This window comes from Rattus norvegicus, chromosome 2 (assembly GCF_036323735.1).
Source record: "Rattus norvegicus strain BN/NHsdMcwi chromosome 2, GRCr8, whole genome shotgun sequence".
NCBI lineage: Eukaryota > Metazoa > Chordata > Mammalia > Rodentia > Muridae > Rattus > Rattus norvegicus.
Window position 1 is genome coordinate 11,759,181 of NC_086020.1, and position 72,089 is coordinate 11,831,269.

The window sequence follows — 72,089 nt, forward strand, 5'->3', positions numbered from 1 at the left end:
ACTAGGATATTCATTGCTACCTATGAGGTCAGAGTCCAGGGTCAGTCCATGCATAGTCTTTAGGTAGTGGCTTAGTCCCTGGAAGCTCTGGTTGCTTGGCATTGTTGTACATATGGGGTCTCGAGCCCCTTCAAGCTCTTCCAGTTCTTTCTCTGATTCCTTCAACGGGGGACCTATTCTCAGTTCAGTGGTTTGCTGCTGGCATTCGCCTCTGTATTTGCTGTATTCTGGCTGTGTCTCTCAGGAGCGATCTACATCCGGCTCCTGTCGGTCTGCACTACTTTGCTTCATCCATCTTGTCTAATTGGGTGGCTGTATATGTATGGGCCACATGTGGGGTAGGCTCTGAATGGGTGTTCCTTCAGTCTCTGTTTTAATCTTTGCCTCTCCCTTCCCTGCCAAGGGTATTCTTTTTCCTCATTTAAAGGAGTGAAGCATTCACATTTTGATCATCCGTCTTGAGTTTCGTTTGTTCTAGGGATCTAGGGTAATTCAAGCATTTGGGCTAATAGCCACTTATCAATGCGTGCATACCATGTATGTCTTTCTGTGATTGGGTTAGCTCACTCAGGATGATATTTTCCAGTTCCAACCATTTGCCTACGAATTTCATAAACTCGTTGTTTTTGATAGCTGAGTAATATTCCATTGTGTCGATGTACCACATTTTCTGTATCCATTCCTCTGTTGAAGGGCATCTGGGTTCTTTCCATTTTCTGGCTATTATAAATAAGGCTGCGATGAACATAGTGGAGCACGTGTCTCTTTTATATGTTGAGGCATCTTTTGGGTATATGCCCAAGAGAGGTATAGCTGGATCCTCAGGCAGTTCAATGTCCAATTTTCTGAGGAACCTCCAGACTGATTTCCAGAATGGTTTTACCAGTTTGCAATCCCACCAACAATGGAGGAGTGTTCCTCTTTCTCCACATCCTCGCCAGCATCTGCTGTCACCTAAGTTTTTGATCTTAGCCATTCTCACTGGTGTGAGGTGAAATCTCAGGGTTGTTTTGATTTGCATTTCCCTTATGACTAAAGATGTTGAACATTTCTTTAGGTGTTTCTCAGCCATTCGGCATTCCTCAGCTGTGAATTCTTTGTTTAGCTCTGAACCCCATTTTTTAATAGGGTTATTTGTTTCCCTGCGGTCTAACTTCTTGAGTTCTTTGTATATTTTGGATATAAGGCCTCTATCTGTTATAGGATTGGTAAAGATCTTTTCCCAATCTGTTGGTTGCCGTTTTGTCCTAACCACAGTGTCCTTTGCCTTACAGAAGCTTTGCAGTTTTATGAGATCCCATTTGTCGATTCTTGATCTTAGAGCATAAGCCATTGGTGTTTTGTTCAGGAAATTTTTTCCAGTGCCCAGGTGTTCCAGATGCTTCCCTAGTTTTTCTTCTATTAGTTTGAGTGTGTCTGGTTTGATGTGTAGGTCCTTGATCCACTTGGACTTAAGCTTTGTACAGGGTGATAAGGATGGATCGATCTGCATTCTTCTACATGTTGCCCTCCAGTTGAACCAGCACCATTTCCTGAAAATGCTATCTTTTTTCCATTGGATGGTTTTGGCTCCTTTGTCAAAAATCAAGTGACCATAGGTGTGTGGGTTCATTTCTGGGTCTTCAATTCTATTCCATTGGTCTATCTGTCTGTCTCTGTACCAATACCACGCAGTTTTTATCACTATTGCTCTGTAATACTGCTTGAGTTCAGGGATAGTGATTCCCCCTGAAGTCCTTTTATTGTTGAGGATAGCTTTAGCTATCCTGGGTTTTTTGTTATTCCAGATGAATTTTCAAATTGTTCTGTCTAACTCTTTGAAGAAATGGATTGGTATTTTGATGGGGACTGCATTGAATCTGTAGATTGCTTTTGGTAAAATGGCCATTTTTACTATATTAATCCTGCCAATCCATGAGCATGGGAGATATTTCCATCTTCTGGGGTCTTCTTCAATTTCTTTCCTCAGTGTCTTGAAGTTCTTGTTGTACAGATCTTTTACTTGCTTGGTTAAAGTCACACCGAGGTACTTTATATTATTTGGGTCTATTATGAAGGGTGTCGTTTCCCTAATTTCTCTCTCGGCTTGTTTCTCTTTTGTATAGAGGAAGGCAACTGATTTATTTGATTTAATTTTATACCCAGCCACATTGCTGAAGTTGTTTATCAGCTTTAGTAGTTCACTGGTGGAACTTTTGGGATCACTTAAATATACTATCATGTCATCTGCAAATAGTGATATTTTGACCTCTTCTTTTCTGATCTGTATCCCCTTGATCTCCTTTTGTTGTCTGATTGCTCTGGCTAGAACTTCAAGAACTATATTGAATAAGTAGGGAGAGAGTGGGCAGCCTTGTCTAGTCCCTGATTTTAGTGGGATTGCTTCAAGTTTCTCTCCATTTAGTTTAATGTTAGCAACTGCTTTGCTGTATATGGCTTTTACTATGTTTAGTTATGGGCCTTGAATTCCTATTCTTTCCAGGACTTTTATCATGAAGGGGTGTTGAATTTTGTCAAATGCTTTCTCAGCATCTAATGAAATAATCATGTGGTTCTGTTCTTTCAGTTTGTTTATATGATGGATCACGTTGATGGTTTTCCATATATTAAACCATCCCTGCATGCCTGGGATGAAGCCTACTTGATCATGGTGGATGATTGTTTTGATGTGCTCTTGAATTCGGTTTGCCAGAATTTTATTGAGTATTTTTGCGTCGATATTCATAAGGGAAATTGGTCTGAAGTTCTCTTTCTTTGTTGTGTCTTTGTGTGGTTTAGGTATAAGAGTAATTGTGGCTTCGTAGAAGGAATTCGGTAGGGCTCCATCTGTTTCAATTTTGTGGAATAGTTTGGATAATATTGGTATGAGGTCTTCTATGAAGGTTTGATAGAATTCTGCACTAAACCCGTCTGGACCTGCGGCCATAATATTTTTACTGACAGATGATTCTTCCACAGAGTACATACAGGATTATGTCTAAATGTAGCCCTTTCACTCAAATAAAAGTTTTTTTCTAACATCTCTAAAGTATTTACAGTAAGAAAAGTTATGAAAACTATTGGGAAAAATTACATAACAATGTCCAGTCCATATGTATTTAGCAGATTTGGAGAAAATACCCAGAAGAGACCAACAACACTCTGGTGCAATCTTGTGGAAAGTATTTTCTGAGAGCACAAAGAATATGTGTTTCTGAGATAGCCATGGTTGTACTTTGTGCTGAAGCTGTACTAGGTAATTTGTGAGAGGCCAAATATACTCCATCCTGAGACTGAACTTGATCTTAAGAGAATAAAGCCTCAGAACTTGACCTGCAGCTGAAACCAAGCTTCACCCAAATACTAGGAAAGACCCCATGGCTTGACCTTGGACAATACTTCAGAGTTACTCTCTAGTTATTTATTAGCAACAATTAATCAAAGACTAGTCTCATTGTTTCAGATGCACTGACATTTTACCTTCCTTTGTGCCTGCTTGTTTTCTCCATGAACATATAAACTATCAAAGGGCCTATACATTTCTGTATTAACATATCCATGGAATATGTAGTATGCGTAGTTCAGCTCTTTGTGTGAGTAGAAGAAAGGCATCAAACTTTATAAAACTGTACTCTATAGTCAAAGCGTAAAATAAATTTTCATCCATCCCATATTAAAGAATGACATGATGCATTATGCAAACTTTGTAGCCAATAAGATGTATTGCTTATGCATAGCTGAAATCTTTGGTGGAGGCTTTGGGCCACATTCAGTTTCAGAGCTGTTAGCATTTAGAGGGAACATACACTTTATCTGTTTTGTGTTTTCTTTGCTTTCTTCCTTCATGTTTGCAGCCAGGATTTTCAGCATATACAAGCTTTATTATTTTGATGGAATCTATAGCTTTTATTCTTTGGCTGAAACAAAGAAAAAAATCTTCTCTAACCTAATATATTTACTTCTTTCAATTATGAGGTTATTACATATACAAGCTGATCTAATTCTTCATTCCTTTATAAAATCCAGTATATTTAAGTAGCTGTGCTAGCTGTCTTAATGGAATTAGAAAAGTGTAAGTCAACAAAGTATTATGTAATCTATCTATAAGGGACCCCGTATCACAATTCTGTTCTATCAGCATCTCCCTTAAAAAGTCCTGGGTGAAAAGTGGGGAACAAAATCTCCCTGAGTAGGTGCATAGGATCCTTTAAAGAGGAGCTATGGCTGTGACATGCATTGAGGCTTTCCGTTTGCCCTCTCTTAAAAGAATCACCTTCCTCCTGCCTATGAATCTACCCCCCACTCTTTACCCAGGACTTTTCCAGAACCTGAATCATATGCTATAAATTTGCATTTTTAGATTTGATTAGATTACATGCCACACACTAGGCACCATTTGTAATCATGGGTCTTCCCACCCAGTTCCAGATCCCAAATAAGAACTCAGAATATTATATATTTATGAATTATTGCCTATGCTATAAACTAAGCTTTTTTCGTGACAAATTCTTAGTTCAATTATCCTGTTTATACTATTCTATGTCTGCCACATGGCTGGTTACCTCTTCTCAGTTTCATAAGTCTAAATTCACCTGAGTCCACATGGTGAAACTCTTGCTCCTCATTTTTTTCCAGAGTTCTATTTCTGCTAGTTGCTCCACCTTATAATCATGCCTCACTTAATTTGCTATTTTTATTATATATTTTATATTGTATAAATTATAAATTTATATGTTTCCTGACCTTTTTCCCTTACTGCTTTTAATAATCTTTCTTTGTTTTGTGCATTTGATATACTGAATATTATGTGATGCGAGAAATTTCTTTTCTCGTCCAATGTATTTGCAGTTCTGTAGGCTTTTTGTATGTTTATGGGCATGTCTTTCTTTAAGTTAAGGAAGTTTTCTTCCATAATTTTGTTGAAGATATTTACTGGCCCTTTAAGTTGGGAATCATCAGTCCCTTCTATACATAGTATCCTTAGGTTGATCCTCCCATTGTGTTCTTGATTTCTTGGATGCTTTGGGTTAGGAGCTTTCTGCATTTTACATTTTTGACTGTTGTGTCAATGATTTCTCTGGTATCTTCTGCCCCTGCATTTCTCTCTACTGTCTTTTGTTTTCTGTTGGTTATGCTTGCATCTATGACTCCTGATCCCTTTCCTAAGTTTTCTAACTCCAGGATTTTCTCCCTTTGTAATTTCTTTATTGTTTCTATTTCCATTTTTAGATCCTGGATGGTTTTGTTTAATCCCTTCATGTGTTGCTTGTATTTTCCTGTAATTCTCTAAGGAATTTTTGTGTTTCCTCTTAAAGGGCGTCTACTTGTTTACCTGTGTTGTCCTGTATTTCTTTAAGGGAGTTATTCATGTCCTTTTTAAAGTCATTTATCATCATCATGAGATGTGATTTTAAATCCAAGACTTGCTTTTGAGATGTGTTGAGATATCCAGTATTTTCTTTGGTGGGTGAACTGGGCTCTGATGATGCCAAGTAGTCTTGGTTTCTGTTACTTAGGTTCCTGCCCTTGCCTCTCACCATGTGCTTATCTCTGGTGTTAGCTAGCTTTGTTGTCTGTGACAGTGGCTTGACCCTCCTGTGTGCCTGTGTGTCAGCACTTCTGAGAAGTCCTACTCTCTCCCCATGGGATATGGTTACATAGATCTGTGAGACCAGATCAGCTCCAGGTGTCAGGCAGAAACCAGAAGGATCATGTCCCTGTCTGCCTTGTTAGGTACCTGTCTCCAGAAGGCTCCAGGCAGGTTCCTCTTCGGCCAGGAATGTGAGCTAAGGTGGTGGTTTCCTGTGTGCTCTCAGGATTGTCTACACTTCTGAGAGTAAAAAAAAACAGGCTTCAACAGATACAAGAGGATTTAAAGAATCCCATACATCCTATCAGATCATTGTTGGTGGGATTGCAAACTAGTGCCATCACTCTGGAAATCAGTCTAGAGGTTCCTCAGAAAATTGGACTTTGTACTCCCTAAGGACCCAGCTATACCACTCCTGGGCATATAACCAAGTGATGCTCCAAAATACAACAAAGACACTGTCTATACTATGTTCATAGCAGCCTTATTTATAATAGTCACAAACTTGAATGAACCCAGAGGACCTTCAACAGAGGAATGGATAAGGAAATGTACTACACCTACACAATGGCATACTACTCATCTATCAAAAACAAGTAGTTCATGAAATTCATAGGCAAATGGAAAATATCATCCTGAGTGAGGTAAGCCAATTACAAAAAAAAAAAAAAAACACATGGTACTCATTCACTGATAAGTGGGTATTATCCCCAAATCTCAAATTGCCCAAGGTACAATCCACAGACCACATGAAGTTCAAGAAGAAGGATGAATAAAGTCAATCCTTCTAACAAGGGGGAAGAAAAATATTCATAAGAGGAGATAGAGACACAAAGTTTGGAGCAAAGACTGAAGAAATGGCTATTTAGAACCTGCCCTACCTGTGGATCCAGCCCAGATACATACAGTCACCAAACTCAAACATTATTGCTGATACCAAGAAGTGCATGCCAACAGGAGCCTGATATAGGTACCTTCTGAAAAATACAGATGCGAATGCTAGCAACCAACCATTGAATTGAGAATTATAATTATTATATTATTTAATTTTTATTGACTAGTGATGCTTCTATAAAATACAGAAAATATTATCCCTAATGCAAGATAAGAAACACAAATGTCGCTTCCTGGTTGCTGCCGCTGCAGAGAGCCCCTGGGCAGCACCCCACGAGCGAACTTGAGCCTCGGGACCACAGGTAAGACCAAATTTTCGGCTGCAAGAAAGCTGCCTGGTGAGCTTGGGACACACGGAAGCAGAATTTCTCTAGAACCGGGCACGTTCTGTGTTTACCGGAAGTCCCACACCCGCGGATCCCGGCCCGCAGCAGCTCTCTGCTCCCAGACCCGGTGAGAGAGAGACCCAACCGCCTGGTCAGGTGGGCACTCCTGAGGCTGCAGAGCGGAAGAGACCACCAACACTGCTCACCCCTGCCCACATCCCTGGCCCAAGAGGAAACTGTATAAGGCCTCTGGGCTCCCGTGGGGGAGGGCCCAGGAGCGGCAGGACCCCTGCGCCTGAGACACCACCGGACCCTGAAGGAAACAGACCGGATAAACAGTTCTCTGCACCCAAATCCCGTGGGAGGGAGAGCTAAACCTTCAGAGAGGCAGACAGGCCTGGGAAACCAGAAGAGACTGCTCCCTGCACACACATCTCGGACGCCAGAGGAAAAAGCCAAAGACCATCTGGAACCCTGGTGCACTGAAGCTCCCGGAAGGGGCGGCACAGGTCTTCCTGGTTGCTGCCGCTGCAGAGAGCCCCTGGACAGCACCCCACGAGCAAACCGGAGCCTCGGGACCACAGGTAAGACCAAATTTTCTGCTGCAAGAAAGCTGCCTGGTGAACTCAAGACACAGGCCCACAGGAACAGCTGAAGACCTGTAGAGAGGAAAAACTACACGCCCGAAAGCAGAACACTCTGTCCCCATAACTGACTGAAAGAGAGGAAAACAGGTCTACAGCACTCCTGACACACAGGCTTATAGGACAGTCTAGCCACTGTCAGAAATAGCAGAACAAAGTAACACTAGAGATAATCTGATGGCGAGAGGCAAGCGCAGGAACCCAAGCAACAGAAACCAAGACTACATGGCATCATCGGAGCCCAATTCTCCCACCAAAACAAACATGGAATATCCAAACACACCAGAAAAGCAAGATCTAGTTTCAAAATCATATTTGATCATGATGCTGGAGGACTTCAGGAAAGACCTGAACACACTTAGGGAAGCACAGGAAAACATTAATAAACAAGTAAAAGCCTACAGAGAGGAATCGCAAAAATCCCTGAAAGAATTCCAGGAAAACACAATCAAACAGTTGAAGGAATTAAAAATGGAAATAGAAGCAATCAAGAAAGAACACATGGAAACAACCCTGGATATAGAAAACCAAAAGAAGAGACAAGGAGCTGTAGATACAAGCTTCACCAACAGAATACAAGAGATGGAAGAGAGAATCTCAGGAGCAGAAGATTCCATAGAAATCATTGACTCAACTGTCAAAGATAATGTAAAGCAGAAAAAGCTACTGGTCCAAAACATACAGGAAATCCAGGACTCAATGAGAAGATCAAACCTAAGGATAATAGGTATAGAAGAGAGTGAAGACTCCCAGCTCAAAGGACCAGTAAATATCTTCAACAAAATCATAGAAGAAAACTTCCCTAACCTAAAAAAAGAGATACCCATAGACATACAAGAAGCCTACAGAACTCCAAATAGATTGGACCAGAAAAGAAAAACCTCCCGTCACATAATTGTAAAAACACCAAACGCACAAAATAAAGAAAGAATATTAAAAGCAGTAAGGGGAAAAGGTCAAGTAACATATAAAGGCAGACCTATCAGAATCACACCAGACTTCTCGCCAGAAACTATGAAGGCCAGAAGATCCTGGACTGATGTCATACAGACCCTAAGGGAACACAAATGCCAGCCCAGGTTACTGTATCCAGCAAAACTCTCAATTAACATTGATGGAGAAACCAAGATATTCCATGACAAAACCAAATTTACACAATATCTTTCTACAAATCCAGCACTACAAAGGATAATAAATGGTAAAGCCCAACTTAAGGAGGCAAGCTATACCCTAGAAGAAGCAAGAAACTAATCGTCTTGGCAACAAAACAAAGAGAATGAAAGCACACAAACATAACCTCACATCCAAATATGAATATAACGGGAAGCAATAATCACTATTCCTTAATATCTCTCAACATCAATGGCCTCAACTCCCCAATAAAAAGACATAGATTAACAAACTGGATACGCAACGAGGACCCTGCATTCTGCTGCCTACAGGAAACACACCTCAGAGACAAAGACAGACACTACCTCAGAGTGAAAGGCTGGAAAACAACTTTCCAAGCAAATGGTCAGAAGAAGCAAGCTGGAGTAGCCATTCTAATATCAAATAAAATCAATTTCCAACTAAAGGTCATCAAAAAAGATAAGGAAGGACACTTCATATTCATCAAAGGAAAAATCAACCAAGATGAACTCTCAATCCTAAATATCTATGCCCCAAATACAAGGGCACCTACATATGTAAAAGAAACCTTACTAAAGCTCAAAACACACATTGCACCTCACACAATAATAGTGGGAGATTTCAACACCCCACTCTCATCAATGGACAGATCATGGAAACAGAAATTAAACAGTGATGTAGACAGACTAAGAGAAGTCATGAGCCAAATGGACTTAACGGATATTTATAGAACATTCTATCCTAAAGCAAAAGGATATACCTTCTTCTCAGCTCCTCATGGTACTTTCTCCAAAATTGACCATATAATTGGTCAAAAAACGGGCCTCAACAGGTACAGAAAGATAGAAATAATCCCATGCGTGCTATCGGACCACCACGGCCTAAAACTGGTCTTCAATAACAATAAGGGAAGAATGCCCACATATACGTGGAAATTGAACAATGCTCTACTCAATGATAACCTGGTCAAGGAAGAAATAAAGAAAGAAATTAAAAACTTTTTAGAATTTAATGAAAATGAAGATACAACATACTCAAACTTATGGGACACAATGAAAGCTGTGCTAAGAGGAAAACTCATAGCGCTGAGTGCCTGCAGAAAGAAACAGGAAAGAGCATATGTCAGCAGCTTGACAGCACACCTAAAAGCTCTAGAACAAAAAGAAGCAAATACACCCAGGAGGAGTAGAAGGCAGGAAATAATCAAACTCAGAGCTGAAATCAACCAAGTAGAAACAAAAAGGACCATAGAAAGAATCAACAGAACCAAAAGTTGGTTCTTTGAGAAAATCAACAAGATAGATAAACCCTTAGCCAGACTAACGAGAGGACACAGAGAGTGTGTCCAAATTAACAAAATCAGAAATGAAAAGGGAGACATAACTACAGATTCGGAGGAAATTCAAAAAATCATCAGATCTTACTATAAAAACCTATATTCAACAAAATTTGAAAATCTTCAGGAAATGGACAATTTCCTAGACAGATACCAGGTATCGAAGTTAAATCAGGAACAGATAAACCAGTTAAACAACCCCATAACTCCTAAGGAAATAGAAGCAGTCATTAAAGGTCTCCCAACCAAAAAGAGCCCAGGTCCGAACGGGTTTAGTGCAGAATTCTATCAAACCTTCATAGAAGACCTCATACCAATATTATCCAAACTATTCCACAAAATTGAAACAGATGGAGCCCTACCGAATTCCTTCTACGAAGCCACAATTACTCTTATACCTAAACCACACAAAGACACAACAAAGAAAGAGAACTTCAGACCAATTTCCCTTATGAATATCGACGCAAAAATACTCAATAAAATTCTGGCAAACCGAATTCAAGAGCACATCAAAACAATCATCCACCATGATCAAGTAGGCTTCATCCCAGGCATGCAGGGATGGTTTAATATACGGAAAACCATCAACGTGATCCATCATATAAACAAACTGAAAGAACAGAACCACATGATCATTTCATTAGATGCTGAGAAAGCATTTGACAAAATTCAACACCCCTTCATGATAAAAGTCCTGGAAAGAATAGGAATTCAAGGCCAATACCTAAACATAGTAAAAGCCATATACAGCAAACCAGTTGCTAACATTAAACTAAATGGAGAGAAACTTGAAGCAATCCCACTAAAATCAGGGACTAGACAAGGCTGCCCACTCTCTCCCTACTTATTCAATATAGTTCTTGAAGTTCTAGCCAGAGCAATCAGACAACAAAAGGAGATCAAATGGATACAGATCGGAAAAGAAGAGGTCAAAATATCACTATTTGCAGATGACATGATAGTATATTTAAGTGATCCCAAAAGTTCCACCAGAGAACTACTAAAGCTGATAAACAACTTCAGCAAAGTGGCTGGGTATAAAATTAACTCAAATAAATCAGTTGCCTTCCTCTATACAAAAGAGAAACAAGCCGAGAAAGAAATTAGGGAAACGACACCCTTCATAATAGACCCAAATAATATAAAGTACCTCGGTGTGACTTTAACCAAGCAAGTAAAAGATCTGTACAATAAGAACTTCAAGACACTGAGGAAAGAAATTGAAGAAGACCTCAGAAGATGGAAAGATCTCCCATGCTCATGGATTGGCAGGATTAATATGGTAAAAATGGCCATTTTACCAAAAGCAATCTACAGATTCAATGCAATCCCCATCAAAATACCAATCCAATTCTTCAAAGAGTTAGACAGAACAATTTGCAAATTCATCTGGAATAACAAAAAACCCAGGATAGCTAAAGCTATCCTCAACAATAAAAGGACTTCAGGGGGAATCACTATCCCTGAACTCAAGCAGTATTACAGAGCAATAGTGATAAAAACTGCATGGTATTGGTACAGAGACAGACAGATAGACCAATGGAATAGAATTGAAGACCCAGAAATGAACCCACACACCTATGTTCACTTGATTTTTGACAAAGGAGCCAAAACCATCCAATGGAAAAAAGATAGTATTTTCAGCAAATGGTGCTGGTTCAACTGGAGGGCAACATGTAGAAGAATGCAGATCGATCCATCCTTATCACCCTGTACAAAGCTTAAGTCCAAGTGGATCAAGGACCTCCACATCAAACCAGACACACTCAAACTAATAGAAGAAAAACTAGGGAAGCATCTGGAACACATGGGCACTGGAAAAAATTTCCTGAACAAAACACCAATGGCTTATGCTCTAAGATCAAGAATCGACAAATGGGATCTCATAAAACTGCAAAGCTTCTGTAAGGCAAAGGACACTGTGGTTAGGACAAAACGGCAACCAACAGATTGGGAAAAGATCTTTACCAATCCTACAACAGATAGAGGCCTTATTTCCAAAATATACAAAGAACTCAAGAAGTTAGACCGCAGGGAAACAAATAACCCTATTAAAAAATGGGGTTCAGAGCTAAACAAAGAATTCACAGCTGAGGAATGCCGAATGGCTGAGAAACACCTAAAGAAATGTTCAACATCTTTAGTCATAAGGGAAATGCAAATCAAAACAACCCTGAGATTTCACCTCACACCAGTGCGATTGGCTAAGATCAAAAACTCAGGTGACAGCAGATGCTGGCGAGGATGTGGAGAAAGAGGAGCACTCCTCCATTGTTGGTGGGATTGCAAACTGGTAAAACCATTCTGGAAATCAGTCTGGAGGTTCCTCAGAAAATTGGACATTGAACTGCCTGATGATCCAGCTATACCTCTCTTGGGCATATACCCAAAAGATGCCTCAACATATAAAAGAGACACGTGCTCCACTATGTTCATCGCAGCCTTATTTATAATAGCCAGAAGCTGGAAAGAACCCAGATGCCCTTCAACAGAGGAATGGATACAGAAAATGTGGTACATCTACACAATGGAATATTACTCAGCTATCAAAAACAACGAGTTTATGAAATTCGTAGGCAAATGGTTGGAACTGGAAAATATCATCCTGAGTGAGCTAACCCAATCACAGAAAGACATACATGGTATGCACTCATTGATAAGTGGCTATTAGCCCAAATGCTTGAATTACCCTAGATCCCTAGAACAAACGAAACTCAAGACGGATGATCAAAATGTGAATGCTTCACTCCTTCTTTAAAAGGGGAACAAGAATACCCTTGGCAGGGAAGAGAGAGGCAAAGATTAAAACAGAGACTGAAGGAACACCCATTCAGAGCCTGCCCCACATGTGGCCCATACATATACAGCCACCCAATTAGACAAGATGGATGAAGCAAAGAAGTGCAGAACGACAGGAGCCGGATGTAGATCGCTCCTGAGAGACACAGCCAGAATACAGCAAATATAGAGGCGAATGCCAGCAGCAAACCACTGAACTGAGAATAGGTCCCCTATTGAAGGAATCAGAGAAAGAACTGGAAGAGCTTGAAGGGGCTCGAGACCCCAAAAGTACAACAATGCCAAGCAACCAGAGCTTCCAGGGACTAAGCCACTACCTGAAGACTATACATGGACTGACCCTGGACTCTGACCCCATAGGTAGCAATGAATATCCTAGTAAGAGCACCAGTGGAAGGGGAAGCCCTGGGTCCTGCTAAGACTGAACCCACAGTGAACTAGTCTATGGGGGGAGGGCGGCAATGGGGGGAGGGTTGGGAGGGGAACACCCATAAGGAAGGGGAAGGGGGTGGGGGATGTTTGCCCGGAAACCGGGAAAGGGAATAACACTCGAAATGTATATAAGAAATACTCAAGTTAATAAAAAAAAAAAAAAAGAAAAAAAAAAAAGAAACACAAATGTCTAAAAACACGATTATGATTTACTTAGTTTATATTCAATTGCATATGATACATATCATATTTGTCTTTGTTGATCTGTGCTATTGTATGAGTCAAATTAATCTATAAGCCCCACTTGCCCAAAAACAGACAACTCACTGAAATACTGTGGGCTCTATTTCTTGGGAAGTAAAAAGGCACATGTTTTGATAACCCTAAAAAAGTTTTGTTGTACCAGATGTGATTGATTGGATGTGGCCAAGAGGTACATAGTCAGGGAATATGTCAAGATGCATGTTTGCCCCTGACTGGACCTGATGGAAAATATGGAAGCCTTGTTATTTTGCATTTCTAAGCCTCTTCAAAATGTGACTGTTCATAATATTCTGGGAACTCAGAGATGGATTTGCTCAGAGTCTATCATCCTAGCCAGTATTTAACTACTAATGCTTGCTTCAAATTTGTCTCAACATCGTGGAACTGTTTTTTCTCTGGTGATTATCATGTTTAACAATTGGAGGCCCCAGCAAGATAAGACAAAATAATATAAACAAAACAAAACAAATAAATAAGCAAAACTCCTCCTAAATTCTGCTGAAGTTGGACTCTGGTGAGTCAGCGAGCCAAAAATCTTGGATAGGTCTACCAATGGGGAGTCTATCCATAGGGTTTCAACACAGAGAAACACTGCTGACCAAGCTGAAGGTTTAGAGAGGGATATTATATATTCCAGACTCTAGGAGACCTCAGAGAGACCCATCCTTAGATGGGTTCTCAGCATCTGGGTTATGGTGCAGTGTGCTGAGGGAACAGGAGGGAACCTCCTCTTTATTAAGAGAGCTTCTCTTAGTCAGGCTGGTGGGCCTTTCTGTCTGACTTACATTGTAAATGTAAATAATCTTGTCTTGTGGGGGTTCTTTTTTGTTTTGTTTTGTTTTGTTTTTTGTCATTTTGGCTCTGACCTTGCCTTACATATGTTACTGTCTTTATGTGTTGTGACTCATGGTGAATGGAAGGATAAATGACAAGGCCAAGAAGCTGGCACTTCTCTTGGAGAGGCCATTCAGGAAACAGTAAGCTGTAAAGTCATGGGACAGGTATAGAGGTCAAAGGATTTCTTTGAATAAAAGTCCCAGAGCCCCATGCAAATTCCCTCAGGCAGCCCTCTTGTATGGCTGCAGTTCTTTAATAAGGCTGGACTTTCAACTCCAACAATATATCCTGTGACCTGTTACTAAGTGGAATGCCCCAGCCACACCACTTACAGGTTCAAACCATACAAAAACTTTTTCTTTATCCTATTATGCAGGTGGGCACGATAGCCCATTGGGAATAGGATTCAGCATCTTCTGCTACCATAGTGATTTCTTTACTATTTTCAAGAATTATAATAGTCTAGGTGGTAGAGAAAGTTTTGTCTTTCTGCTTTATGTATAAGAACAGGTTTGTATTTTCTCATGAGTCTGCAAGTTTCATTGTAAACATGGAGCTGAAGCACAATTGAGCGTATGGTAGCCACCACTTGTCTTGTTTCTGACTGGTCTTTGAGTGTATGAGCTTATTGGGTACTATGCTTCTTGATTATACTTTTCCTGTTTGTCTTATGACTAGACACTATGTGTTTGCTGGTCTGGCTTGAGATATATGTCTAAGCTTTCTGCCCACTGAGTTTAATTCAGCAGAACGTCAAGTATTTTTTGGATATGTGCAGTATCAAAGTTGTTTCACGCTGTTCTACTTCACTGAAAAACCAGCTTTTGAACTGGGTTGTGGCTCCTCTGTTTTTCAGACCCAGACATGTTTGTCTAAGAGCCTATGGAAGGGAAAAAAAGAGCAAAACAGATCAGCTAAAAAGATTATTTATTCCATCTAATTGTCTAAGACTATTATATGAAACTTTTGTATTCAAGATTTGTAAGTTTATTGGATATGGTCAAAATTATGTAATATCTGTAACAAAAAATTTAAAACTAGAAACACAGAGTTAATAGTTTAAAGTCTATGCATAGATGATCTTAAAAGCACCATGTGGCATTATTCTATTTTGATACATAAGAAAGGAATGGCCTACCTCAATCTTTAGTGATGCAGCCACTGTTGCTAGGGTTGCAGAGGAAGGATGTTATTTGACTTCACCACCATCTTCATCAAAGGTGACTATATGGTATAGGCCAACCAAGAAGGCGACAACAGGTTTGCAAGAAATTTAAGATGAGGGTGTATTTTTGTCTAATTCCTATCCTTAGCACAAAGATTACAAAGATAGGATTTTAAAATAAAAGTTGTGTAATATAAGTCACTCAGGTACCATTGATTTTTAAAACATGAAGGGGGTATTGAGCTAGCTAGGCTATGAGACAGGCTATATATGCTTCCAAGGGTGGAACCAAAGTGGTGACCCCAGTCCCAGATGAATCCCAGATATTGAACATCAGGTTGTTCACATTGATGTTGGAACTTGGTTTTACCTTACACAGATTAAGGTTGTGCTCTATATCTTCACTATTGAAATAAAAACGTTACTACTTTTGATATTTTTGGAAATCAAAGTTGTAAGAATTTAAATTTTTTAGGAGGAAATTTTGGAGTTTTATGGAAAATTTAAATTTAAAAAAGCCTAGATACTTTTTATGGAATAATGTTCTAAAATATTTAAATTTGTAAGGCTATGGAAGATTTTACATATATTATTTTAAAAAGTATCATTATTATTACTGTTATTATTATTAAATGTATTATTTAAGGTGATTATGATACTTACATTACCATCTTGATAAATAAATAAGTAAAAGCTAAAAGTGAATGTCACAGTCATGAACACCAAACAATAAATACCAGAATCTGGATATTTCTATCTGATATTGCAACAAGACAGTGACATAAGGTGTCTAGTGAAGTCCCTCCTCATCTAAGGTCTATTCAGGCAAACAGAGACTGATTTAAGAAAGAAGGTCTAGCCTCCTGTTTTTGAAAACACTATTATGCTTTAATTATTTTGATAAATGGAAACAAAAGAAACTATGATATTCAATGATGGCCTACTATGTAAGGGCTAAGAAAGTAAAGTTGTCATTGTCCTTATGAACTTTATTCATAATTTAAAATGTGTACTTTGATGCATTAGGGTAAGATTCCATTGCTATGAAAAGAGAAACCATGACCAAGACAACACTTAAAAAAATTAGATATTTTTATTTACATTTCAAATGTTATTTGCTTTCCCAGTTTCCCAACCACAATCCCCATATCCAACCCTCCTTCCCCATCTTCTATAAGGGTGTTCCCCCTCTCCAACCACCCCCATTCCTGCCTCCCCACCCTGACATTCACCTACACTGGGGGATCCAGCCTTGGCAGGACCAAGGGCTTCTCCTCTTATTAATGCCAAACAAGGCTGCATCTGATACATATGCAGCTGGAGCAATCAGTCTGTCCATGTGTACTCTTTCGATGGTGGTTTAGTCCCTGGGGCTCTCGTTGGTTGGTATTGTAGTTCTTATGTGGTTTCAAGTCCCTTCACCTCCTTCAATCCTTTGTCTAACTCCTCTAATGGGGAACCTATTCTCAGTTCAATGGTTTGCTGCTAGCATTTTTCTCTGTATTTGTAACACTCTGGCTGAGCCTCTCATGAAACAGCTATATCAGGCTCCTATCAACATGCAGTTTTAGGCCTCATCAATATTGTCTTGGTTTGGTGGCTGTATATGGGCTGGGTCCCCAGGTGGGATAGGCTATGAATGGTCATTCCTTCAGTCTCTGCTCCAAACTTTGTCTCCATATCTCCTCCTATGAATATTTTTGTTTCCCCTTTTAAGAAGGACTGAAGCATACATACTTTAGTCATCCTTCTTGAGCTTCATGTGGTCTGTGGATTGCATCTTGACTAACTTGAGCTTTTGGGCTAATAACCATTTAATAGTGAATGCATACCATGTGGGTTTTTTTTTTTTTTTGTGATTGACTTACCTCATTCAAAACGATATTTTCTAGTTCCATCCATTTGCCTATAAATTTCAGGAACTCATTGTTTTTGATAGCTGAGTAGTACGCCATTGTGAAGATGTACTGCATCTTCTTTTTTAAAATGTTTTTCTTTGACCCAATTGGTAAGATATAATTGTGCACCTAAACATACAAAGCCCAGTACCATCCATCCCTTAGGAACATTAATAACAACCTGTAAATACACAGTGCGGAATCAACGTCAGCCTCCATCGTCCTGCCACGGCTTCTCTCCTTCTCCCTCTTCCTTTTTCTTCTAGTCTCCTCCTCTTCCTTCAAACTTCTCTCCCTCCCATTTTTCCTTCTCCTCCAATGACAGGCCTCCTTCTATCCTGTACCCGCCCCTCACCTGTACTTTACAAATTCAATGGGAAGAAGGTTCTGGTGAATTCACCTGGTTCCTGAGTACTTGACTAGGCATCTGTCCTTGGGGCAGTGGAATTAGCATCAAAATACAGATAACTTCAGGGCAAACCACAACATTTCCCCCTTTTTGTCCAGTTAAAAAGCCTTTTCACTATATATAAATTGAGTACAATTATTACCATTCTACAATTTATAAAACATGCAATATACTCAACACAGTCCATCACTATATCAGTTAAACAGAACATTAGTTATCCATTCCAGCTGAAGAAAGGCTTAAAATCTATATTATATCTTGGCTAGTTTGTATACTATCTGATAACTATCCAATAAAATATGTATATTCAGAGTTAAATAGCCTGATATACTATGAGAGTATAATCAGACTTCAACCTCGTCAGAAATCTGAGAATGACCAAATATGTATAAACATAGGAAGCCTAACATGGCTTCCAGAACTGAGAGGTTGTAGAGACAAATCTGCACTAGCACAGTCCCCTTTTAGCAATGTGTAAGCACAAGTCTTCAGCATTCCTGCCCCAAATCAACTGACAGACCCTTGAAATACAGATTTTGAAGGGCTGATCACCCTGTCTTGGCAGAATTTATCGGTCAACTATTCTGCATAATTTGTCATTTTTTGGACATTAGTCTGCAGATGAAACAGGCAGTTTTTGTCTAGTGGCTGCCTAGCCACAAAGTATTGCCTCACCCGGAGGTAGAGATGTTCAAATTCTTCATTAAATCTGCCAAAGGGGAACTGTTAGGAGCAGATATGTCTCAACAAAAGATAAATAACTTTTTTTTTTGGTTCTTTTTTTCGGAGCTGGGGACCGAACCCTGGGCCTTGCGCTTCCTAGGTAAGCGCTCTACCACTGAGCTAAATCCCCAGCCCCAAGATAAGTAACTTTAAATCTCAAATTTTGTGGATTTTTGATGTTTTTGAAAACCATCTATCTATATAAGACGATCTGGACTATTGTCTTTATATCTTAATATTATCTTGAAGGTACTCTCACAAAGTCAGCCATGAATTTGCTAGTTGGTCCTTAACTCCCATGTGTGATCAACTAAGAAGTTTGTAATGACTTCAATAGAAGGACTGGCTCTAAATCTTGTACTTTTATACTTTTAACAAATAAATTTTATATCAAAGCAAGATATGGCCTTTAGTGGGGTAATTCATAAAACAAACCAAATACCTTCTATCAATTCCAATATCAGTAAGCAACATATCAAACCAGGACTTTAGCCCAAAATATAACCATCTGTTCAGCTCTCTACCCGAGGCCACAGATTTTTATTTAACCTTAATAACTTCTATAATATATGTCTGCATTCACTCTGCCTGGTGTTACAGACATTTATCACAACTCTCTACTTGTAGTCAATTTTTCCCTATCTAAGTTCTGAACCGTGGGTGAAAATCCCCACCTGATTCAGGTAATCTCTTTACTCTCTTCTTTCTAAAACAAACTTAATCACTTTTTAATAATACCTGTAATTAAAAAGTAGCTTGTCTAACTAAAATTTCAACCCAAAATTCCCATGGAGCCCACATTAAAAAGAATATCAGTATCCTGAAAGACTTTGTAACCAACTTTCTTTAAAAAGCATCTTTTAATCTCTAACTCTCTGAGCTGCCATTACTTATCACCCAGCAGGGGACCTACAGCCTGCCAGCCCCGGTGGTTTCCCCATTTCTTTGTTTGATTCCCCCACACACACTTAAGATATCACATGACTTAACATGGTGCAGGCCTCCTCTTACTTAGAAAATAAAAACTTTCTCTCAACTCTCAGGATTACTAGTGGATTCTTGCCCATCACCATGGCTCGCCATCTATTGTTGTAAAAATATAAAAAGTAAAAGAAGTATAGGTGTCTTTTACCTCCCTAGGTCTGGCACCGTGGTGCCCCAGGTTATCTGCTAGATATCTTGGTGGAAACACATCCCAACTCCTCCACAGCCCAGTATCTCTTGTTACTGCACACTTGATTACACTCAAATCATCACATAAAAGAACACACAACACAATAATCTTTAACCCAATTGGTAAGATATAATTGTGCACCTAAACATACAAAGCCCAGTACCATCCATCCCTTAGGAACATTAATAGCCCCCTGTAAATACACAGTGTGGAATCCAATTTTTTTTCTTTTGAAAGACCCCCGGAGAGGACCTTTCCCTCAGGAGGAGTCTCAAGCGCCCAATGACCAAGCCGAGTCCACTCGGATGCAATCAGCAAGAGAGTTTATTGGAAAACACAGGTACCTGCGGGCACACAGTCTCTTCAGAGGACTTGCGCGCCCAGCAGCTCCAGCATGGGGCTTTTATAGGGTTTGGGGAAGCAGAAGCGGGCGTACAGAAGCAGATGCATAGTTATGGGGATTGGTGGATTCAAACGAGGCACATAGACATGTTCACATATGATTGGCTATTTCACATGATGAGGTAATAAGGTATAGCTACACATATTGGCAGGTTTGGGGCATCCTGAATGTCGGGGGCTGGGGGCTTATCTCTTCCTGCCAGGTGTCCTGTGAGTCAGATCCGGTACTCCTGGTCTGTTCTGCATTCCTTTTCTTTTATGGTCTGTTAGTTCTAGCTGCAGGGCAGGGCTGCCTGGACTTGCTTTTCACAGTGTTAAGCCCTGAGTCTGAATTTTGAAACTTACTCTTTTAACTTCATATTTTTAAACCTTAAATCTGTATAATTTTCCTTTCACTTTTTTTTTCTTTTTCGGAGCTGAGGACCGAACCCAGGGCCTTGCGCTTGCTAGCACAGTGTGGAATCTTTTTTTTTTTTTTTTTTGGTTCTTTTTTTCGGAGCTGGGGACCGAACCCAGGGCCTTGCGCTTCCTAGGTAAGCACTCTACCACTGAGCTAAATCCCCAGCCCCCTACAGTGTGGAATCTTAATGTCAGCCTCCATCATCCTGCCACGGCTTCTCCCTGTACGGCATTTTCTGTATCCATTCTTCTGATGAAGGTCATCTGGGTTCATTCAGGCTTGTGGCTATTATAAATAAGGCTGCTATGAACATAGAGTGAGTGTCTTTGATGTATGTTGGAGCATCACTTGGGTATATAACCAGGAGTGGTATAGCTAGGTCCTCAGATAGTACAAAGTCCAATTTTTTGAGGAACCTCCAGATTGATTTCCAGAGTGGTTGAACCTATGCTTGCAACCCCACCAACAATGAAGGAGGGATAGATCCTCTTTCTCCACATCCTCCCCAGCATCTGTTGTCACCCGAGGTTTTGATCTTAGCCATTCTGACTAGTATAAGGTGGAATCTCAGGGTTGTTTTGATTTGCATTTCCCCAACAACTAAGGATGTTGAACATTTATGTAGGTACTTCCCAGCCATTTGATATTCCTCTGCTGAGAATTTTTCATTTAGCTCATACCCCATTTTTTAATAGGGTTATTTGGCTCTGCAATTTAACTTCTTGAGTTCTTTGTTTATATTGGAAATTAGCCCTCTATTGGATGTGGGATTGGTAAAGATTTTTTCTCAGTCTGTTGGTTGCCATTTTGTACTAATGACAGCGTCCTTTGTTTTACAGAAGCTTTGCAGTTTTATGGGATCCCACTTGTCAAATCTTGATCTTAGAACATAAGTCCTTTGTGTTTTGCTCAGGAAATATTCCCCAGTGTCAATGTGTTCAAGGCTCTTCCCACTTTTTCTTCTATTAGTTTGAGTGCATCTTGTTATATGTAGATGTCCTTGATCCACTTGGAATTAAGCTTTGTATAGGATGATAAGAATGAATCAGTTTGCATTCTTCTACATGCCAAACTCCAGTTGAACATTTTTTTGAAAATGCTATCCTTTTTGCCACTGGATTGTGTTAGCTGCTTTGTCAAATATCAAGTGACCATAGGTGTGTGGGTTCATTTCTGGGTCTTCAATTATATTCCATTGATCTACCTGCCTGTCTTTGTACCAATACCATACAATCGTTATCACTATTGCTCTGTAATACAGCTTGAGGTCAGCGGAGTTGTTTTATTCTTGAAAATAGTTTTTGCTATCCTGTTCTTTCTTTCTTTTTTTTTTGTCATTCCAAGTGAATTTGCAAATTTCTCCTTTTAACTCTATGAAGATTGAGTTGGGATTGTGATAGGAATTGCATTTCATCTGTAATTTGCTCTTGGCAAAAATGGCCATTTTTCGTATACTAATCCTACCAATCCATGAGCATGGGAGGTCTTTCCATCTTCTCAGATCTTCTTCAATTTCTTTCTTCAGAATCTTGAAGCTCTTGTCATACAAACCTTTCACTTTCTTGGCTAGAATCACACCAAGGTATGTATTTTAAGTTATTTGTGAAAATTGTGAAGGGTGTCATTTCCCTAATTTCAGCCTGTTTATCTTTTGAGTAGAGGAAGGCTACTGATTTTGTTTGAGTTAATTTTATATTCAGCCACTTTGCTTAAGTTGTTTATCAGGCTTAGTAGTTCTGGTGGAACTTTTGAGGTCACGTAAATATACTATCATATCATCTGCAAATCGTGATATTTTTGACTTCTTCCTTTCAAATTTGTATACATTTGACCTCCGTTTGTTGTCTGGTTGCTCTGGCTAGGACTTTAAGTACTATATTGAGTAATTAGGGAGAGAGTGGGGAGGCTTGTCTAATCACAGAATTGGGATTCCTTCAAGTTTCTCTCCATTTAGTTTGACATTGCCTACTGGTTTTCTGTATATTGCTTTTACTATGTTTAAGTATGGGCATTGAATTCCTGATCTTTCCAAGTCTTTTCACATGAAATGCTGTTGAATTTTGTTAAATGCTTTCTCAGCTTCTAATGAGATTATCATGTGTTTTTTTTTTTCCTTTGTGTTTGTTCATATAGTGGCTTAAGTTAATGGATTTTTGTATATTGAACCATTCCTGTATCCCTGGGATGAAGCCTATTTGATCTTGATGGATCATCATTTTGATATGTTCTTGAATTTTGTTTGAGAGAATTTTATTGAAATTTTGCATCAATATCCATAAGGGAAATTGGTCTGAAGATTTCCTTCTTCCTTGCGTCTTTGTGTGGTTTAGGTATAAGCATGATTGTGGCTTCGTAGATGGAATTGGGTAATGTTCCTTCTGTTTCTATTTTGTGGGACAGTTTAGACGATATTGGTACTAGGTCTTCTATGAAAGTCTTATAGATTATGCACTAAACCCTGGTCCTGGGCTTTTTTGCTTGGGAGGCTTTTAATAACTGCTTTTATTTTTTTAGGATTTTACAGGACTGTTAGATGGTTTATCTGATCCTGATTTTACTTTGGTACCTTGTTCCTGTCTAGAAAATTGTTCAGTTCATCCAGATTTTCAAGTTTTGTTGAATATAGGCTTGTTAGTAGAATCTGGTGATTTTTTAAATTTTCTCAGATTCTATTCAATGTCTCCAATTCATTTCTGGTTTTGTTAATTTGGAAACTCTGTGCCCTCTGTTTACCTGTGGGTTTATCTGTGTTGTTGATTTTTTCAAAGAACCATCTTGTTGTTTTCTTGATTCTTTGTATAGTTCTTTTTGTTTCTACTTGATTGATTTTAGCTCTGAGATCGACATTGGAATGGCTAAACTGAGGTCTGTTTCCTGTACACAGCAAAAGGCTGGGTCCTCTTTATGAATTTAGTCTGCTATTCTATGTGTTTTTAATTTGGGAATTGAGTCCATTGATGTAAAAAGATATTAAAAATAATGATTGTTTTTCCCTGTTTTCTTTTTGTTTTTTGTTTTGTTTTTTGCTTTTTTGTTAGAGCTAGAATTATGTTTGTGTGAATCTTTTCTTTTGGGTATGTTGCAAGGAGATTACTTTCTTGCTTTTTCTAGAGTGTAGTTTTCCTCCTTCTATTGGAGTTTTCCACCTCTTAGCCTTTGTAGTTCTGTATTTGTGGAAAGATATTGTGTACATTTTGTTTTGTCATAGAGTATCTTGGTTTCTCCATCTCTGTTAATTGAGAGTTTTGCTGGATATAGTATCCTTGGTTGGAATTTGTGTTCCCTTAGTGTCTGTATGACATCTATGCAGGATCTTTTGGTTTTCACAGTCTCTGCTAAGAAGTCTGGTGCATTTCTGATGGGTCTGCCTTTATATGTTACTTGACATTTTCCCCTTACTGCTTTTAATCTTTTTTTCTTTTTTTTCTTTTTTTTTTCTTTTTTATTTTTTTTTATTAACTTGAGTATTTCTTATATACATTTCAAGTGTTATTCCCTTTCCCGGTTTCCGGACAAACATCACCCTCCCCCCTCCCCTTCCTTATGGGTGTTCCCCTCCCAAACCTCCCCCCATTGCCACCCTCCCCGCATAGTCTAGTTCACTGGGGGTTCAGTCTTAGCAGGACCCAGGGCTTCCCCTTCCACTGGTGCTCTTACTAGGATATTCATTGCTACCTATGGGGTCAGAGTCCAGGGTCAGTCCATGTATAGTCTTTAGGTAGTGGCTTAGTCCCTGGAAGCTCTGGTTGCTTGACATTGTTGTACTTTTGGGGTCTCGAGCACCTTCAAGCTCTTCCAGTTCTTTCTCTGATTCCTTCAACGGGGGACCTATTCTCAGTAGAGTGGTTTGCTGCTGGCATTCGCCTCTGTATTTGCTGTATTCTGGCTGTGTCTCTCAGGAGCGATCTACATCCGGCTCCTGTCGGTCTGCACTTCTTTGCTTCATCCATCTTGTCTAATTGGGTGGCTGTATATGTATGGGCCACCTGTGGGGCAAGCTCTGAATGGGCGTTCCTTCAGTCTCTGTTTTAATTTTTGCCTCTCCCTTCCCTGCCAAGGGTATTCTTTTTCCTCATTTAAAGAAGGAGTGAAGCATTCACATTTTGATCATCCGTCTTGAGTTTCCTTTGTTCTAGGGATCTAGGGTAATTCAAGCATTTGGGCTAATAGCCACTTATCAATGAGTGCATACCATGTATGTCTTTCTGTGAGTGGGTTAGCTCACTCAGGATGATATTTTCCAGTTCCAACCATTTGCCTACGAATTTCATAAACTCGTTGTTTTTGATAGCTGAGTAATATTCCATTGTGTAGATGTACCACATTTTCTGTATCCATTCCTCTGTTGAAGGGCATCTAGGTTCTTTCCAGTTTCTGGCTATTATAAATAAGGCTGCGATGAACATAGTGGAGCACGTGTCTCTTTTATATGTTGAGGCATCTTTTGGGTATATGCCCAAGAGAGGTATGGCTGGATCCTCAGGCAGTTCAATGTCCAATTTTCTGAGGAACCTCCAGACTGATTTCCAGAATGGTTTTACCAGTCTGCAATCCCACCAACAATGGAGGAGTGTTCCTCTTTCTCCACATCCTCGCCAGCATCTGCTGTCACCTGAGTTTTTGATCTTAGCCATTCTCACTGGTGTGAGGTGAAATCTCAGGGTTGTTTTGATTTGCATTTCCCTTATGACTAAAGATGTTGAACATTTCTTTAGGTGTTTCTCAGCCATTCGGCATTCCTCAGCTGTGAATTCTTTGTTTAGCTCTGAACCCCATTTTTTAATAGGGTTATTTGTTTCCCTGCGGTCTAACTTCTTGAGTTCTTTGTATATTTTGGATATAAGGCCTCTATCTGTTATAGGATTGGTAAAGATCTTTTCCCAATCTGTTGGTTGCCGTTTTGTCCTAACCACAGTGTCCTTTGCCTTACAGAAGCTTTGCAGTTTTATGAGATCCCATTTGTCGATTCTTGATCTTAGAGCATAAGCCATTGGTGTTTTGTTCAGGAAATTTTTTCCAGTGCCCATGTGTTCCAGATGCTTCCCTAGTTTTTCTTCTATTAGTTTGAGTGTGTCTGGTTTGATGTGTAGGTCCTTGATCCACTTGGACTTAAGCTTTGTACAGGGTGATAAGCATGGATCGATCTGCATTCTTCTACATGTTGCCCTCCAGTTGAACCAGCACCATTTGCTGAAAATGCTATCTTTTTTCCATTGGATGGTTTTGGCTCCTTTGTCAAAAATCAAGTGACCATAGGTGTGTGGGTTCATTTCTGGGTCTTCAATTCTATTCCATTGGTCTATCTGTCTGTCTCTGTACCAATACCATGCAGTTTTTATCACCATTGCTCTGTAATACTGCTTGAGTTCAGGGATAGTGATTGCCCCTGAAGTCCTCTTATTGTTGAGGATAGCTTTAGCTATCCTGGGTTTTTTGTTATTCCAGATGAATTTGCAAATTGTTCTGTCTAACTCTTTGAAGAATTGGATGGGTATTTTGATGGGGATTGCATTGAATCTGTAGATTGCTTTTGGTAAAATGGCCATTTTTACTATATTAATCCTGCCAATCCATGAGCATGGGAGATCTTTCCATCTTCTGAGGTCTTCTTCAATTTCTTTCCTCAGTGTCTTGAAGTTCTTATTGTACAGATCTTTTACTTGCTTGGTTAAAGTCACACCGAGGTACTTTATATTATTTGGGTCTATTATGAAGGGTGTCGTTTCCCTAATTTCTTTCTCGGCTTGTTTCTCTTTTGTATAGAGGAAGGCAACTGATTTATTTGAGTTAATTTTATACCCAGCCACTTTGCTGAAGTTGTTTATCAGCTTTAGTAGTTCTCTGGTGGAACTTTTGGGATCACTTAAATATACTATCATGTCGTCTGCAAATAGTGATATTTTGACCTCTTCTTTTCCGATCTGTATCCCCTTGATCTCCTTTCGTTGTCTGATTGCTCTGGCTAGAACTTCAAGAACTATATTGAATAAGTAGGGAGAGAGTGGGCAGCCTTGTCTAGTCCCTGATTTTAGTGGGATTGCTTCAAGTTTCTCTCCATTTAGTTTAATGTTAGCAACTGGTTTGCTGTATATGGCTTTTACTATGTTTAGGTATGGGCCTTGAATACCTATTCTTTCCAGGACTTTTATCATGAAGGGGTGTTGAATTTTGTCAAATGCTTTCTCAGCATCTAATGAAATGATCATGTGGTTCTGTTCTTTCAGTTTGTTTATATGATGGATCACGTTGATGGTTTTCCTTATATTAAACCATCCCTGCATGCCTGGGATGAAGCCTACTTGATCATGGTGGATGATTGTTTTGATGTGCTCTTGAATTTGGTTTGCCAGAATTTTATTGAGTATTTTTGCGTCGATATTCATAAGGGAAATTGGTCTGAAGTTCTCTTTCTTTGTTGGGTCTTTGTGTGGTTTAGGTATAAGAGTAATTGTGGCTTCATAGAAGGAATTCGGTAGGGCTCCATCTGTTTCAATTTTGTGGAATAGTTTGGATAATATTGGTATAAGGTCTTCTATGAAGGTTTGATAGAATTCTGCACTAAACCCGTCTGGACCTGGGCTCTTTTTGGTTGGGAGACCTTTAATGACTGCTTCTATTTCCTTAGGAGTTATGGCGTTGTTTAACTGGTTTATCTGTTCCTGATTTAACTTCGATACCTGGTATCTGTCTAGGAAATTGTCCATTTCCTGAAGATTTTCAAGTTTTGTTGAATATAGGTTTTTATAGTAAGATCTGATGATTTTTTGAATTTCCTCTGAATCTGTAGTTATGTCTCCCTTTTCATTTCTGATTTTGTTAATTTGGACGCACTCTCTGTGTCCTCTCGTTAGTCTGGCTAAGGGTTTATCTATCTTGTTGATTTTCTCAAAGAACCAACTTTTGGTTCTGTTGATTCTTTCTATGGTCCTTTTTGTTTCTACTTGGTTGATTTCACCTCTGAGTTTGATTATTTCCTGCCTTCTACTCCTCCTGGGTGTATTTGCTTCTTTTTGTTCTAGAGCTTTTAGGTGTGCTGTCAAGCTGCTGACATATGCTCTTTCCTGTTTCTTTCTGCAGGCACTCAGCGTTATGAGTTTTCCTCTTAGCACAGCTTTCATTGTGTCCCATAAGTTTGGGTATGTTGTACCTTCATTTTCATTAAATTCTAAAAAGTTTTTAATTTCTTTCTTTATTTCTTCCTTGACCAGGTTATCATTGAGTAGAGCATTGTTCAATTTCCACGTATATGTGGGCATTCTTCCCTTATTGTTATTGAAGACTAGTTTTAGGCCGTGGTGGTCCGATAGCACGCATGGGATTATTTCTATCTTTCTGTACCTGTTGAGGCCCGTTTTTTGACCAATTATATGGTCAATTTTGGAGAAAGTACCATGAGGAGCTGAGAAGAAGGTATATCCTTTTGCTTTAGGATAGAATGTTCTATAAATATCCGTTAAGTCCATTTGGCTCATGACTTCTCTTAGTCTGTCTACATCTCTGTTTAATTTCTGTTTCCATGATCTGTCCATTGATGAGAGTGGGGTGTTGAAATCTCCCACTATTATTGTGTGAGGTGCAATGTGTGTTTTGAGCTTTAGTAAGGTTTCTTTTACATATGTAGGTGCCCTTGTATTTGGGGCATAGATATTTAGGATTGAGAGTTCATTTTGGTGGATTTTTCCTTTGATGAATATGAAGTGTCCTTCCTTATCTTTTTTGATGACTTTTAGTTGAAAATTGATTTTATTTGATATTAGAATGGCTACTCCAGCTTGCTTCTTCTGACCATTTGCTTGGAAAATTGTTTTCCAGCCTTTCACTCTGAGGTAATTTCTGTCTTTGTCTCTGAGGTGTGTTTCCTGTAGGCAGCAGAATGCAGGGTCCTCGTTGCGTATCCAGTTTGTTAATCCATGTCTTTTTATTGGGGAGTTGAGGCCATTGATATTGAGAGATATTAAGGAATAGTGATTATTGCTTCCCGTTATATTCATATTTGGAAGTGAGGTTATGTTTGTGTGCTTTCATTCTCTTTGTTTTGTTGCCAAGATGATTAGTTTCTTGCTTCTAGGGTATAGCTTGCCTCCTTATGTTGGGCTTTACCCTTTATTATCCTTTGTAGTGCTGGACTTGTAGAAAGATATTGTGTAAATTTGGTTTTGTCATGGAATATCTTGGTTTCTCCATCTATGTTAATTGAGAGTTTTGCAGGATACAGTAACCTGGGCTGGCATTTGTGTTCTCTTAGGGTCTGTATGACATCTGTCCAGGATCTTCTGGCCTTCATAGTTTCTGGCGAAAAGTCTGGTGTGATTCTAATAGGTCTGCCTTTATATGTTACTTGACCTTTTTCCCTTACTGCTTTTAATATTCTTTCTTTATTTTGTGCGTTTGGTGTTTTGACAATTATGTGACGGGAGGTGTTTCTTTTCTGGTCCAATCTATTTGGAGTTCTGTAGGCTTCTTGTATGCCTATGGGTATCTCTTTTTTTAGGTTAGGGAAGTTTTCTTCTATGATTTTGTTGAAGATATTTACTGGTCCTTTGAGCTGGGAGTCTTCACTCTCTTCTATACCTATTATCCTTAGGTTTGATCTTCTCATTGAGTCCTGGATTTCCTGTATGTTTTGGACCAGTAGCTTTTTCCGCTTTACATTATCTTTGACAGTTGAGTCAATGATTTCTATGGAATCTTCTGCTCCCGAGATTCTCTCTTCCATCTCTTGAATTCTGTTGGTGAAGCTTGTATCTACAGCTCCTTGTCTTTTCTTTTGATTTTCTATGTCCAGGGTTGTTTCCATGTGTTCTTTCTTGATTGCTTCTATTTCCATTTTTAATTCCTTCAACTGTTTGATTGTGTTTTCTGGAATTCTTTCAGGGATTTTTGTGATTCCTCTCTGTAGGCTTCTACTTGTTCTCTAAGGGAGTTCTTTATGTCTTTCTTGAAGTCCTCCAGCATCATGATCAAATATGATTTTGAAACTAGGTCTTGCTTTTCTGGTGTGTTTGGATATTCCGTGTTTGCTTTGGTGGGAGAATTGGGCTCCGATGATGCCATGTAGTCTTGGTTTCTGTTGCTTGGGTTCCTGTGCTTGCCTCTCGCCATCAGATTATCTCTAGTGTTACTTTGTTCTGCTATTTCTGACAGTGGCTAGACTGTCCTATAACCTGTGTGTCAGGAGTGCTGTAGACCTGTTTTCCTGTTTTCTTTCAGCCAGTTATGGGGACAGAGTGTTCTGCTTTCGGGCGTGTAGTTTTTCCTCTCTACAGGTCTTCAGCTGTTCCTGTGGGCCTGTGTCTTGAGTTCACCAGGCAGGTTTGTTGCAGGGGAAAAGTTGGTCCTACCTGTGGTTCCAAGGCTCAAGTTTGCTCGTGGGGTACTGCCTAAGTCCTCTCCGCTGTGGCAGCAACCGGGAAAATCTGTGCCGCTCCTTCCGGGAGCCTCCGTGCACCAGGGTTTCAGATGACGTTTGGTGTTTTCCTCTGGCGCCTGGATGTGCACAGAGTGCAGTCTCTTCTGGTTTCCCAGGCGTGTCCGCCTCTCTGAAGGTTCAGCTCTCCCTCCCACGGGATTTGGGTGCAGAGAACTGTTTATCCGGTCTGTTTCCTTCAGGTTCCAGCAGTGTCTCAGGCGCAGGGGTCCTGCCGCTCCCGGGCCCTACCCTACGGGAACCCAGAGGCCTTATACAGTTGCCTCTTGGGCCAGGGATGTGGGCAGGGGTGGGCAGTGTTTGTGGTCTCCTCCGCTCTGCAGCCTCAGGAGTGCCCACCTGATCAGGCGGTGAGGTCTCTCTCCCACGGGGTTTGGGAGCAGAGAGCTGCTGCGGTCCGGGATCCGCCGGTGTGGGACTTCTGGTAAACACAGGAAGTGCCCGGCCTTAGAGGAATTTTGCCTCTGTGTGTCCTGAGTTCACCAGGCAGGTTTCTTGCAGGGGAAAAGTTGGTCCTACCTGCAGTTCCAAGGCTCAAGTTTGCTCGTGGGGTACTGCCTAAGTCCTCTCTGCTGTGGCAGCAACCGGGAAGATCTGCGCTGCTCTTTCCAGGAGCCTCCGTGCACCAGGGTTCCAGATGGCGTTTGGTGTTTTCCTCTGGCGCCTGGATGTGCACAGAGTGCAGTCTCTTCTGGTTTCCCAGGCGTGTCCGCCTCTCTGAAGGTTCAGCTCTCCCTCCCACGGGATTTGGGTGCAGAGAACTGTTTATCCGGTCTGTTTCCTTCAGGTTCCGGCAGTGTCTCAGGCGCAGGGGTCCTGCCACTCCCGGGCCCTCCCCTACGGGAACCCAGAGGCCTTATACAGTTGCCTCTTGGGCCAGGGATGTGGGCAGGGGTGGTCAGTGTTGGTGGTCTCCTCCGCTCTGCAGCCTCAGGAGTGCCCACCTGATCAGGCGGTGAGGTCTCTCTCCCACAGGGTTTGGGAGCAGAGAGGTAATCTTTTTTTCTTTTCCTTTCTTTCTTTTTTTTTTTTTGTACATTTGTTGTTTTGATTATTATGTGACAGGAGGAATTTCCATTCTGGTCTAATCTAGTCTAATCTATTTGGAATTCTGTAGGCTTCTTGTATATTTATGGGTATCTCTTTCTTTAGATTAAGGAAGTTTTCTTTTATAATATTGTTGAAGGTATTTCCTGGGCCTTTAGTTTGGGTGCCTTTGTTCTCTTTTACACATATTATCCTTACATTTGATCTCATTGTGTCCTGGATTTCCTGGATGTTTTGGTTTGGAAGCTTTTTGCATTTTGCACTTCTTGACTATTGTGTCAATGTTTTCTATGGTATCCTCTGCACCTGAGATTCTCTCTTCAATCTCTTATATTCAGTTGTTGATGCTTGCATCTATGACTCCTGATCTCTTTCCTAGGTTTTCTCTCTCCAGGGTTGTCTCCCTTTGTGATTTCTTTATTGTTTCTATTGCTACTTTTAAATCCTGGATGGTTTTGTTCAATTCCTTCACCTGTTTGATTGTGTGTTCCTGTAATTATTTAAGGGATTTTTGTGTTTCCTCTTTAAGGGCTTCTACTTGTTTACCTGTGTTGTTCTGAGTTTCTTTTAGAAAGTTACTTATGTCCTTCTTAAAATCCTCTGTCATCATCATGTGATGTGATTTAAATCCAAATCTTATTTTTCCCGTGTGTTTGGATATCCAGTATTTGCTTTGGTGGGAGAACAGGGCTTGGTTTCTCTTGCTTAGTTTTCTGTGCTTGCCTCCAGCTATCAGGTTGTCTCTGGTGTTAGCTTGTCTTGCTGTCTCTGACAGTGGCTTGACTGTCCTGTAAGACTGTCTTTCAGCACCATGTAGACCCATTTTCTCTGGATACAGAGAACTGTGGAACAGGTTTAGCTCCTTGTGCAGGCTGAAACTGGAAATGTCCTGTCCAAGACTGCTTCTGCATTTGTATGTCCTGAGGCTACCAGGCAGATCGCTTGGAGCAAAAGAGTTGGTCTTACCTCTGCTCTCAGGTGTGTTGGCTGTCCTGATGACTGGCTTTTGGCTCTTGTCACAGGCAGAAACCAGAAGGTTCTTGACCCAGAATGTTCCTTGCTTCCAGTGCTCAGATGGCAGAGAGGGTAGTAGTTGGGTTCTTCTCGTGCCAGAAATGTGAGCAGAAGTGGTGGTCTCCTCTGAGCTGTCAGGGTTGTCTGCACTCCTGAGGGTCCAGCTTCTTCCCTACAGGATTTGGGTAAAGAGAGCTGTTGAACTGGTTCAGCTTTGGGTGCAGGCAGAAACTTAAAGTTTCCTGCCCCTTACTCCTATGTTCCTGTATGCAGAGGGCACTAGGTAGGTTCCCCTTGGGCCAGGCATTTGACCAGAAGTTGCAGTCTCCCTGAGTTCTTGGGATTGTACTTCTGAGAGTCCAGCTCTCTTCACCCACAGGATTTGGGTACAAAGTGCTATTTTGACTGGTCCAGCTCCAGGAACAGGCAGAAACCAGAAGTCCAAGACAATGCTTTTAAAGGACAACATGTAATTGTTACTGGTTTAGAGGTTCAGTCCATTATCATCAATGTGGGATGCATGGCACTGTCCAGGCAGGCATGGCATTGGAGGAGTTGAGAGTTCTATGTCTTGTTATGAAGGCAAAGAGGAGAAGACTTGCTCCCATGTGGCTCAGAGGAGGGTCTCAAAGCCCATTCTCCACACTGACATAATTTCAACAACAATGCCACACCTACTACAAGTCCACACCTCATAACAGTGCCATTGCCTGTGCTTAGCAAATACAAACCAACACATATATTAAAAAGCTTCAACTCAGGAGTTGTAATTTTTTTTAAGATTCAGACTTAATAGAGAAAAAATGTAAGATTGTAATCTTATAAATGTACCATCTTATCATAAACTGTTAAATATAATAAGGATATGCAACTTAATGATTAGTAACCTTACAAATGATCAAATTCTTTAATGTGGTTGGAACTATACTTGTAGCCATACTAAGAATGAGTGTGATTTACTACATAAATAAACCTAATTTACACTCTTATATACATTTGCAAGGTTAACAAGCAACTAATTTTAAGCAAGGTTTGTTTCATTGTTCATTTAGTTATACTTAATAATGGTCCTCAAATTTGTGAGAAATCTGCTGAATATGGACCTGAAATTGTTTAATGGAAAAAGCTTACTATGACAGACACTTCAGCTCCTGTCAGTGACTCTAAGGTCCGAAAATAGATGATGGGGCATCACGGTTCCACCTGGGTTATGATAATGCCAACCCTTGGGCAAGTGTGGCCAAGTGACTCACCCTAATACTATCGCATAAAGGATGATTTTTTTCAAGTTACATCCATTTGCCTGCAAATTTCATCATGTCATTTAGAACTGAGAAGTAATATTTATTTTGTAAATTAACCACATTTTTTATATCCACTCTTTGGTTGAGGAATCTCTAGGCAATTTTTATTTGTAGCTACTATGAATAAAGGTGCTATAAACATAGAAGAGCAATTGTCCTGTGGTAGGATAGGGCTTTCTTTGAGTATATGATCAAAAATATTGTAGCTGAGTCTTGAGTTAGAACAATTCCAAATTTTCTGGAGAATCACCATACCAATTTCAATAGTTTTACTAGTTTATACCTCCAACTGTATTGGAAGAATCTTCCATTTGTTCCACAGTGATGAGGTACTTGTAATGTGTCCATATATCAGGTTTTAGTTTACAGATTATACTATAGTTAGAATTTAGTAATATTAATAAATGAATTTGTATGTATATTCACATATAACCATATATATTTATATGGTTAACCTATAGTAAAAATTCATTTGTACCCACATAGACATGAAAATACACAAATGACCTTGTTTTATGTATAACATAACGTGTCAGATTTGCTATAAATTTTTCCATTATCTGTTATCATTTTAATTTATTCAAGTATATAATGCAAAACCATAAAATAGAAGAATTGATTTATAGTTAACTAAGTATTGTGGCTTTAACAAGAGTGGCTTCCACAGGCTTACATATTGAGTGCTTAGTCTCCAGTTGGTGAAGTTGTTTGGAGGGGATAAAGAATTGTTGCTTTATTGGAGAAAGTATGCCATTGAGGGTAAGCACTGTGATTTAAAAATCATATATGCCTCCTTTAGGTCACTCTCATCTCAATGTTGTTCTGTGTGTGTGTGTGTGTGTGTGTGTGTGTGTGTGTGTGTGTGTGTCCAGGCCTTAGATTAGATGTAATCTTTCAGGTACAATTCCAGTTCTACACTTGCATGCCTGTGGCCATGCTTCCTGCTTCAATAGTCATGGACTTTAATCCTCTGGGACTGTGAAGCCCCAAATTAAATGTATTATTTTTAAGTTGTCTTGGTTATGGTGCTTTGTCACCATTAAAGAAAAATACCTAAGACACTAAATCACCATCTTAACCATTACCTTTTATCTGCTTTTGTTCTGTAACTGTCCACAGATACCAGCTAGATAAGTATCCTTTTAAATATTTGATGTATACACATATTTAACACTCATCTCTCTTTTTTCCATGATGTAAAATCTACAAAATAATTTTAATCAAATTTCCCCTACCTTTTTCCCCCTGAGGATGGCAAAGTTAGAAATTAGATTAAGATAAAGAAACTAGACTTTAGATAAATTACAACAATATAAGTAGAATTTTGAAAATATTTGCCTTTCTACTACACAAAGTAAAAGTGACATTAAGTCATATTCCATGTAAATGAAAGCAAAAATATTGTCACTAATGTTTAAAAGACAACATACTATTAAAACTAAAACAATTAAAATGTATCTATTCCAATGAATATGAACCCTATGTATATGTTTGTTGTGTTATAAGTTCTTAATGCCTTGTTCTCATAGGTATAAAGATTTGCATCTCAGAGTAAATTACATCATTAGTAAGAAGTATACAGGAAATCACATTTTCACATGAATAGTAACATTCATAGAAAAGGACAAAATTAGATTAAAGTTATCTATCAGAGGAGTGTACCAGAAAAAAAAGTAATGTCATAACATTTTTTGCAGCTCACCCCACTGTGCTAGCATGCAGGCTACAGCTTCATTGAAGTCATTTACTTTTCTTAGGCAAATAAATATTTTAGACACTAAGTTATTTTTAACAACAGCTAAATGTTGCATTTGAAACATTAACCACACTTAAGATTAAAAACCTCTTTTAAATTTAAGTCTCTTTTTGTTAGTTTTTTTTTTTTGTCTCTACATGTATAACTAACATCCTTTTCATTGGCCCTGGCACCTTGGCTTTGCATAGTAATTACAGTGGACTGCATTGTTTATTTCTTTCTCATACATATAATGGTTATACTTTGTGTTTAGGAGCTCAGCAAATCGACCTAAAGCTTCCTCCTTCACCTCCTAAGCTCCTTAGTACTGTATACAAACACTCAGCCCACACTATATTCACACTGAGTTTCAGTCAATAAACATGTTGATTTGCAATAGTAACACAGGCATTTCTTAAACCACAGTGTTGTTATCTGGTTACCACCATTAGAGAACTGATGACTTTTTCAATTTCCCTTGCTTTCCAAGCATCAAAAGACATTGTCCATTTAGCTGGCACTTACCAGCTTCCACATTAAGGAAGAGCATAATGATAACTATGTTTCTGATTATAGTTGCACTGACTACTAAGAAACTGATTGTAGAAACTGTCACTGAGGAACCGGAGACTGGAGAATGGGATATAAGGAGCAGCAAAGTCACAAAAGAGCAAGGGTAGATAGGAAAAAAGGAAGATGATAGAGAGGAAAAAGAAAACAAGGCAAGGATGGGGAGCACATGTTTGTATTCCTCTGTCTCCAACTATTACAGGATCTAATGTACCAGATTGTTTTCTCTACAGATGGGAGGATAAACTCATAAATAAAAAGAACTCCTTTCCTTTCCTCTTGGAGATGTTTTGTGGAGGTACATTAAAAAGGTTTGGCATGCTAAGTTAGAAACTGAATGGAGTAACAGAGTTAGGAAGAGTCACCCACCCATGAGATGGATCACAAGTTGGGCCAGTTACAGGCTCACTAGTCAGCCATTCCTTCATTGCCCTCGATATTTGTCCCTGCATCTTCAGACAGGATCAACTTGTGGGTTGTTTTCTTTATCCCTCCATTTAGGGTTCTCTCTGAACTATCAGATTCCACATCCCTACTGGTGGGCATCTCAGCTAAGGTGGCCCACATGGAGCACTGGGAACCTCGCCAGTACAAATTCACTAGGATTTTCTAGAGTTTCCTCCCAGCCCCCAATCCTAAGAACTGAATATTTACATTCATTCTCCAGGCCCTCTGGGCTTCTCTCCTGTCTTCAGCTATACTGTATATAAAGTTCTGCTTTATATAGAACATTTATAAAATCCAAGGTATAAAAGTATGTTAAATATTATTGGAATCATATATGCATGAATGTAAACACATTCATATATTAAGATAGAAATATACACTGATCAAATTAATATTTTACTAAAGGTAACATTTTGTGGTTATTTTGATTTTTTTTTAATTTTAAAAACCTATTTGTCTATGTGGGCATAGATGTCATACAATTCACTGTTAGAACAGGCTGGTTTCAAACTCACAAAGGTCTGGCTTTCTTTGTCTCCCAAATTCTGGGACTAAAGACAACTCTGAGATTCTACCTCACTCCAGAATGAGTGAGAATAGTTAAGATAAAATATTCAGGTGACAGCAGATGCTGGCGAGTATGTGGAGAAAGAGTAACACTCCTCCATTGTTTATGGGATTGTGAGCTGGTACAACCACTCTGGAATTCAATCTGGCAGTTCCACAGAAAATTGGATGCTGTACTACCTGAGGACCCAGCTATACCACTCTTGGGCATATACCCAAAAGATGCCCCAACATATAACAAGGACGCATGTTCCACTATGTTCATTGCAGCCTTATTTATAATACCCAGAAGCTGGAAAGAACCCAGATGCCCTTCAACAGAGGAATGGATACAGAAAATGTGGTATATTTACACAATGGAATACTATTCAGCTATTAAAAACAATGACTTCATCAAATTCTTAGGCAAAGGGATGGAACTAGAAAATCGCATCCTAAGTGAGGTAACCCAATCACAAAAGAACACAGATAGTATGTCCTCACTGATAAGTGGATATTAGTCCAAAAGCTTAAAATACCCAAGATAAAATTCACAGACCATATGAAGCGCAAAAAGAAGGAAGAAGAAATGCTCACAGGAGGAATTATGAAGACAAATTGTGGAGCAGAGACTGAAGGAAAGGCCCTTGAGTGACTGCCCTATCTGGGGTATCCATCCCATATACAGACTCCAAACCCAGACAATGTTGCAGATGCCAAGAAGTACATGCTGACGGGAGCCTGATATAGCTGTCTCCTGAGAGGCTCTGCCAGAGACTGACATATACAAAGGTGGATGCTCACAGCCAACCATTGAACTGAGAATGGAGTCCCCAAGGGAGGAGGTAGAGAAAGGACTGAAGTAGCTGGGGGGGGTTTCCAACCTCATAATAAGAATCACAATATCAACCAATCAGACCACCCAGAAATACCAGGTACTAAACCACCATCCCAAAAGAACACAGAGATGGACCTATGGATCCAGCTGCATATGTAGCAGAGGATGGCTTTGTCGGACATCAATGGGAAAAGATAACCTTGGTCTTGTCAAGGCTCAATGCCCAGTGTAGGGGAATGTCAGAATGAGGATGTGGGAAGGAGTGGTTAGGTGGTTGAGGGAACACCCTCACAGACACAGGGGGAGAGGGAATGGGTTACCAGGTTTCTGGAGGGCAAACTGGGAAAGGGGACAATATCTAAATGTAAATAAAAAAATATCGCCCCCTGCCAAATCATAAAAAACAACAACAACAAAAAAGAGAGATACCAGTATGACCAATTATAGATTTTTGGATTCTTGGATATTCTAACACTCACAAATATATTACTTTAATAATCACAAAAATTTTCTTTCATTTTTTTAGAAAAATTAAGTATAATGAATGTAAGAGCTTATATTTGACTATTAACATAAAGTCTACAATATGGAGTTTTCAGAAAATTAATGTCAAAATATCACATATAAGACAAGCTCATGGTAATGATTCTGTTCAAAACATTAAGGAAAAGTCTGATAAAGACTGGAGAGATGGGTCAGCTGTTATAAGCACTGACTGACCTTCCAGAACATTGCTTTTATTCTCAGAATCTACATGACATCTGTGATGGTTTGCATATGTTTGGCCCAGGGCGTGGCACAATTAGAAGGTATGACCTTGTTGGAGGAAGTGTGTCACTGTAGGGGTGGGCTTGGAAACCCTCCTCCTAGCTGCTTGAGGATGCTCAGTCTTTTCCTGGATTCCTTCAGATGAAGATATAGAACTCTCAGCTCCTCCTGAATCATGCCTGCCTAGATGATGGCAATGTTCCTGCTTTGATGATAATGGACTGAACCTCTGAACCTGTAAGCCAGCCCAAATTAAATGTTGTCGTTTACAAAACTTGCATTGGTCTTGGTGTCTGTTCACAGCAATAAAACCCTAACTAAGACAGCATCTAATAATTATCTGCAATTTTAGTTCCAATGGATCTGATAAACTCTTACATTCTCAATGTTCCATGAGCATGCATGTAAACACAGATATAATTCGAAGCAAAACTCCTATTACTCCCACACTCAAAACTGTATTTTTGCTTCTTATCCATTACTTAAGGGTATTATTTAACCCATTGTTCACAAGATTATTGAAATTTATATTCGACTGTACACCCTTTATGCCAAAATATTTCTTCAATGTGTCTTTCCTCTCTGAGTATAGTTACATTTCAAGAGAAAGCAACTTTTATATCTCTTTCAATTTTAGCATGGTTCAACACAAATTTTAATGCACATGGTACATAAAATGCAGGAATAATTAAATAAGTGAAAAATTCTGAGATATATAAGCATTTCATGATCTAGTTTTTACAAGGTAATGATCATATTTAATGTTGACAAAGTAAAGGGTATACCTGAGAAAAAATATGTACTTTGATTTAGATGGCTGTTCATTTTTAATGATGCCAAAGGGTAGTAGAGAACCAAATGTACATTTAAAATGCTTATCCTCAAACATGCAAAGCTTAATTAACCAGGATTTCTTTAACTTGGACTGTTGATAGTTTAAGACAGGTAACCACTATATATAGGTATTCTGTTAGGCATACTACTCTTTACTCTTTACATTTTCTGTTTCAAATTTCTAGGTGCTCTTAAAGCTGTCACTCCAATTAGACATTCCTATGCTGAGAATTCTCTTATACTTGCACCCCATTTTTAATTGAGTCATTTGTTTTGTTGATGTCTAGTTTCTTGAGTTATTTATCTAGTTTGAATATCAGCTCTCTGATTCAGCATTGATGAAGATCTTTATCCAACGTGTAGGGTGATGTTTTGTTCTTTTGACAGTATCATTTACCTTACATAAGCTTTTCAGTTTTTTGTGTTCTCATTTATTAAAGGTCAAGAAACACTTATTCAACATCCATAGTTACCAAATGCAAATCAAAATGACTATGAGATTCTATCTTATACCTATCAGAATCATCAAAATGAAAATTCAAGTCGCAAGGATGTAGAGCTAGGGGAATACTCCTCCATTGCTGGTTGGAATCCAAAATTATACAAACAGCTTGGAAATCAATTTGTTGGTTTCTTCATAATATGTGAAATAGTTCCACCTTAAGATACAGCTATACTATGCTTGGGCATAAATCAAAAGTTGCTCAATTTTATTTCTAGCAGCTATGTTGATAATAGTCAGAGACTGAAAACAACCTAAATGTTTCTTAACTGAAGATTAGACTTAAAAAAAATGTGGTACATTTACACAGTGGAATGTCATTTGGCTATTAAAAACAATGACATGGTGAAATTTGTAGGCAAATAGATAGAATTAGAAAAGATCCTCTTGAATGTAGTAGTCCTGACCTAAAAGATGCATGGTATGTACATGGTATGTATGTACTTATAGTTTGATAATAACCGTAAAGTACAGCATAATCATACCACAATCCAGGGATCTAAAAGAAGCTATTTAACTCTCATTAAATAGGGCCCAAGCGAAGACTCTTGACTCTCACCTGAAGGGGACGTAGAATAGACACTGGGGATCAATGGATGAAGGAAACTGGGTGGGTAGGGGTTGGGGAGGGATTTAAAGGAGAAGTAGGTAAGATCAGGTGTGAGGAAATGGAGGAAGACAGTACTTTGAAAGAGAAGTGGAAATGTTGTACATGGTAGACATCTGTAGGATGAGCTAGAAACATAGGACAATGGAAACTCCTAGGAATCTATGAAGGTGACTGGAGCTAAGACTCCTAGCAATGGAGGATATGGAGCCTGAAATGGACATCTCCTGTAAGCAAAAATACTTCTAATGGAGGGACTGGGGTATTAACATAGCCATCAAACCTTAGACCTAAAATTTCTTCTGCCAACAAGTTGTGTAGATGTAAAGATAGAGCAGAATCTGAAGGAATGGCCAACCAATAACTGATTCATCTTGAGACCCATGCCATGAGAGAGAGAGACCACCCCGACACTATTAATGATATTTTGCAATACTTCCTCAAAGGCACCTAGCATAACCTTCATATAAGAGTTTTTATGCAGAAGCTTGATGGAAACATATGCAGAGACTCAGTCAAACATTAGGAAGAACATGGGTAAGCCTCTAGAAGATGTGTGAGGAAGGATTAAAAAGCCAGACAGGTAAAGGACACCACAAGGAAACATACACAAGTAACTAACCTGTATCTATAGGGGCTCATAGACACTGAACCACCAAACAGCATTCATGGGAATGACCAAGGCCCTCTCAATATATGTAACAGTTTTATAGCTCTGCCTTTGTGTGGGACTCCTAACACCAGGAGCAGAAGCAGGGGCAGGGGCAGGGGCAGGGGCAGGGACAGGGACAGGGACAGGGACAGGGACAGGGGCAGGAGCTGTATATGAAAATTTTTTGCCTGCTTTTGGATCTCATCCATCTAACTGGGCAGCCTTGCCTAGTTACAATATAAGAAAATGTGCCTAGTCCTAATGAAACTTTATATGCCAAGGTTGGTTGATATCCGTAAGAGACATTTCTCAGGGGAAATTGAGGATGTGAGGATGGCCAGATGGAAGGAAGATGAGGTTAGTGAGAGGTACTGGGAGGAGAGGAGGAAAGGGAAGCTTTTCTCAAGATGTAAAGTAAATTAATTAATAAAAACAGAAAATCAAAACAATAAAACTCACTATCTGCCCCCTGAAGTATCATCTGAAAAACTTGTTAAAAAAGAAAAAGACAGACGCTGTCTCTGATTTTGTCAAACTTGAGGACTGATACCTGAGACTGGCCTCTGACCTCCACACATTTGAAATGATATATTAATACTCTTACACAAGAAGTCATATAAACATACACAAAATAAATAAATATTTAAATTGTACCTGGGGAAAAAACAGTTTTCTACTCAGTTTGTTGATGTGTGTGAACTATAAAATATCACTACATCAAGTTAGATCTATAATTATAAATGTCACAAGATCTTATCAAAAGAGCAAAGTCACTTTAAACAGCATGGGAAGTTGCACATTTGAGAGATTTGCATTTTTCTCTTTCCCTGATATTGAGATTTCAGGTCAGGATCAGTAGCAATTATACTCTATTAACCTGAAGATATTTTTATCAGATTTATTACAAGGATAATGTAGTCATTGTATTCTTGGTGGTCAATTTTTATTACTGTAAGCTAAATAAAACATTGATTTGGTTATTAGACTTTTTCTTTACAGACATCTTTTATCTGTAATCAATAACTATTAGATTTGCTTTTCAGAACAAGAGCTTAGGCAGTTTTATTGGAGTTCAACTCTTTGTCATTTATAATTATTTTGTAGTAAGATCTAATAATAAGGTGATTTTCCCTGGGAAGCTTTCAAATTAATTTTTAAATAATTCACCTGTGTTTCTAAACAAAAATGCCTTCTGATTATTTCAATACACAATCTTTCTGTTTTTTTTAATCATTTATATCCATGTATCTGTTTTTTCATGGCTATTCTTAGTCAATCTCTTGATAATTTTACTTTTTGATTATACATACCCCTTCTGTGTATACCAGAACTCATAGTACCCACACTGATTTTAAATTCATATATGTAGTACATTTTTAAAATTCTTAAAATTCCATGTTTCTTATTTATTTAATTTCTTTTAAATTTTTCTTAATTCTTTGCTAATTTCATAATTTTATCATATTCAACCTCATCTAACATCTCCCATACTGACTCCTATTTAACTAGTCCCTAGCTTCATGTTCTCATAAGTTTTATTGTTAATAGCCCTTGAATTCTGATATATGTGGTCACATACTGCAGTGTACTTTACCTGCCAAAAACAGCACCTTCACAGACAACTGATTCCCGTTACTCCAGAAACTCTCAATTGTCAATAACCCCTCCTAAAGGGGGAGGGACATTGTTTTAGGCTCAAAATTGTTTCTATGAAACATCATGATGAAAAGCAAATTGGGGAGGACAGAGTTTATTTAGCTTACTCTTTCACATCACAGTCCATCATTAAATAATGTCAGAACAGGAACTAAACAACTGATCTCAGGTCATAGATTGGTATTGCTTACTGGCTTGCTCCTTGTGGTTTGCTCAGCCTGCTTTATTATTAAACCCAGACCACCAGCACAGGGATGACTTCACCCACAGTGGAATGGGTTCTCCTCCATCAATGACTAATTAAGAAATTCCTCTACAGACTTGCATTCGGCATGATCTTATGGAGGCATTTTCCACTTTACTGGATATTTTATATATTTACATTTCAAATGTTATACACTTTCACACCTCTCCCATTCCTCCTCCCCCTGCTTCTAGAGGATGCTCCCACTCTCACCTACCCACTCCCTCTTCAACGCATGCCTTGGCATTTCCCTATATTTGGGAAACAGTCCCTCACAGAACCAAGGGCTTTCTTCCTATTGATGCCAGACAATGTCAATCTGCGCTATATATGTGGTTGGAGCCATGGGTCCCTCCCTGTGTACTATTTGGTTGGTGATTTAGTCCCTGGAAGCTCTGGGGGGCAGGGAACTAGTTGGTTGATATTGTTGTTCTTCCTACTGGGTTGCGAACACATTGAGCTACTTCAGTTCTTTCCCTAACTCCTCCATTGGAGACTCTATGTTCAGCCCAATGGTTTGCTACAAGCATCCTCATCTATCATCAGTAAGGCTCTTGTACAGCCTCTAAGGAGACACCCATCTCTGGCTCCTGTCAGCAAGCACTTCTTGGCATCAGCAATAGTGACTGGGTTTGGTAGCTGCATATGGGATGGATCCCATGTGGGACAGTTTCTGGATGACCTTTCCTTTAGTCCCTGCTCCACTCTTTGTCCCTGTATTTCCTCCCTTGAGTGTTTTGTTCCTCCTCCTTAGAAGGGATATACATTTTTGTCTTCCTTCTTCTTAAGACTCATATGGTCTGTGAATTATATCTTGGGTATTCTAAGCTTTTGGGCTAATATCCACTTATCAGTAAGTACATACCTTGTATGTTCTTTTGTGACTGGGTTACCTCACTCAAAAAAATATTTATTTTCTAGTTCCATCCATTTGCCTACTAATTTTATGAAGTCATTGTTTTTAATAGCTGAGTAGTACTCCATTGTGTAGATGTACCATGTTTTCTGTATCCGTTCCTCTGTTGTAGGAAATCAGGATTGTTTCCAGCTCCTATTATAAATAAGACTGCTATGAACACAGTAGAGAATGAGTCCTTGTTATACGTTGGAGCATCTTTTGGTTATATATCCAGGAGTGGAGTGGTATAGTTTGGTCCTCAGCTAGTACTATGTCAAATTTTCTGAGGAACCACCAGACTGATCTCCAGAGTGGTCGTACCAGCTTACGATCCCACTAAAAATGAAGGAGAGTACTTCTGGGAGACTAGATCTCTCTGGGCAAGATTTAGGTCTGGAGGGCTATGGGACAGCCATAGCTTTGAGGACAGATGGAGATCTGAATTGGAGGTATTTTCTTAATTCAAGTTTCTTTCTTTATGCTGATTCTAGCTTGTTTAAAGTTTATATTAAACTATCCTACACAAGGACCATTAATCCTTTCCCCATCCATGTTTCTAATATTGTTTGACCTGCTTTTGTATACATCTTGTACAAGAAACTACAACTTCTGTGAGTTCACGAGAATGTAGGTGCTGGTTTTCCAAACAACAAAAAAAATTGTTTTTTATTTTGCTCCTAATGCTCTCTGATCTCTGGTTCATAGAATGTCTCTGCCCTTCTTTTATACAGCCCTCTGGCCTTGATACTACATTTGCGGTTGGGTATAGCATTGTGGTATTTTTTTATCTGGACCAATTGTCAGTTTTTGTGTTAAATACTGTGAACTGAGAAAGTAACTTCTCTGATGATGTCTGATACTCATGTTAACCTATGAGTAGCTAAGTACAAATTAAAATGGCAATTTGATACTTTCCCCAGTTATCAGGATAACAGAAGTCAACTCAAACCTAGCATCGGTGAATTCCACAGTCCTGGATTCTAAGCCATATTTCTAAGACAAATTTCTTTGCATTAAACTAAGTGAGATTTCTCAGACATAGACCTAGAAGGACAAATACCAAATATTCTAAATCATATATGCATATTAGCATCAATTCCTGTTGTGTGTGTTTGTGTGTATGTATGTATGTATGCATGCATGTATATATGATGTGAACACATATACACACTCACATACATGCATTCACAAACAAATGTGTTAAAATTAGAGAACCCGTAGAACCCAGGGACTAAAATGAGACTATTGGATGATGGTGAAAGAAAGATCTTAGGGAAGGAGATAATAAAACTTATGTCTTATGGATGGGAAAACAGGAGTGACAGAGATAATTGTTTAAAAGAGGAGAAAATGGGAAGATTGATTAGGTAGAAGGATAGATAACCAACACCAAGAGTGTTTGAAAAAGTCATATGAAAGCCAAATGTTTTGTGAAATTATATATGTTTATATCAAATAGTTTAATCAGAGTTATCGTACACAGAAAATAATGTTCTTCATAAGTCACCAAATGAAAAGCCCAGTGCAGTATCCTGCATGGTAGCATATACTTTTAACCTCAGAATCTAGTACTCAGAGGCAGGTGGATATCTGTGTATTTGAGGCCAACTTGCTCTGCATAAAGAGCTCTAGGACAGATAGGATTACATAAAGATATGCGTTTCAAAAGGGCCCCCCTCTAAAAGAAAGCAAACAAATAAAACAAAAATAGAGAAAAAGTCCTATGTATGTATGGAAAAAAACTACCACCTGTGTAGGTGTGGACAGGCACATACCTCATTTTCCAATTGTAGAATATCGGTTGCCTATTGCATTAATTACTAAATGTTTCTCAAATCACACTACCAGTGGTGGCATGTGTTCTTCATCATCTGGTAATGTTCCAGATTTCTGAAACACACATACACACACACACACACCTGAATACACAAAGTCTTATATTTAACATGCCTTAAATAGCACTATGGGTAGGCACTTCCAAACCAAACCTGTAGCTAGCATACTCTAACCTCTTAATCTCCTGAAGAAGCTACTGATTTGTTTGAGTTAATTTTATATCCAGTCACTTTACTGAAATTGTTTATCAGGTGTAGAAGTTCTCTGGTGAAATATTTTGGATCACTAAAGGATACTATCATATCACCTGCAAACAGTGATATATTGACTTCTACCATTCCAATTTGTATCCCTTTGACCTCCTTTTGTTGTCTAATTGCTCTGGCTAGAACTTAAAGTATTATATTATATAGATAGATAGGAGAGAGTGGACAGCAAAAACTAAATGGTATTGGTACAGTGTCAGACAGGTAGATAAATAGATTAGAATTGAAAACCAAAAAATGAACCCACATAACTATGGTCATTTGATCTGTGACAAAAAAACTAAAACCATCCAGTGGAAAAGAGACAGCATGGTCACAATGGTTCAACTGGTGGTCAGCATGTAGAAGAATACAAATTGATCCACTGTTTTCTCCTTATACAAAGTTCAATTCCAAGTGGATCAAGACTTCCACATAAAACCAGATACAGTGAATCTAATAGAAGAAAAATGGAGAAGAGCCTACAATATGCAAATCAAAACGCTGCTGAGATTTCACCTCACACAAGTCAGAATGGTTAAGACCAAAAACTCAGGTGACAGCAAATGCTTGTGAGAATGTGGAGAAAGAGGAACATTCCACCATTGCTGATGGGATTGCAAGCTGGTACAACCACTCTGGAAATCAGTTCAGCAGTTTCTCAGAAAACTGAACATAGTACTACCTGAGGAGCCAGCTATACCACTCCTGGGCATATATGCAAAAGATGCTCCAACAAACAACACAGGATACATTGTTCTACTATGTTCATTGCTGCCTTAGTCACAAGAGCCAGAAACTTGAAATAACCCAGGTGTACTTCAAAAGAGGAGTGAATACAAACAATGTGGTATATTTATACAATGGAGTAGTACTCAGCTATTGAAAACAAAGACTTCTTGAAATTTTCGGGCAAATGGATGGAACTAGAAAATATTATCCTGAGTTATCCTAGTGACAAACGAACACACATGGTATGTACTCACTGATAAATGGATAATAGACAAAAGTTCAGAATACCCGTGATACCACTCAGAAACCCTATGAAGCAGAAGAAGGAGGAAGACCAAAGTGAGTATGATTCAGTCCTACTTAGAAGGGGGAACAAAACAATCTTGGGAGGTAGAGAGTAGAAGAGACTTGGGAGGAAGTCAAGAGGATTCAGAAGTTTAAAAGGAAGCAGGATCAAGAATGGAAGGAGATGGAAGATATATACAGTGGTCAGAAATTGAGCAGAAGGTTGTAGCAATGGGGGATGGGGATCTGGGGGTAGCCACCAGAAAATCCCAGGTGCTCCCATGACACAATGGGCATAACATGAGCTGAAATACCCCGAAAACGGAGAAAGAACCTGTAAAGACCGTATCCAGAGATCTTAATGGCACAGCCCCTGGTTGAGGGATCAGGCCACTCACCCATCTCAAAAATTTTAACCCAGAATTGCTCTTCTCTACAATACAGGGACAAAGAATGGAGAAGAGACTGAAGAAAAGTCCGTCCAGAGACTGCTCCACTTCGGGATCCATCTCATCTGCAGACACCAAACTGAGACACTACTGTTCATGCCAAGAAGTACTTGCTGACAGGAGCCTGACACATAATTTTTGAATGTGCTTTCTCAGAAGTAATTACTTAAGAAGGTTAAGTTTATAGGGTCAGGCTTTTGTTAAGATACATGAACTAAGAGCTATTATGAAATGGGAGTCTCCAAAATGAAGACTTTTCTGTAGTGCTGAAATCCAAAATAGATGCTTCAGATTTACCTTACCAGAACATTTGATTTCTTTTAAATAAAATTTTTTGTCAATGCTATATGTATGTGCCCTGTTCACTGAAGAAGAAAAATGATACTACAATTCTAAGCAGTCTAACTGCTCCAATATACAACTATCTTTCTCCTTTCACAAAAAAACCCTTCATTATTCTCTCTGCTGCTAGATTAGAACACCAATGAGATACTTACAGATGAGATTATAGGATGCATCACCAGTCTACAGCTTTGAAAGTTCAACTTAATATTCTCAATGGTGTACTCCCAATCACGGGAATTTCAAAGATTTGTCAAAACCTTAGTTTCTGTTGTAGGTTTGTTACATTTTGTAGTTTTTAATTTTGCTAGATTTAAGAAATTAATTTGGTAACTGAAAGCCATTTTAACTCACAGTGCTATTGCATGTCATATTTATCATTCTACAGTCTATATTTCCTGAATTATTTATATTTCATATCTTTAATTTTTGTTTTACATATGCAATACTTCATGAATTCATCTTTGGAAATAAATTAATAGATTTTAATGTTTCTAGATTGATTTTGTTCCCTGCATTATGCAATTTGATTCAGAATAATCAGTTTTAAAATATTCGATATTTTTAAAAAAATGGTTAAAATGGTTATAGAAAATTCAGATAGAGAAAATTTTCAAATGTTTATATAAATGTATGGCAATATTATGTGTCTTTGTACCTGATATATATGATTTACAGTACTTTTTAATGGAGCATATATTGTGTAACTTTATTCAGAAAATGCTTAATATTTACAGCCAATATGATGGTGCTTTTTTTTTAGACTAGATATTTCTTATTTATTTACATTTCAAAGATTATCCCTTTCCCCAGTTTCCAGTTCATAAGCCCACTATCCCATCCCCGTCGCCCTTCTTTTATGAGGGTGATCCCCCACTTATCCACCCATCCCTTCCCACCTCCCCACCCTGACATTCCCCTACGCTGGGGGATCCAGCTTTGACAGGACCAAGGGCTTTTCTTCACATTGGTGCCCAACAAGGCCATCCTCTGCTATGTATGCAGCTAGAGCCATGGGTTTGTCCATGTGTACTCTTTGGGTAGTGGTTTAGTCCCTGGGAGCTCTGGTTGTTCTTATGGGGTTTCAAGCCCCTTTAACTCCTTCAATCCTTTTTCTAACTCCTTTGACCTTTATTTGTGTGAATGTTCTGGCTAGGACTTCGAATACTATATTGAATAGGTAGGGAGAGAGTGGGCAGCCTTGTCTCTACCTTGATTTTAATGAGATTGCTTCAAGTTTCTTTCCATTTGTTTTGATGTTGGCTACTAGGTGTGCTGTGTATTGCTTTTACTATGTTTAGGTATGGGGCTTAAATTCCTGATCTTCCCAGGGCTTTTAACATGAAGGGGGTGTTGAATTTTGTCAAATGAGTTTTTTCATTTGAGTTTGTTTATGTAGTGGATTATGTTGATGGATTTCTATATATGGAACCTTCCCTGCATGCTTGCGACGAAGCCAACTTGATCATGATGGATTATCACTTTGCTGTGTTCTTGAATTCTGTTTGCAAGAAATTATTGAGTAATTTTGCATCGATATTCACAAGGAAAATTGGTATTAAGTTTTCTATTTTTATTGGTTCTTTGTGTGGTTTAGGTATAAGTGAAACCTGTGGCTTCATAGAAAAAAATGACACATGTTTCTTCTGTTTCTATTTTGTGAAATAGTTTGGACAGTATTGGTATTAGGTCTTCTATGAAGGTGATGTAATTCTCCATTAAACCCTAAACCCATCTAGTCCTGGGCATTTTTTTTTCCATTGGGAGACTTTTAATGACTGCTTCTATTGCTTTAGGAGTTATGGGACTATTTACATGGTTTATCTCAGCTTAATTTAACTTTGGTACCAGTTTCTGTCAAGAAAACTGTTCATTTCATCCAGATTTTCCAGTTTTGTTGATTATATGCTTCTGTAGTAGGATCTGATAATTTTTTTAAATTCCTGAGTTTCTATTATGTCTCCCTTTTGATTTTGTTAATTTGAATACTCTCTCTGTGCCTTCTGGGTAGTCAGGCTAAGGGTTTATCTATCTTGTTGATTTTATCAAAGAACCAGCTCCTGCTTTTGTTGATTCTTTGTACAGTTCTTTTTGATTCTACTTGGTTGATGTCAGTCATGGGTGTGATTATTTCCCGCCTTCTACTCCTCCTTTGTGTATTTGCTTCTTTTTGTTGTAGAGCTTTTAGGTGTGCTGTCAAGCTGCTGATATATCCCCTCTCCAGTTTTTTTGGAGGCACTCAGAGCTATGAGTTTTTTCTCAGCATTCTTTTAATTGTGCCCTATAAGTTTGAGTATGTTGTAACTTCATTTTCATTAAAGTCTTTAATTTCTTTCTTTACTACTTCCTCATCCAAGTTGTCATTGAGTAGAACATTATTCAGCTCCCATGTGTATCAGAACTTTCTGTCTTTTTTTGTTGTTATTGAAGACCAGTCTTATTATATGGTGATTTGATAGGATGCCTAGAATTTTTTCAGTCTTCTTGTATCTGTTGAGGCCCGTTTTGTGACCTTTTATATGGTCACTCTTTGAGAAGGTACCATGAGGTGCTGAGGAGAAACTATATGCTTTTGTTTTAGGATAGAATGTTCTATAAGTATCTGTTAAATCCTTTGTGTTGATAACTTCAGTTAATATCCCTGTGTCTCCATCTAATTTCTGTTTCCACTTGTCCAGTGATGAGATTGGGGTGTTGAAGTATCCCATTACCATTGTGTGAGGTGCGATATGTGCTTTGAGCTTGATGAGGTTTCTTTTCTCCTTTGCATTTGGAACATAAGTATTCACAATTGAGTGTTCATCTTGGTGGATATATCCTTCGATGAATATGAAGTGTTCTTCATTATCTTTTTTTGATAAATTTTGGTTTAATTCGATTCAATTCTATATTAGAATGGCTACCCCAGCTTGTTTCTTGGGACCATTTGCTTGGAAAATTTATCTAGCCTTTTAGTCCGAGGTAGTCTCTGTCCTTGTCACTGAAGTGTGTTTCCTGTATGCAGCAATATGGCTGGTCAGTCAAATAGTCTATGTCTTTTTATTGGGGAATGGAGTCCATTGATGTTAGGAAGGAATGATTGTTGTTTCCTGTTATTTTTTATGTTAGAGGTGGCTATCTTCTTTTGGGTACATTGAAATTATGTTTCTTTCTTGCTTTTTCTAGTGTGTACTTTCCCTCCTTCTATTTCCCTCCATCTACTATCCTTTGTAGTTCTGGATTTGTGGAAAGATATTGTGTAAATTTTTTTCATGGAATTTCTTGGTTTCTCTATCTATGTTAATTAAGAGTTCTGACGGGTATAGAAGCCTGGACTGACATTTGTGTTCTCTCAGGGTCTGTATGACATCTGCCCAGGATCTCCTAGCTTTCATAGTCTCTGGTGAGAAGTCTGGTGTGATTCTGATAGGTCTGCCTTTACATGTTACTTGACCTTTTTCTCCTTCTGCTTTTAATATTCTTTCTTTGCTTTTTGCATTTATTCTTAGATATTTTTAAAGTATTTTTATGAATGGGTGGTGGTGTTTACAGTCTCTTTCTCTGTATTTTTGTTGTTGTTTTATAGAAAACTCATGATTTTTACAGGTTGATTCTATATTCTTTCACATTATTGAGGTTTTTAAATAATTTTTAGAAATTTTCTGAGTGAAAATTTGAGATTTCCAATATATAGTGTGTAGTCTGCATATAAGGATTCTTTGATGTCTTCTTTCCCTATTTGTATCAGTTTAATTTATTTACCTTGCCTATTGCACACATATTGCTTTTATTATATTTAAGTATGCTCTCTCTACCTCTATATCTGTACGACCTTTATCACAAAAATATATTGGATTTTATCAAAATATCTTTCTGCAACCATTGAGGAAATCATGTGATTTTTATGTACAGTCATGTGACTTATTACATTTATAGTCTTGTGTATGTGGAACTCTCCCTGTGTTTCAGGAATGAAGCCAATGCATGTTTTATAAACTTTCTCATGTATACCTGTCTGAAAGTATTTTATTGAACATATTTTGAGCCCATGTTCATCAATGTTATTGTCCCTTAGCTTTCAGTTTTACTTGCGTCTTTATCTTCCTTGGGTAGAGTGATATTGGTTTTAGAGAAGAAGTTTGGGAGTGCTGACCCTGTTTTTTTAATAGTTTATTGATGATTGCTTATATATCTTTTCTGAAAATCTGTTAGAATTTCTCTGTAAATCCATCTGCCCAGGACTATTATAGCTGAAAGTCTTTTATTGCTATTTAAATCTAATTAGTTAATAGACTAAGTTTTTGAAAAAAATTTAGGTTTCCCAACTTAATGGATAAACCAGGAAAGAATAAAAGGTACAATTTTTGGGATATAAGAACTATAAAGAGAGGATTAGCAATTAAAAGGAATCTGATGTATGAACTAGGGCTATGAAGAATTTCAAACTAGAGGTGGGAGATAAAAGTTAATACAATGGATGAGAGGAGGCTAACAATGGTAATGAAGATCAAAAAGCAAAATGAATCAGACTGGTCTATCTAAAACTATAATACTTGATAGTCTGTATATAAATTTTCTATTTATATTATACATGTGATTTAATTTAAATAAATATAATACAAATCTAATACTCTAATTTGTTATGACAATGTTTCTTTCAAAAGCCAAAGACAATGTAAAAAACCCTCAATGTCACACATGAGAAGTATGCTTTCCAGTTGTTGCTGATCATGCAAGAGACTCCCACCAAATACAGAAAATTTCTATTGTTCTCCTCACTTCTACAAATGGGAAGTAGGTCCCAATTGCTAAAGGCACCATGCATTACAGACGCAGGACACAGGGACTACTAATATGTAAGTGATCTGAATGCTTTTTCCCTGAGGACAAATTTTTATGGCACCAGAAGGGACCAGTTAAATTTCCAAAGGAATGGAGCACTAAAAGAGACCTACATTGACATGGAGTTTATGAAGCACAGCAATAATCAGAATGACATAACAACCTGAAGGCTGAAATGGTGGACTGTTTATCTTTGCAACAATCAACAGCTTGCTAATTGCACTAAGAGCTACTCAAAGAGGGAAAACATGCCTCATACTGGAAACTGAACTAACTAACCAGGCTTAGTAAACTCATGAATATTAGTGAAGAACCTACAACCATTACTCTACTAAACCAACAGGATGCCTAACTATACTCTAATTATTTGTGCTCACCCAAAGATAACTGTAATCCATATTCCACATCAAGAGAACTTGTCTTTGCAACAGATGGAGACCATTACTGGAAGACTAATAATAATAGGCAAAGTTGTGAAGCCAAATGCTGAAGGCTTCAGAGTGCTCAGAAATCAACTCTGAGGGAATATTTCAGAAGAAGAAGCAGAAAGATTGTCATTGTTAGAGGATTAGGAAGTTTTCTGTGAGACTGTCTCTTAGAAATGTCATGATATACAGACATGAAATCTTACCAACATTATTATTATTTAGAAATGATCTCATGAAGTATTACAATAACCTTTGTAGGGCTCCTTCTGGTTTGCACTTGTGCAGGCAGCAGAGGCTCTGCTCTGGATCCCAACAAACTCAGTCCACACCACAGTTGCACCTTGACTTCCCAGGTATTTGGACATATCCAGGATCACAGGTGACCCCAACCTGACCCAATACTTAGCTTAAAAGAGACTCCTAGATTCCAGGACACAGAAACATTGCCCAACTTGAGATCCATGTTCCTTTCCATTTGCACCTGTACCTGGAGTAGATCATCTGCTCTGGATCACAAATCACTCAGGCCAAACCCCAATAGCAGCTCAAACCCTCAGGGTTTCTGAATCATTCAGGATCAATGGATCACAGACTCACTGGAACCCAGGCTCACAGGATGGACATTCTCCAGTCAGAGACATCAGGCCAATGAATATCTGAGCTAACTGGATGTCAAGGGGCAAGAGCAAGAACAGATGCAACAGAAAGGAATAGTGGTTGGCAACATCAGAACACCCAAAAAACCTAAAAAGACTCAGATCTCAATTTTTAAACTCTTGAAAATGAAAAAGGACTTAAAGAAGGACATAAATAACTCCCTTAAAGAAATACAGAAGAACACAGGTAAATAAGAAGAAGCCCTTAAAGAGGAAATATATAAATCCCTTAGAGAAATAAGGGAAAACACAATCAAACAAGTGAAAGAATTGAAAAGAACCATCAAGGATCGAAAAAATGGAAATGCAAACAATAAAGAAATCACAAAGAGAGACAACCCTGGAGATAGAAAAGCTAGGAAAGAGATCGGGAGGCATAGATTCAAGTATCACAAACAAAATATAAGAAATAGAAGAGAGAATCTCAGGGGCAGAAAATACCAGAGTAAATGTTGACACAATCATCAAAGAAAGTGAAAAATGCAAAAAGTTCCTAACCCATAATATCCAGGACACAATAAGAAGACCAATTCTAAGGATAATAGGTATAGAGGGGAGCAAAGATTCCCAACTTAAAGGGCCAGTAAATATCTTCAACAGGACTATAGAAGAAAACTTCCCTAACCTAAAAATAGAGATACTCATAAATGTATAAGAAACTTACAGAACACCAAACAGATAGGATCAGAAAAGAAATTCCTACCATCATATAAGTGTTAAAACACCAAATGCACAGAACAAAAAAAAGTATTAAAAGCAGTAAGGGGAAAACTAAAGTAGCATATAAAAGCAGACTTATACCAGACTTTTCACCAGAGACTGTGAAAGCAAGAAGACCCCTGGCAGATGGCATACAGACCCTAAGAGAACACAATGCCAGACCAGGCTACTATATCTAGAAAAATCTCAATTAACCTAGATGTTGAAACCAAGATATTCCATGGCAAAACCAAATTTACAAAATATCTTTCTACAAATGCAGTTCTACAAAGGATAATAGATGGAAAACTCCAACACAAAGAGGGAAATTACACCCTAGAAAAAGCAAGAAAGTAATCTTTCAACAAACCCTAAAGAAGGTAGCCACACAAACATAATTCCAATTCTAAAACAAAAATAACAGGAAATAATAATCATCGGTCCATAAAAACTCTCAACATCAATAGACTCAATTCTCCAATAAAAAGACTTAGGATAACAGACCGAATACATAGAAAGGACCCAGGATTTTGCTGGATACAGGAAACACACATCAGAGACAAAGACAGAAAGTACATCAAAGTAGAAGGCTGGGAAAAATATTCCAAGCAAATGCTCCCAAGAAACAAGCTGGAGTAGCCATTCTGATGTCCAAGATACTAGACTTTCAACCAAAAATTATTTAAAAAACATGGGTAAGAACACTACATTTGCAGCAAAGGAAAAATCCGCCAAGATGAACTCTCAGTTTTGAACATTTATACCCCAAGTGCAAGGGCACACAAATATTTAAAAGATACATTACTGAATCTTAAAGCTCACATTGAATCTTATACAATAATTGTAGGAGATTTCAACACCCCATTATCACCAATGGACATATCATCAAAACTGAAAATAAACCGAGACACAGAAAAACTAACAGGTTTTGAAACAAGTGGATTTAACAGATATCTATAGAATATTTCATCCTAAAATAAAATATATATTCTCCTCAGAACCTCATTGTACATTTATAAAAATTGACAATATAATCAGACACAAAATAAATCCTAACAGATACAGGAACAATGAATTAATTCCATGTATTCTATCGAACCACCATGGTCTAGGGCTGATCTTCAATAACAACAGAAACAACAGAAAGCCCACATATACATGATAGCACAGCTGTCCACTCAATGATAACTTTTTAGGGTGAAAATAAAAAAGAAATTAGAGATTTTTTGAGATTAGAAATACAGAAACACTTAATTTTTATTGGATAATTTTTTAAATTTCATTTCAAATATTATTCCTTTTCCAAGTTTCCAGTCCATAAGCTCTCCATTCTATTCCCACTCTACCTTCTTCTATGAGGGTGTTCTCTTCATCAACCACCAGCACTTCCCACCCTGATATTCCCTCATACTTGGGAGTTCAGCCTTGGTAGGATCAACAGCATCTCTGCCCTTCACTGCCCAACAAGACATCCTCTGCTTCATATGCATCCAGAGTCATGTGTCTGTCCATGTATACACTTTGGGCAGTTATTTAGTGCCTGGCAGCTCTGGTTGGTTGGTTGGTATTGTTGTTCTTATGAGATTTCAAATCCCTTCAGCTCTTTCAAACCTTTCTGAAATTCCTCTAATGGGGACACCATTCTCAGTTCAATGGTGTGCTGCTAGAATTCGCCTGTGTATTTGTCATCATCTTGCAGAACCTCTCAGGAGGCAGCTATATCAAGTTCCTGTCATCATATATTTCTTGGATTCATCACTATTGTCTACCTTTGGTGGCTGTATATATATCTTGGTGGCTACATATGGATCTTCAGGTGGGGCAGGCCTGAATGGCCTTTCCTTCAGTCTCTACTCCAAAGTTTGTCTCCATATATCCTCCTAAGAATAATTTTGTTCCCCTTTCTAAGAAGTAGGAAAGCATCCACACTTTGGTTGTCCTTTTCTTAAGCTTCATGTGGTCTGAAGATTGTATCCTGGGTAATTTGAGCTTTTTGGTTAATAAACATTTATCAGTGATTACATATCATGTGTATTTCTTTGTAATTGGATGACCTCACTCAAGATGATTTTTTTTTAGTTCCATCCATTTGCCTACGAATTTCATGAATTCATTGTTTTTAATAGCTGAGTACTACTCCATTGTGTAAATGTATCTCATTTTTTGTATCCATTCTTCAGTTGAAGGGCACCTGGGTTCTTTCCAGCTTCTGGATATTATATTTAAGTCTGCTATGAACATAGTGGAGCATGTGTCCTTGTTATTTGTTGGAGTATCATTTGGGTATATGCCCAGGAGCATATCGTTGGGTACTCAAGTAGTACAATGTCCAGTTTTCTGAGGAATCTCCAGACTGATTTCCACAGTGGTTGTACTAGTTGCCATTCTAGCAACAATGGGAGAGTTTTCATCTTTCACCCTATTCTTGCCAGCATCTGTTGACATCTAAGTTTTTGATCTTAGTCATTCTGATTGGTGTGAGGTACAATCTCAGGGTTGTTTTGATTTGCATTTCTCTGATGATTAAGAATTTTGAATATTTTTTAAGTACTTCTCAGCCATTCGATATTCCTCAGCTGACAATTCTTTGTTTAGCTCTGTACCCCAATTTTAATAGGATATTTAGCTCTCTAGAGTCCAACTTCTTGAGTTCTATGTATATGTTGATATTATCCTGCTATTGGAAGAAGGGTTTGTCAAGATCTTCTCCCAATCTGTTGGTTGCTGTTTTGTCCTAATGAAAGTGTACTTTGCCTTACAGAAGCTTTGTAATTTTATGAGGTCCCAATTGTTGATTCTTGACCTTAGAACATAAGCCCTTGGTGTTTTGTTCAGGGAATTTTCTCCAGTGCCCATGTGTTCGAGGTTCTTGCCCATTTTTTTCTATTAGTTTCAATATATCTGGTTTTATGGATGCACTTGGACGTAATCTTTGTATAGGGCAAGAAGAATGGATTGATATGTGTTCTTCTACATGCTGACCTCCAGTTGAACCAGAACCATTTGTTGAAAATCCTATCTTTTTTCCACCTGATGATGGTTTAGCTCCTTTGTCAAAGATCAAGTGGTCATAGGTATGTAGGTTCATTTCTGGGTCTTCAATTCTATTCCATTGATATATCTGCTTGTCTCTGTACCATTACCATACAGTCTTTATCATTATTTGTTTGTCAAACAGGTTGAGGCCAGGGATGGTGATTTCCCAAGAAGTTCTTTTATTGTTGAGTATAGTTTTCACTATTCTGGGTTTTATGTTATTCCAAATGAATTTGCTCTTTCTAACTCTATGAAGAATTGAGTTAGAAATTTGATGGGGATTGCATTGAATCTGTAGGCCGATTTTGGCAAGATGGCCATTTTTACTATATTTACCCTGCCTATCCATGAGCATGGACTATCTTTCCATATTCTGAGACCTTCTTCAATTTCTTTATTCAGAGACTTGGCATTCTTTTCATACAGATCTTTCACTTCCTTGGTTAGAGTCACACTGAGGTATTTTACATTATTTATGAGTATTGTGGTGGCTGTCATTTCCCTAGTTTCTTTCTCATCCAGTTTATCCCTTGAATAAAGGAAGGCCACTGATTTGGTTGAGTTAATTTTATATCCATCCACATTGTTGAAGTTGTTTATCAGGCTTGATAGTTCTCTTGTGGAACTTTTGGGGTCACTTATGTGTACTATCATATCATCTGCAAATAGTGATAGTTTGACTTCTTCCGTTCCAATTTGTATCCCTTTGAACTCCTTTTGTTGTCTGATTGCTCTGGCTAGGATTTTGAGTACTATATTGAATATGTAGGGAGAGAGTGAGCAGCCTTGTCTAGTCTCTGAGTTTAATGGGATTGCTTCAAGTTTCTCTCCATTATTTTGATGTTGGATACTGGTTTGCTTTATATTGCTATTACTATGTTTAGGTATTGGCCTTGAATTCCTGGTAGTTCTAAGACTTTTAAAATGAAGGGGTGTTCAATTTTGTCAAATGCTTTCTCAGCATCTAATGAGATGGTCATGTTTTTCTTCTTTAAGTTTGATTACATAGTGGACTACCTTGATAGATTTCCATATATTGAACCATCCTTGCATTTCTGACATAATGTCCCCTTGATTTTCATAGACAATTGTTTTGATGTGTTCTTGGATTTTGTTGGAGAGAATTTTAGTCAGTATTTTTGTGTGGATATTTATAAGGGAAATTGTTCTGATGATTTCTTTCTTTGGTGGGTCTTTGGTGGATTTATGTATAAGTGTAATTGTGGATTCATAGAAAGTATTTGGTAATGTTCCTCCTGTTTCTATTTTATGGAATTGTTAGTACTAATATTACATTTATGAAGGTCTGATAGAATTGTGCACTAAACCCATCTGGTCCTGGCCTTAGACTTTTAGCAACTGCTTCTATTACTTTTGGAGTTATGGTACTGTTTAGATGGCTTATGTGAACCTGATTTAACTTTGGTGCCTGGTATCTGTCTAGAAAAATTTCCATTTCATTCAGATTTTCCAGTTTTGTTGAATATAGGCTTGTTAGTAGGATCTGATGATTTTTTAAAATATCCTCAGATTCTATTGTTTTTTTTAAATTTTTTTTATTAACTTGAGTATTTCTTATATACATTTCGAGTGTTATTCCCTTTCCCGGTTTCCCGGCAAACATCCCCCTCCCCCCTCCCCTTCCTTATGGGTGTTCCCCTCCCAACCCTCCCCCCATTGCCACCCTCCCCCCATATACTAGTTCACTGGGGATTCAGTCTTAGCAGGACCCAGGGCTTCCCCTTCCACTGGTGCTCTTACTAGGATATTCATTGCTACCTATGGGGTCAGAGTCCAGGGTCAGTCCATGTATAGTCTTTAGTTAGTGGCTTAGTCCCTGGAAGCTCTGGTTGCTTGGCATTGTTGTACTTTTGGGGTCTCGAGCCCCTTCAAGCTCTTCCAGTTCTTTCTCTGATTCCTTCAATAGGGGACCTATTCTCAGTTCAGTGGTTTGCTGCTGGCATTCGCCTCTGTATTTGCTGTATTCTGGCTGTGTCTCTCAGGAGCGATCTACATCCGGCTCCTGTCGGTCTGCACTTCTTTGCTTCATCCATCTTGTCTAATTGGGTGGCTGTATATGTATGGGCCACATGTGGGGCAGGCTCTGAATGGGTGTTCCTTCAGTCTCTGTTTTAATCTTTACCTCTCCCTTCCCTGCCAAGGGTATTCTTTTTCCTCATTTAAAGAAGGAGTGAAGCATTCACATTTTGATCATCCGTCTTGAGTTTGTTCTAGGGATCTAGGGTAATTCAAGCATTTGGGCTAATAGCCACTTATCAATGAGTGCATACCATGTATGTCTTTCTGTGATTGGGTTAGCTCACTCAGGATTATATTTTCCAGTTCCAACCATTTGCCTACGAATTTCATAAACTCGTTGTTTTTGATAGCTGAGTAATATTCCATTGTGTAGATGTACCACATTTTCTGTATCCATTCCTCTGTTGAAGGGCATCTGGGTTCTTTCCATTTTCTGGCTATTATAAATAAGGCTGCGATGAACATAGTGGAGCACGTGTCTCTTTTATATGTTGAGGCATCTTTTGGGTATATGCCCAAGAGAGGTATAGCTGGATTCTCAGGCAGTTCAATATCCAATTTTCTGAGGAACCTCCAGACTGATTTCCAGAATGGTTGTACCAGTCTGCAATCCCACCAACAAAGGAGGAGTGTTCCTCTTTCTCCACATCCTGGCCAGCATCTGCTGTCACCTGAGTTTTTGATCTTAGCCATTCTCACTGGTGTGAGGTGAAATCTCAGGGTTGTTTTGATTTGCATTTCCCTTATGACTAAAGATGTTGAACATTTCTTTAGGTGTTTCTCAGCCATTCGGCATTCCTCAGCTGTGAATTCTTTGTTAAGCTCTGAACCCCATTTTTTAATAGGGTTATTTGTTTCCCTGCGGTCTAACTTCTTGAGTTCTTTGTATATTTTGGATATAAGGCCTCTATCTGTTGTAGGATTGGTAAAGATCTTTTCCCAATCTGTTGGTTGCCGATTTGTCCTAACCACAGTGTCCTTTGCCTTACAGAAGCTTTGCAGTTTTATGAGATCCCATTTGACGATTCTTGATCTTAGAGCATAAGCCATTGGTGTTTTGTTCAGGAAATTTTTTCCAGTGCCTATGTGTTCCAGATGCTTCCCTAGTTTTTCTTCTATTAGTTTGAGTGTGTCTGGTTTGATGTGGAGGTCCTTGATCCACTTGGACTTAAGCTTTGTACAGGGTGATAAGCATGGATCGATCTGCATTCTTCTACATGTTGACCTCCAGTTGAACCAGCACCATTTGCTGAAATGCTATCTTTTTTCCATTGGATGGTTTTGGCTCCTTTGTCAAAAATCAAGTGACCATAGGTGTGTGGGTTCATTTCTGGATCTTCAATTCTATTCCATTGGTCTATCTGTCTGTCTCTGTACCAATACCATGCAGTTTTTATCACTATTGCTCTGTAATACTGCTTGAGTTCAGGGATAGTGATTCCCCCTGAAGTCCTTTTATTGTTGAGGATAGCTTTAGCTATCCTGGGTTTTTTGTTATTCCAGATGAATTTGCAAATTGTTCTGTCTAACTCTTTGAAGAATTGGATTGGTATTTTGATGGGGATTGCATTGAATCTGTAGATTGCTTTTGGTAAAATGGCCATTTTTACTATATTAATCCTGCCAATCCATGAGCATGGGAGATATTTCCATCTTCTGAGGTCTTCTTCAATTTCTTTCCTCAGTGTCTTGAAGTTCTTATTGTACAGATCTTTTACTTGCTTGGTTAAAGTCACACCGAGGTACTTTACATTATTTGGGTCTATTATGAAGGGTGTCATTTCCCTACTTTCTTTCTCGGCTTGTTTCTCTTTTGTATAGAGGAAGGCAACTGATTTATTTGAGTTAATTTTCTACCCAGCCACTTTGCTGAAGTTGTTTATCAGCTTTAGTAGTTCTCTTGTGGAACTTTTGGGATCACTTAAATATACTATCATGTCATCTGCAAATAGTGATATTTTGACCTCTTCTTTTCCGATCTGTATCCCCTTGATCTCCTTTTGTTGTCTGATTGCTCTGGCTAGAACTTCAAGAACTATATTGAATAAGTAGGGAGAGAGTGGGCAGCCTTGTCTAGTCCCTGATTTTAGTGGGATTGCTTCAAGTTTCTCTCCATTTAGTTTAATGTTAGCAACTGGTTTGCTGTATATGGCTTTTACTATGTTTAGGTATGGGCCTTGAATTCCTATTCTTTCCAGGACATTTATCATGAAGGGGTGTTGAATTTTGTCAAATGCTTTCTCAGCATCTAATGAAATTATCATGTGGTTCTGTTCTTTCAGTTTGTTTATATAATGGATCAGGTTGATGGTTTTCCGTATATTAAACAATCCCTGCATGCCTGGGATGAAGCCTACTTGATCATGGTGGATGTTTGTTTTGATGTGCTCTTGAATTCGGTTTGCCAGAATTTTATTGAGTATTTTTGCGTCGATATTCATAAGGGAAATTGATCTGAAGTTCTCTTTCTTTGTTGTGTCTTTGTGTGGTTTAGGTATAAGAGTAATTGTGGCTTCGTAGAAGGAATTCGGTAGGGCTCCATCTGTTTCAATTTTGTGGAATAGTTTGGATAATATTGGTATGAGGTCTTCTATGAAGGTTTGATAGAATTCTGCACTAAACCCGTTCGGACCTGGGCTCTTTTTGGTTGGGAGACCTTTAATGACTGCTTCTATTTCCTTAGGAGTTATGGGGTTGTTTAACTGGTTTATCTGTTCCTGATTTAACTTCGATACCTGGTATCTGTCTAGGAAATTGTCCATTTCCTGAAGATTTTCAAATTTTGTTGAATATAGGTTTTTATAGTAAGATCTGATGATTTTTTGAATTTCCTCTGAATCTGTAGTTATGTCTCCCTTTTCATTTCTGATTTTGTTAATTTGGACGCACTCTCTGTGTCCTCTCGTTATCTTGTTGATTTTCTCAAAGAACCAACTTTTGGTTCTGTTGATTCTTTCTATGGTCCTTTTTGTTTCTACTTGGTTGATTTCAGCTCTGAGTTTGATTATTTCTTGCCTTCTACTCCTCCTGGGTGTATTTGCTTCTTTTTGTTCTAGAGCTTTTAGGTGTGCTGTCAAGATGCTGACATATGCTCTTTCCTGTTTCTTTCTGCAGGCACTCAGCGCTATGAGTTTTCCTCTTAGCACAGCTTTCATTGTGTCCCATAAGTTTGGGTATGTTGTACCTTCATTTTCATTAAATTCTAAAAAGTTTTTAATTTCTTTCTTTATTTCTTCCTTGACCAGGTTATCATTGAGTAGAGCATTGTTCAATTTCCACGTATATGTGGGCATTCTTCCCTTATTGTTATTGAAGACCAGTTTTAGGCCGTGATGGTCCGATAGCACGCATGGGATTATTTCTATCTTTCTGTACCTGTTGAGGCCCGTTTTTTGACCAATTATATGGTCAATTTTGGAGAAAGTACCATGAGGAGCTGAGAAGAAGGTATATCCTTTTTCTTTAGGATAGAATGTTCTATAAATATCCGTTAAGTCCATTTGGCTCATGACTTCTCTTAGTCTGTCGACATCACTGTTTAATTTCTGTTTCCATGATCTGTCCATTGATGAGAGTGGGGTGTTGAAATCTCCCACTATTATTGTGTGAGGTGCAATTGTGTTTTGAGCTTTAGTAAGGTTTCTTTTACGTATGTAGGTGCCCTTGTATTTGGGGCATAGATATTTAGGATTGAGAGTTCATCTTGGTGGATTTTTCCTTTGATGAATATGAAGTGTCCTTCCTTATCTTTTTTGATGACTTTTAGTTGGAAATTGATTTTATTGGATATTAGAATGGCTACTCCAGATTGCTTCTTCTGACCATTTGCTTGGAAAATTGTTTTCCAGCCTTTCACTCTGAGGTAGTGTCTGTCTTTGTCTCTGAGGTGTGTTTCCTGTAGGCAGCAGAATGCAGGGTCCTCGTTGCGTATCCAGTTTGTTAATCTATGTCTTTTTATTGGGGAGTTGAGGCCATTGATATTGAGAGATATTAAGGAATAGTGATTATTGTTTCCCTTTATATTCATATTTGGATGTGAGGTTATGTTTGTGTGCTTTTCTTCTCTTAGTTTTGTTGCTAAGATGATTAGTTTCTTGCTTCTTCTAGCGTATAGCTTGCCTCCTTATGTTGGGCTTTACCATTTATTATCCTTTGTAGTGCTGGATTTGTAGAAAGATATTGTGTAAATTTGGTTTTGTCATGGAATATCTTGGTTTCTCCATCAATGTTAATTGAGAGTTTTGCTGGATACACTAACCTGGGCTGGCATTTGTGTTCTCTTAGGGTCTGTATGACATCAGTCCAGGATCTTCTGGCCTTCATAGTTTCTGGCGAGAAGTCTGGTGTGATTCTGATAGGTCTGCCTTTATATGTTACTTGACCTTTTTCCCTTACTGCTTTTAATATTCTTTCTTTATTTTGTGTGTTTGGTGTTTTGACAATTATGTGACGGGAGGTGTTTCTTTTCTGGTCCAATCTATTTGGTGTTCTGTAGGTTTCTTGTATGTCTATGGGTATCTCTTTTTTTAGGTTAGGGAAGTTTTCTTCTATGATTTTGTTGAAGATATTTACTGGTCCTTTGAGCTGGGAGTCTTCACTCTCTTCTATACCTATTATCCTTAGGTTTGATCTTCTCATTGAGTCCTGGATTTCCTGTATGTTTTGGACCAGTAGCTTTTTCCGCTTTACGTTATCTTTGACAGTTGAGTCAATGATTTCTATGGAATCTTCTGCTCCTGAGATTCTCTCTTCCATCTCTTGTATTCTGATGGTGAAGCTTGTATCTACAGCTCCTTGTCTCTTCTTTTGGTTTTCTATATCCAGGTTTGTTTCCATGTGTTCTTTCTTGATTGCTTCTATTTCCATTTTTAATTCCTTCAACTGTTTGATTGTGTTTTCCTTCAGGGAAATTTCCTTGTGAATTCTTTCAGGGATTTTTGTGTCTCCTCTCTATGGGCTTCTACTTGTTTATTTATGTTTTCCTGGAATTCTTTCAGGGATATTTGCGATTCTTTCAGGCATTTTTGCGATTCCTCTCTGTAGGCTTCTACTTGTTCTCTAAGGGAGTTCTCCATGTCTTTCTTGAAGTCCTCCATCATCATGATCAAAAATGATTTTGAAACTAGATCTTGCTTTTCTGGTGTGTTTGGATATTCCATGTTTGTTTTGATGGGAGAATTGGGCTCCGATGGTGCCATGTAGTCTTGGTTTCTGTTGCTTGGGTTCCTGCGCTTGCCTCTCGCCATCAGATTATCTCTAGTGTTACTTTGTTCTGCTATTTCTGACAGTGGCTAGACTGTCCTATAAGCCTGTGTGTCAGGAGTGCTGTAGACCTGTTTTCCTCTCTTTCAGTCAATTATGGGGACAGTGTTCTGCTTTCGGGCGTGTAGTTTTTCCTCTCTACAGGTCTTCAGTTGTTCCTGTGGGCCTGTGTCTTGAGTTCACCAGGCAGCTTTCTTGCAGCACAAAATTTGGTCTTACCTGTGGTCCTGAGGCTCACGTTCGCTCGTGGGGTGCTGCCCACAGGCTCTCTGCAGCGGCAGCAACCAGGAAGACCTGTGCCGCCCCTTCCGGGAGCTTCCGTGCACCAGGGTTCCAGATGGTCTTTGGCTTTTTCCTCTGGCGTCCGAGATGTGTGTGCAGGGAGCAGTCTCTTCTGGTTTCCCAGGCTTGTCTGCCTCTCTGAAGGTTTAGCTCTCCCTCCCACGGGATTTGGGTGCAGAGAACTGTTTATCTGGTCTGTTTCCTTCTGGTTCTGGTGGTGTCTCAGGCACAGGGGTCCTGCCACTCCTGGGCCCTCCCCCACGGGAGTCCAGTGGCCTTATACAGTTTCCTCTTGGGCCAGGGATGTGGGCAGGGGTGAGCAGTGTTGGTGGTCTCTTCCGCTCTGCAGCCTCAGGAGTGCCCACCTGACCAGGCGGTTGGGTCTCTCTCTCACCGGGTCTTGGGGCAGAGAGCTGCTGCGGGCCGGGATCCGCGGGTGTGGGACTTACGTTAAACACAGAACGTGCCGGTCCTAGAGAAATTCTGCTTCCGTGTGTCCCAAGCTCACCAGGCAGCTTTCTTGCAGTAGAAAATTTGGTCTTACCTGTGGTCCCGAGGCTCAGGTTCGCTCGTGGGGTGCTGCCCAGGGGCTCTCTGCAGCTGCAGCAACCAGGAAGCCAGATTCTATTGTTATGTCTCCCATTTCATTTCTGATTTTGTTATTTTGGATACACTCTCTCTGTCCTCTGGTTAGTCTGCCTAAGGGTTCATATATTTTGTTGATTTTCTCATCATCTGGTTTTGTTCATTCTTTTTATCTTCTTTTTGTTTCTACTTGGTTGATTTTAACCATGAGTTTGATTTTTTCTTGCATTCTCGTCTTCTTGGGTTTATTTGCTTCCTTTTGTTCTAGAGCTTTTATGAGTGCTGACAAGTGGCTGTATTTTTCTCTACTGTTTCTTTTTGGAGGCACTCAGAGCTATGAGTTTTTCTCTTAGCACTGCTTTCACACACTGTGTTCCATAAATATGCATATGTTGTTCCTTTATTTTCATTAAATTCTAAAAAGCCTTTCCTTTCTTTATTTCTTCCTTGACCAAGTTATCATTGAGTAGCGGTTTGTTCACCTTCCATGTGTATAAAAGAAACTGGGAAGTGCATACATTTGCAGCTTGACAGCACGCATAAAAGCTTTAGAACAAAAAGAAGCAAATACACCAAGGAGTAGAAGGCAGGAAATAATCAAACTTCCTGTCATTCTTTTGTTATTGAAGACCAGACTTAGTCCGTGGTGATCTGTTAGGATGCACAGGATTATTTTGGCTGAAAGTCGATTTTATTTTATTCGATATTAATGGTTACTCCAGCTTTTTTCTTAGGACTATTTGCTTGGGATATTGTTTTCCAGGATTTCTCTCTGAGGTAGTGTTTGTCTTTGTCACTGAGGTGTGTTACCTGTATGCAGCAAAATGCTTGGTTCTCTTTATCCAGTCTGTTTATCTATGTCTTTTTTGGGGGAATTGAGTCCATTGATGTTAAGAGATATTAAGGAATGGTGATTGTTTTTTCTGTTATTTTTGTTGTTAGATGTGGAATTAGGTTTAATATCTCTCTTCTTTTGAGTTTGTTGCAAGAAAACTACTTTCTTGCTTTTTTCAGGTGTGTTTTTACTTCTTTATTTGGAGTTTTCCACCTATTATTCTTTGTAGGGCTGGGCTTGTGGAAATACATTGTATAAATTTGGTTTTATCATGGATTATCTAGGTTTTTCTATCAATGTTAATTGAGAATTTTGCTGGATATAGTAGCCTGAGCTGGCATTTTTGTTTTCTATGGTCTGTATGACATCTTCCCAGGACCTTCTTGCTTTTATAGTCTCTGGTGAAAAGTCTGGTGTAATTGTGATACATTTGCCTTTATATGTTACTTGTCATTCTTTCATTATTGCTTTTAATATTCTTTCTTTGTTTTTGGCATTTGTTGTTTTTACTATTACATTATGGGAGGAATTTCTTTTCTGGTCCAATCTAGTTGGAGTTCTCTAGGCTTCTTGTATGATTATGGACATCTCTTTCTTTAGGTTAGGGAAGATTTCTACTATAATTTTGTTGAAGATATGTATTGGCCCTTTAGCTTGGGAATCTTCATTCTCTTCTAAACCTATTATCCTTAGGTTTCACACTCTCATTGTGTCCTGGATTTCCTGGATTTTTTGGGTTAGGAGCTTTTTGTGTTTCACGTTTTCTTTGATGGTTGTGTCAATGTTATCCCTTTCATTCACTCTATGACTCCTGATTAATTCCCTCAGTTTTCTATATCCTGGATTGCTTCCATTTGTGATTTCTTTATTTTTCTATTTCTATTTTTAAATCCTGGATGGTTTTTTTTCAATTTTTACACCATTTGGTTGTGTTTCCTCTAAATTCTTTGAGGTATTTCAATGTTTCCTCTTTAAGGGCTTCTACTTCTCTACCATGTTGTCCTGTGTTTCTTTTAGGGAGTTATTTAGGTCCTTCTTAAAGTCCTCTATCATCACCATGAGATGTGATTTTAAATCCAAATCTGACTTTTCTGTTGTGTTTGGATATCCAGTATTTGCTTTGGTGGGAGAACGGGGCTCTGATGGTGCCAAGTTGTCTTGGTTTCTGTTTCTTAGGTGCCTGTACTTGCCTCTTGCCATCGGGTTGTCTCTGGTATTATGTTGCATTGCTGTCTCTGACAGTGGCTTGACCCTCTTTTAATTCAATGTGTTAGCTCTTCTGTAGAACTGTTTTCTCACAGAGGGATCTGTTTACAGAGAGCTGCGGGAACAGTTCAGCTCCAGGTACAGGCAGAACCATGAATAAAATCTTTTTAAAATTTAGTAAAAATGAAGACAAAACACATCCAATCTTATGGGACACAATGAAGAAAGTACTAAGAGGACATCTTATAGACTCCATCAAGAAATTAGAGAGATCGTAGGCTAGCAGCTTAATAGCACATCTGAAAGCTCTAGAACAAAAAGAAGCAAATACACCCAAAAAGAGTAGACTGCACAAAGTATTCAAACTAGCATCTGAAATCAATCAAGTTGAAGCAAAGAGAACTATAAAAAGAATCAACTAATCTAAATGCTGGGTTTTTGAGAAAATCAGAAGATATATAAACCCTTAGCCTGACTAATCAGAGGGGACAAAGACAGATCCAAATTAACAAAATCAGGAAGGAAAACAGAGACATAACAACAGAAACTGAGAAAATTAAAAAAAAAAACAATCAGATCCTACTATAAAAGTCTATATTCAATGAAACTGTAAAATCTAGATAAAATGGATAATTTTCTAGATAGATAACTAGGTACCAATGTTAAATCATAACCAGATAAACCATGTAAACATTCCCATAACCCCTAAGAAAATAGAAACAATCGTTAAAAGTCTACCAACAAAAAAAATTCAGGGTCAAATTATTTTAGGTAGAATTCAATCAGATATTCATAAAAGACATAGTATCAATACTTTTTGAACTATTCCATATAATACAAACAGAAGGAGCACTTTCCAATTCGTACTATGAAGCCACAGTTACACTGTTACCTAAACTACAAAAAGACCCAAAAAATAAAGTTTCAAACTAACATTCTTTATGAATATTGATGCAAAAATACTCAATAAAATTCTCATTAAATGAATCGAAGAACACATCAAAACAATTATTCACCGTGATTCAGGCTTCATCCAAGAATCCATGGACAGTTCAGTAGAAAGAAATCCATCGATGTAATGCACTATATATACAAACTCAAAGATAAAAACCACATGTTCATCTAACTACATACTTAAAAAGTTTTTGTCAAAAATAATGTACCCCTTCATGTTAAAAGTATTGGATCAGTCAGGAATTCAAGGCCCATACTTAAGCATAGTAAAAGCAATATACAGCAAACAATAGTCAATATAAAACTAAATGGAGAGAATCTCAAAGCAATCCCAATAAAATTAGGGACAAGACTAGGCTGCCCACTCATTCCCTACCTATTCACTATAGTACTTGAAGTTCTAGTCAGAGCAATTATGTAACAAAAGGAGCTCAAAGGGATACAAATTGCCAAGGAGGAAGTCAAGATATTACTATTTGTTGGTGATATGTTATTATACAAAGGCGATCCCAAAAATTCTACAAGAGAATTCCTACAGCTGACAAACAATTTTAGCAAAGTAAGTGGATATAAAATTAACTGTAACCATCCAGTAACCTTCTTACTCAAATTATAAATGGGCTGAAAAGAAAATATGGAACAAAACTCTTCAGAATAGTTACAAATAACATAAAATATCTTGGGATGATTCTATCGAATCAAGTGATCTGTAGGACAAGTACTTCAAGTTCCTGAAGAAATTGAAAAAGACCTCAGAAGAAAGAAAAATCTCCCATGATCATAGATCGGCAGGATTAATATAGTAAAAATGGCCACCTTACAAAAAACCATCCACAGATTTGATGCACTCACCATCAGAACTCCAACTGAATTCTTCATAGAGTTAGAAAGAGCAATTATCAAATTAATTTGGAATAACCAGGATAGTGAAAACTATTCTCAATGATGAAATAATTTCTGGGGCAATCCCCATCCCTGACCTCATGCTTTGCCATAAAGCAACAGTGATAAAAAGTGCATGGTATTGGTACAGACACAGGCAGGTGTGTCAGTGAAATGAAATTGAAGACCCAGAAATGAATCCACATAGCTACAGTCACTTGATATTTGACAAAGGAGCTAAAATCATCCAGTAAAAAAATAGACATTTTGACAAATGGAGATGTTTCAACTGGAGGTCTGCAGGTAGAAGAATGCAAATTGAACCATTCTCATCTCCTTGTACAAAGCTCAAGTCCAAGTGTATCAAAGACCCACACATAAAAGCAAATACAGTGAAACTAATACAATAGAATGTGGGGGGAAATCCTTAAAAGCATGGGCACAGGGGTAAATTTCCTGAACAGAACACCAATGGCTTATGCTCTGAGATCAAGAATTAACAAATGGGACCTCACAAAATTGAAAAGCTTCTGTAAGGCAAAAGACACTGTCAATAGGACAAAGTGATAACCCACAGATTAGAAAAATATCTTTACTTATCCTGTATCAGATAGAGGACTAATATTCAAACAATACAGAGAACTGAAAAAGTTAGACTCCAGAAAACCAAATAACCCTACTACAAATGGGGTACAGAGCTAAACATAGAATTCTCAACTGGGGAATCTTGCTAATAAGAACATGATGTGGGTGCTCCATGGGAGTTTCAGCCAGCAACTGACATATGCAGATGCAGATGCTTGGAATCAACCAACAGACTGAGCTCTGGAGTCATGTCAGGGACCTGGCAGAAGAACTGAAGGAGCTGAGGAATATTACAACCTCATAGGAAGAACAACTCAGCTGGCCAGACTACCCAGTGCTCTCATTGACTAGCCCACCAACCAAGGAGTGTGCAGGGAAAGATTCATGGCTCCAAATACATATGTAGCAAAGGATGATCTTGTCTGACATCATGAGAGGGAAAGCGCCTGGTCCTGTTGAAGTTTGTTGCCCCTGAATAGGAGATGTTGGAGGAATGGGTGAGGTAGAGGATGAGTGGGTAGGAGAGCACCTTCATAGAGGCAAAGGAGATGGAAGAGAGGGAGGTTGTGTGATGGGGGACTTGTAAAGAGTTAAAAGGGAAGAGGGATATCATTTGTGATGTAAACAAATGGAATGATAAATAATAAATATTTTGCTTTTATGTAGAAATATTGGTGTACAGAAGAACATGCTATGCCTGCTTTTTTTTCTATTTGATTAAAAGTTCACAGTGCATTTAGTTAAAAAAAAAAAAAAACATGTACCATTGTGTAGAGAGCTGCGACGTGCCGCGCTTCAAAGATGGTGCTGGTTTCCGCCTTCCACCCTCCCAAAGGTGAGCGCTCCTTGCAGTAAACAAGTCCTTATTTGGCTATGTCTGCCTGGCCCACTAGCTTCCGCATAGTGACAGCCTATCGACATGACCCACGTGGCTTGCTAGGACTGGCCAGTGCTAGCTATTTAAGTGTGGTGCAGGGCATTCCCCGGGAGGACAGAGAAGAGAGAGAGCCAGAAGAGAGAGAGGTCAGAAGATTGAATCAAGGTTCCTGAATAAAACTGCTTGAAGAAGATCTCCTGTGGTCGTGTCTTCCTTGCTGGTCGAGGTTGGGCGTGGCAAGTGGTGGCCTGTACGGAGAATCCTCGAATCCACCATAAAGGGACTCAACTCTCTCCGAGATCAGAACTTCTTGCAGTCAAGGCAGCACTGGAAAGCTCCCAAGGTAAGGTGGGACAATAAGGACCGCGGGAAAAAATAAGTGGCTATAAAGTCTCAGGGTAGTGAGCAAGTAAAGTTCGCAGTAGGAGCGAACCAAAAGTAAAGTTCTCGGTAGCAGCGAACCGAAAGGAGACAATTAAGTTCCCAGGTTTTGGGACGAGGGTTAAGCTCTCGGATTAAGACAATAAGGTTCCCAGGTTTTGGGACGAGGGTTAAGTTCTTGGATTGAGACAATAAGGTTCCCAGGTTTTGGGACGAGGGTTAAGTTCTCAATTGAGACAATAAGGTTCCCAGGTTTTGGGACAAGTCGCAAAGCTCTCGGATTGAGACTATAAAGTTCCCGGTTTTGGGAAGAGTCTCACAGTTTCTGCCGCTACAGTCATTGCTGTGGCCATGTCCCGTACCTCAGTACAGACTGCAGCAGCTGTAAGTAATTTATCCGCAGGTGTTGCAGAAGCTTTAGATGTTCAGGGTAATATTAATAGTCAGTTGAAAGTCGGAATTTTGCTGCTGTATCAAAGGGTCGATTTGCTCCAGGAAAAAGCAGATATTATGATGGGTGTGGCTTTCAGTTTTATGGTTATATTATTACTCTGGGAGAGAGTACAAGGTACAAGCTTTTCTGGTTTCAGACTAAGGAACACAGTATTTTGGGAGAAAGATTTTTGTCTTTGTGCTTTTAAAAGGTGTGATTAGGCTCTGGAAACCTCACAGAGTCATACTGATCAGATTTGATAGAGGTAGACCACCTGAAAAATTTATTCAGGAGCAGCGAACCGAAAGCAAAGTTCTTGGTAGTAGCGAATCGAAAGTAGCAAGACGCGCGGTGAATTTAGCCGTAGCAGCATAGAAAGTTTTTGTCATGGGGACCTCACAGTCTCGTCCAATTTTTCTGGCTCTTCAAGAGCTCTTTGAGCAAAAGAAACTAAAATTAAAAAGAAGCACATAGAGAGATTTTTGAGCGAATGCGATGCCATTGCACCCTGGTTTGCATCCTCTGGTAATCTCATGGTGGCGAGCTGGGACAAGTTAGGGAAAGACCTTGATTTTGCCCGGGAATAGGGGACTCTAAGACCTGGGGTCCTTACAGTATAGCACTTAGTGCGTAGTTGCCTTGAGGATCAAAAATGTTGTCAGGCAGCTATAGAGAAGGGGCAAGCTGCCCTAGAAATGCTTCAAGAGGAGAGGTCAGAAAAGCAGGGAAGCACAAAGGAGACAGAC